The following is a 72089-nucleotide window of genomic DNA, read 5'->3' on the forward strand; positions in this document are numbered from 1 at the left end:
GAAATAGTAGTAGATGCTTGGAACAAACTTCCAGCAGACGTTGGTAAATCCACAGTAACTGAATTTAAACATGCCTGGGATAAACATATATCCATCCTAAGATAAAATACAGGAGATAAGGGCAGACTTATATGGACCATGAGGTCTTTTCCTGCCGTAAATCTTCTATGTTTCTATGATTGTTGCCAGCCCAGCTTTTCTATATTTTTCTAATATGGATATAGTAGCTCTATCAGGATTGTTTATCCATTGCTGCTTAAACAACCAATTTAACATCTCTAAATTTGTTGAACTTCAAGTCAGAGTTGGCTCCTGGCACCATGAGTTGCAATTTTCTTAGCAACTTTTTGGATGTAGTTTGCCATTGCCTCATTCCTATGGCTGAGAGTATATGATTGGTCCAATTTCACTCCATTTGGTGTTATGCCTAAAATAAGACTAGCACTCATTCTGCATGAATTTTTAGCCTTGCATCTTAACTACTACACCAAATTGGCTCTCATAATTAATTTTTATTTTAATTAAAATTACAGGAGCTGTAATCCAACATAAAGAGCCCCAGATTGCGACCGCATTGTATTTCATGTTCTTCTATGTTCCTTAATCTTGCTTTAACATACATGGTCTTTGTAAGTCAGCCTGTTTATTTGGGTGTAATCCTGTCAAATTTTTAAAACTCAGTTTCAAGTAACTAAGTTTAGAAGCCCTATAAATGCCTCATTAATTTTAACTAGTCTGAGGGAATTTCCCACACCCTATTATTTCTGCCATGATTCCACATTTTATCAGTGTCTCTTGTTCTCCAAGTTCTTTTCCTCATTTTTAACATAAATAATCATCATGATTTGGCTCTGTGTCCCACCCTTATGTTATTCAGGAAATTTTTGAAGATCCTGTTGTGCTCCTTAGACCTTGAGGTCATAATTATGGAATCCTTTTTTTGTTTGGTTTTATTTGCATTGTATACAATACAGTATATAATTATTATATACAATAATTTTCTTGTTCCCATCACCCATTTCCTCCCACAAATGATTCTATGACTGTAACATTGCTTGTATCTCTTAAGATTTATATTGACTGGTTCTTAATATGATTCTATTGCTTATTTGTATCTGGACTATTACTATCATTAAGTGTTGTACCTTATGATTCTTGACGAACGTGTCTTTTGTTTTTTTAAAAGGTTTTTATTGAATAGTTTATATATATATATATATATATATATATATATATATATATATATATATATATATATATAATCTCCACCCCCACACTATATACTAGGAAGAAATGACAGTTGCTAATATTCCATTTTACAACAACACAAAGATTGGAACTTCAGCCTGATGATGGTGAATGTGATTTCGCCGAAACGTCGCATAGACATGCAAAATATTACACAGGGCAAAACCCAAACTCAGAACAATCTACATACATACATACATACATACATACATACATACATACATACATACATACATATATTTATAAAATAAATGTTTTGCTTTTTAAAAACTATTCAATAAAAATCTTTTAAAAAAACGAGACACGTTTGTCAAGAATCATATATATACACACACACACACACACACATACATACAGTATATACATATAGTCATACAGTCATAACATCAGCATTATATGACATAACCTAACAAAGCATATAAGAATTTTTTGTTATTCATTTAGCAGTTTTGCATATCAATGTATCTTTCGTATCCCTGTAACTTTTTCCTTTAACTTATCTAGGTTAAAACCTTTCTTAATTTTTACTTATTACTCCTTTCTATGCCTTTTTAATATGCAATCCCTATCTATCTACATATCTCTTTATAGTTTATATATGTTACACATTACTTAACTTTACTTTTGTGTTCCAAGCAGTCGTACCAACTCATTCAAATTTTGTAAAATTCTTTATCTTGTATTTCCATGGTTACTTTGCTCATTTCCGCACATTCTAATATTTTTGTTATGATAATTGAATTTGAAGGGATTATTTCCACTTTCTAGTGTTGGGCATACGTAATCCTGGCTGCAGTTATTTATGTGTATGATAAAGTAATTATTATTTTTGTCTATTTTCTGATCCATAATTCCTAGCAAGAACAGTTCTGGATTTAGTTCTATTTTTTGTTTTATGATTTCAATTATCCATCTCTGAATTTTCTTCCAATGTTTCTTTACCTCTGGGCATGTCCACCACATCACCATGACAAATTCCCTGTGTCCAATCACACTTGGTCAATAAAAAAAAAAATACAGTATTCTATTCTATTCTACAGTATGTAGAAAGTCAATTTGGTATAGTGATTAAGTTATCCAGTTAAAAACTGGGACACCATGACCTCAAGTCCTGCCTTAGGCATGAAGCCTGCTGCATAGCCTTGGGCCAGTCATTCACTCTTGGTCCTAGGAAGCAGGCAATGGCAAACCACTTCTTGCCAAGAAAACAGCAGGGCCTTGTCCAGGCAGTCACACAACCCCCCCCCCCCCAAAAAAGGAACAATATGTACTTTGTGCTTTTGGTCTCTTGTATTTTTCTTTTAATAAGTTGGTTTTAAGTTGTAAGCTCTCCAGTTAAGCAGGCTATACATTTAATAAAAATAAAATGATACCCAAATAGGAACCAAGACTTTTCATCATAATGCATTTGTTAATCACTTCGTCTCTATCTTTAATACCTCTACCATGTTAGATGTATGAAAGTGGCCTTTCCAGTGAGATTTCCAATGTATATACTTTCTGCATTTAATAGCCTTTGAAAATCATAATGTCCAACTAAGCAAGGCACTATTATGCATAGTATCTGTTTGCAGCAAAATGCAAATACACCTCACTTAGTTGGAAATTTATGGTTATCGATAACATAAAGATAATAAAGTGTCTTCTTTTGAAATATCACAAGGCTTTTTGCACTTTTGCAACAGGGCCCACCATAAGGATACCAACCAAAGAGCAAGGCATGGTTTAAACTGCAATACAATATTAGCAATATAAAATCCAGGCCAAGCTTGTGCCACAAGTAAAAGAGAAAATATTTACTGACCCCTCGCATCCTGGACATAAACTGTTTCAACTCCTACCCTCAAAACGTCGCTATAGAGCACTGCACACCGGAACAACTAGACACAAGAACAGTTTTTTCCCCAAACGCCACCAGTCTACTATTTACCATAGTAAGTCTGCACTACTACTAGTAGTAGTTTTTTCCTCATCTCTCCCAACCACCACCTCCCACTTATGACTGTATGACTATAACTTGTTGCTTGTATCCTAAGAGTTCTATTAATATTGATTGTTTCCTGATTGCTTATTTGACCTCTATGACAATCATTAAGTGTTGTATCTCATGATTCTTGATAAATATATATTTTCTTTTATGTGCACTGAGAGCATATGCACTAATGAAAATTCCTTGTGTGCCCAATCACACTTGGCCAATAAAGCTTTCTCTTTTTTCTTTTTCCTTTCTTTTTCCTTCTTTCTTTCTTTTCTCTCTCTCTCTCTCTCTCTCTCTCTCTCTCTCTCTCTCTTTCTTTCTTTCTATCCATATATCCATCTAGCCAGCCAGCCAGCTCGCATTCTTAACCATTCTGACTGCTTACACACCAGGAAAGCACCTGCTGAGGAACAATTACAGTGAAATATCCACTAGACCAGGGGCAGGGGTGTGCTACTGCCCGGAGGTGTGGGGAGTGAATGCAGTGGGGTAGTGAAAATGGAGCGCCACCCCAGAGCACCCAATTTGCAATGAAAGATATTGAAAGAAAATGCAGGGCGTCCTAAATAAGCCATGCCCGCAGTGTGGTAGTAAAATGTTTGGTAGCCCTTCCCCAGTGATGGGCTACCAAAAATTTTACTACCACACTTTGGGCCTGGCTTATGCATTGTTTTAACATCTTTCAGTGCAAATTGGGTACTCTGGGGTCGAACTGTGTTCCTGGACCCATAGGAGCCCATCAGTGCCCTTCCCTGACCAGGGATCTCCAATCCTGGCAACTTTGAAGACTTTGTGAACTTCAACTCCCAGAATTCCTCAGCCAGCAAAGCTGGCTGAGGAATTCTGGGAGTTGAAGTCCACAAAAGTCTTCAAAGTTGCCAATGTTGGAGACCCCCTACACCAGACAAGAAGGCAATCAGCTGGTTTACACTGACAGTCCCTTTGACACGACACCCCCCCCACATCCTGCACGCTTCACTAACCCTCCAGGCAGCCGCGCTCTTCCCGTCCGCATCTACACCGAGCTTGTAGCCCGTCCCCTCTTATTGCCACGTCCCGATGGGCAAGAGCCAACGGGGCGGGGCTCGCTCAGGTGTCTCTTCCAGCCTTTACCTGCACCACGTGGGGAGGGAAGGAGGGAGGGGCAGGCAGGTAAGGCCACCTCCCTTGCAAACAGCCCAGGCCGCAGCCATTGCGCGCTTCCGAGGGGGGAGTAGCCGAGCTTGGGCTTCGGAATTGGCTCCCATGTAATTAAAAGTTTCTTCCTCCCCCCCCCCCCTTCTGAAAGCAATACGGGGCATGCGTCTCTCTCCTAAAAAAGAAGGACCTGGACGGGGAAAGCAGGGCTTTGGTGGCTGGAGGTGGGGGCCCAAGGAGGGAGGGGTTGCTTTCCTTCCTTTCTTTTCTTGCACTAAAAGTTGGGCTTTGAAATAGCGTCTGGCTGGGTTTGGGGTTTCTTGGGGTTTTATTTTTCGCGTGGGAAAAAAAAGTTTGCAGAAACTTGGGTGAAGCGCGCGCGGTGGCGTTTGTGCGTCTTTCCTTTTTTCCCCCTCCCACCCCAATTTTTTGGGGGGCTCCTTTCTCTCTTCCTCCTCGGCGCCTCCAGCCATGACGACGTCTCCCGATTACCTGGTCATCCTCTTCGGGGTCACCGCCGGGGCGGCCGGAGCTCGCCTGGGCTCCGACGAGCGGGAATTAATCCAGCTCCTGTGGCGAGTAGTAGATCTGGCTAGCCAAAAGGTATTTTGTTTCAATTTCTGGCCGGCGTGGAGTTTGGCGGGCTCCGGATTTAACCTAAGCCTTCCTTCCTCCTCCCCCTCCCTTTTTTAAAAAAACCTGGCTCCCCGATCGAGTTAAGCTAAAATAGCGAAGGGTTAAAAACTACGGGACGAGTTTATCGGGGGAGAAAGCCCACCTCTCGATTTCGAAAGATTTGAGTAGAACTTCGGAGAGGTTTTGTCCGAGCTGTTGTAAATCGGAGTTGTGGAGTGTGGGGGGCTGTTTATCTCTGTCTCTTCTGTCTCTCTCATCTATCTATCTTATCTATCTATCTATCTACCTACCTACCTACCCACCTACCTACAATCTATCATTTATCTATCTACCTACCTACCTACCTACCTATAATACATCATTTATCTACCTGCATACCTATAATCTATCTATCTATCTATCTATCTATCTATCTATCTATCTATCTATCTATCTATCTATCTATCTATCTATCTATCTATCTCTCTCTCTGGGCGGCTTACAATCACGAGAATAAATACAAACAATTCCACAGAGGAACTTAATAACCACCGGGAGGAAAAAGCGATATAATTTAAACTTTTTCTTTGGCACTGGCAACGCTGGTTGGGCGCGTTGGGCGTTTTCATTCGAACAGGGAAAGTAGGCTTCTTTTGCGGGGCGGGAGACGTTATCGGGGAACATTGCGGGGTTAAATGTGTTTCTCCCCCCCCCCCCCCCCCGAAAAAAAAGGTGCGGCAGGGAGCCGAGATGGAAGGGCCGGATTCCCGAGTTTGGATTCCAGGGAGGGTTTTTTTTTTGGGGGGGGGGGGGTTGTTTATAAATAAGCCTCCTGGTCCTCGAGAGAAACCCGTGGGAGGATTCAGGGGCCCTGCCGCCCGTCCAACAGGTGAAAGGAAGCGATTGCAAAGGAGTTAAATTGGGAAGCCTTTCTTAAATGGAGGGGGGGGGAGCCACTTTGGGCCAAGAGAACCGGGCCTTTCTAGAGAGTAACACCACCACCACCCCTCCCGCCCCGGTTAAGAAAGCCTTCTTGGCCTCCGCAACCCCAACCCCCCCAACCTCTCTTCCCGACGGGCGGGCTGCCAGATCTCGAGGGGCGAACTGATCTCTTCCTTTTCCTCCCCGATCCCCCCCTCTCCCGCCCTTCCCCCCCCGGAGGTGGGCAGCCTTCACCACATCCTGATCGGGCCCGATCGCCTGGCGCTGTCGGACGAATGCAGAGAGGAGACCGGCCTGGATGAGGACAGCCTGGCCCTCGCCCTGCCGTTGGAACAAGCCCTGGGGCAGGTAAGCGCCACGGACTAGGGCCTCGCCCTCCCCTCGTTTATTTTTGACCTCCTTGGCTTGCTTTCCTCCCCCTCCCCGCCCCGACGGAGCTTTCTGGATATCGGGCTGTGCGAGGCCCACCAGATGACTCCGGGGTTGGGCGTGTTGTGGGAAGGTGGAGGAGATTATAGAGGTGTGAGTCACAGGCAGCCCAGGAGAGGCAGGTGGCTTCTGGCCCCACGTGGTCTCTCTCTCAACTGATTTATTATTATTATTATTATTATTATTATTATTATTATTATTATTATTATTATTATTATTATTATGTCAATACAACACAACAAGCGAGATCCCTATGCTGGATTTCGTATTTCATCACCAGTCGGGCTCTTCCCAAGCACCTAGGACTGTGTGATGTAACAGCGAATTATGTTTGCTGATCCCAGTAAAGCGGCCTTTTGCAATTGACAGATGGAGATTTTGTCAATTCCAATGGTTTTCAAATGTCCGCTGAGATCCTTTGGCACTGCGCCCAGCGTGCCAAATTCCACTGGGACCACTTTCACTGGCTTATGCCAGAGTCATTACAGCTTGATTTTTAGATCTTCATATTTCACTAATTTCTCTAGCTGCTGCTGCTGCTGCTGCTGATGATGATGATGATGATGATTATTATTATTATTATTATTATTATTATTATTATTATTATTATTATTATGTCAATACAACACAGCAAACGAGATCAGTATGCTGGATTTCGTATTTCATCACCAGTCGGGCTCTTCCCAAGCACCTAGGACTGTGTGATGTAACCGCGAATTGTGTGTGCGGATCCCAGTAAAGCGGCCTTTTGCAATTGACAGATGGAGATGATTTTCAAATGTCCGCTGAGATCCTTTGGCACTGCACCCAGCGTGCCAAGTACCACTGGGACCACTTTCACTGGCTTATGCCAGAGTCATTGCGGCTTGATTTTTAGATCTTCGTATTTCACTAATTTATCTAGATTATTATTATTATTATTATTTATTATTATTATTATTATTATTATTATTATTATTATTATTATTATTATTATTTAGATTGGTATGCCGCCTTTCTCCAAACACTCGGGGCGGCTCACAGAATAGATACAAACATAGAGCCTGTAGCACAAATCAAATAATTTAAAATACAACTAAAAGCCCTAGTGTAATACGTAATTATACAGTCCAATCACAGCATACATTACATTTATTGGTCAGAGGGGCAAGGTCTAATTGCCCCAAGGCTGGTGACATAGATTGGTCTTGAGGCTCTTGCAGAAGGCGAGGAGGGTGGGGGCAGTACGAATCTCTGGTGGGAGCTGATTCCAGAGGGCCGGTGCCCCCAGAGAAAAGGCTCTTCCCCTAGGCCCCGCCAGATGACATTGTTTGGTTGATGGGGCCTGGAGAAGGCCAACTCTGTGGGACCTAACTGCCCGCAGGGATTTATGTGGCAGAAGGCGCTCCCTTAAGTAATCTGGTCCGATGCCAGATTTAACCGTGGTTCATAAAATCATACATCACAAGGTACTACTTGTGATTACTTCACCTTTAACAGCAACAACACAGGAGCACGCAATAGATACAAAGAAAATGTAAATCGCTCCAAACTAGACTGCAGAAAATACAGATTTCAGCAATAGAGTGGTCAACGCCTGGAATTCACTACCGGACTCTGTTGAACAGTGAATGAACAGTGCAGTCAGGGAAACAAGTAGAATGCTTGGCTGCATAGCTAGAGATATAACAAGCAGGAAAAGGGAAATTGGTATCCCTCTGTATAGAGCACTGATGAGACCACATTTGGAATACTGTGTTCAGTTCTGGAGACCTCACCTACAAAAAGATATTGATAAAATTGAACGGGTCCAAAGACGGGCTACAAGAATGGTGGAAGGTCTTAAGCATAAAACATATCAGGAAAGACTTCATGAACTCAATCTGTATAGTCTGGAGGACAGAAGGGAAAGGGGGAACATGATTGAAACGTTTAAATATGTTAAAGGGTTAAATAAGGTTCAGGAGGGAAGTGTTTTTAATAGGAAAGTGAACACAAGAATAAGGCGGCACAATCTGAGGTTAGTTGGGGGAAAGATCAGAAGCAACGTGAGAAAATATTATTTTACTGAAAGAGTAGTAGATGCTTGGAACAAACTTCCAGCAGACGTGGTTGGTAAATCCACAGTAACTGGATTTAAACATGCCAGGGATAAACATATATCCATTCTAAGATAAAATACAAAAAATAGTATAACTAGATGCACCATGAGGTCTTTTTCTGCCGTCAATCTTCTATGTTTCTATGTTGCTTATTCCCCCAATCCCCAAACCTTCAACCTTACATTCTCTACAATAGACCTCTCCTCTTTTCTAAGAGGTCTGTAATAGATGTACATAAGTGCACCTTCGTGTCTACCGTCCCTGTCCCAATGTTTATTTGTCTTTTCTCTCTTTATTTTATACTTATATTATGTTAAATATACTACAATACTATATTTGTATGACAAATAGATAAATAAAAAATAAACAATAATAAAAAAAAACCTGGGGTGGCCAGCCTGGTTGAGTCAGCAGGAAAAGAAAGAGAGAGAGAGAGAGGGAGGAGAGGAGAGAGAGGAGAGAGAGAGGAGAGAGAGAGAGGAGAGAGAGAGGAGAGGAGAGAGAGAGAGGAGAGAGAGAGGAGAGAGAGAGACTTCTGCTGCTAGTGACTTAACTGTCAACGAGACCTGCTGCTATGGGCTCTATGGTACTTATAATGATTTCCTCATTAGTGACAACCCCCCCCCCTGTCATCTATTCCCAGCCAGTGAAGAATCTAAGGGGGAGAGAGTGTACAATAAAGTCAAAATGATTCTCACGACTATGGGCACCTGATCCGGTAACAGAAATAGCAATGTGTGCACATGCGCGGAAGCAAAGAAATTGGCGAAAATCGCCAAAATCTCGTTTGTGTGAGCAATTGACTTTGGTCTAGTGCCTTCAAACTTGGCAACGTTAAGACTTGTGGACTTCAACTCTCAGAATTCTTCAGCCAGCATAACTGAAGAATTGGGCGTTTTCCTTCGAAAAGGGAATTCTGGAATTCTCCAGCCAGCAATTCTCATAGCTGGCTGGAGAATTCTGGGAATTGAAGTCCTCAAGTCTTAACGTTGCCAAGTTTGGGAACCCCTGGTCTAGTGGTTAAGGCACCAGGCTGGAAAGTGGGAGGCCATGAATTCAATTCCCGTCTTAGCCACGAAAGGCAGCTGAGTAACTTTGGGCCAGTCATTTTCTCTTAGCCCAACCCATCTCCAGTTACTGTGGGGAAAATAAGAGGAAAGTGTGTTGCGTATGTTCACCAGCTTAAGTTATTTGTAAAAATAACAAAAAGGTGGGATATAAGTGTTCTGTCGAGCTCTCTGGTAGAATCCTCCCAAAAATGCACAGATACAATTTCAGAAACACACACACGTTTGAAAATTCAAAACAATGTTCTTTATAATGAAAATTCACTTAAACCAAGCCCTCTTTTGGTATAGCCAAGAGCACTTGTCTCCAAACAAACTGGTAATTTGTACAAGTCCCTTATCAGTTCTGTGATACTTAGGTTGCAGCTGTGAGGTAATTCACAGTCCTTCTTCTTTCACAAAGTGAAACACACTTTGCCCTGGTTTAGTTTCAAAGCGGGGAAAAATCAGCACACAAAAAGTCAAAGTCAGTAAAGCAGTCAGGAAACACAATGATCACATAATCCTCCACAATTCCAAACCCACAGGCTGCTATTTATAGCAGCCTCACTAATTACCACAGCCCCACCCAACCACAGGTGGCCTCATTTTCTTTGATAATAGTCTATCAGTTGTTGTTGCCTATGCATCGCTCTCCGCATGAGTGACTGTATCATTAACTCTTGTTTTGAATCCAAGGAGGAGCTAGATAATTGATCTCCTTCTGAGCTGCCTGCCACACTCTCCTCCTCCCTGTCACTCATGTCTTCTTGGTCAGAGGAGCCTTCATCAGTAGATTCCACCGGGGCGGGGGCGGAGGCCGGGGGGGCAAACAGGCCTGCAGCATGTGGATGTCTCCCCCACATCCACAGTCCTTGGGGCAGGAGCTGGGCCAGAGCTAACCACAACAATAAGTAAATAACAATTAACTAGTTTTGACCCTGCTGGTCTTTTATCACACTGTTTGTACCAGCCAGTTTGGATCGATACAACTGCACACAAGCCACCTAGCAATCTGTTGCACCAAGTGTATTGCATTACAATTCTCAATTATTGTGTTTTATGGGAGACTGGAGTAGGCTCATGTAGGGTGACCTTTTTAGATGCAACGGCTTTTTGGAAAGAGTTTGTTCATGATAAGACAAATTTTAAAAAATCAGAAATATTAGCTATGTCCAGTACGCTGACCGGAGCTACTGTGTGCTGCTGTTTCTTCAATCATCGTTGAAGAATTTGAACTGATACCAGTTTTTATGACAAAGAAAAAGGGGGTTCAATTAAACCTGTCTCTCCAACACTCCGCAGTCTGCACTGGCTGCCAATTGGTTTCCCGACTCTATTCAAAATGTTGGTTATGGCCAGTGAAGGGCTACCAAAATTTTTACTACCACACTGTGGGCATGGCTTATGCAGGATGCCCTGTATTTTCTTTCAACATCTTTCAGTGCAAATTGGGTGTTCTGGAGTGAGCTCCATTTTAGCCCATCCCTGGTTATGACCTATAAAGCCCTACAAGGCATTGGGCCATATTCCTTGCAGGACCGCCGACTGCCACACGGTCCCGTCAACTAGACAATATAATTTGGTGGGACCTAGGGGAAGAGCCTTCTCTGTGGGGGCTCCAGCCTTCTGGAATCAGCTCCCCCCTAGAGGTCTGTACTGCCCCCACCCTCCTCGCCTTTCGTAAGAGTCTTAAGACTCATTTATGTCGTCAGGCTTGGGCCGATTAGATCTTAGCCTCTGGCCAATGAATGATTGCATGATTGCCGTATGAATGACTGGAATTGATTTTTAATACAATTAGGGATTTTAGTTAACCACGTAGTTTTAATTAAATTGGATTGATTTTATTGTAATTTACTGTTTTTCATAAGTTGTGAGCCGCCCCGAGTCTTTAGAGAGGGGCAGCATAGAAATCCAATTAATAAATAAAATAATAAATAAATAAACCAGGTTTTTCTGTGTGATTCTGGGAAATTAGAGTATTGTTTCCAACCTTGGCAACTTGAAGATATTTGGACTTCAACTCCCAGAATTCCCCAGCCAGCATTGCTGGCTGGGGAATTCTGGGAGTTGAAGTCCAAATATCTTCAAGTTGCCAAGGTTGGGAAACACTGAATTAGAGGACTCCAGCCAAGATGTCATTATAAGTGTAACAATTTAAAGTTACTAGAGCAGTGTTTCTCAACCTTGGCAACTTTTAAGACATGTGTGATTGGGGAATTTTGGGAGTTGAAGTCCACACTTCTTAAAGTTGCCAAGTTTGAGAAACACAGTATTACAGCAGTGTCAAACTCAAGGGCTGGGGGCCAGATTTGGCCCATGGGGTGCTTAGATTTGGTCCGTGGGACTGCCCTGGAAACAGCGAAGGACTGGCCCACAGTGCCTTGGCGAGTAAAAACGGAGTTTGGGAGGTCCATTTTTGCTGGCAGAGCGTTGCAGGAGGCTGTCACAGCTGAAAATGGATCTCAGGAGCCTGTTTTCTCTGGGAGAGCACTCAGTCCACCACAGGCACCTCCGACACGAGTGATGTTGAGCTGGCCATGCCTACCCTGACCACATATCTCCGCCACCGAGATCAAACACAACCCTGACGCAGCCCTCAATGAAATCAAGTTTGACACCCCTGCAGTATTAGAAAGCTAGAGTGGAAGAATATTTATTTTTTTATTTTTTTTTATTTTTTTTATTTATTTATTTATTTTATTTTATTTTATTTTATTTTATTTTATTTATTTTATATTTTATTTTATTTATTTTATATTTTATTTATTTTATTTTATTTTATTATTTATTTTATTTATTTTATTTATTTTATTTATTTTATTTATTTTATTTATTTTATTTATTTTATTTATTTTATTTATTTTATTTATTTTATATTTATTTTATTTTATTATTTATTATTTTATTTTATTTATTTTATTTTATTTTTATTTTATTTATTTTATATTTTATTTTATTTATTTTATTTATTTTATTTATTTTATTTATATTTTATTTTTTTATTTTTTTATTTTTTTTATTTGACTTATTTGACTTCTATGCTGCCCAATCCCAAAGTACTCAGGGCAGCTTACAATAATAATATAAATACAAATATAAATACTGTAGATACAAAAAATGAGGAACTTCCCATTTCAGGGGGAATTGTTTGACATAAACAATGCCTCCAATTTACATCAAGTTATGCATCCTTAGTGAAATTACACAGATATTAATTTTACAGAATGCACTTTCATATCATAAATGAGTCCGTGTTGTATCTTTTTTTTTCTTTTTAGTTCAACCAGTCTGTGAGCAATGAACTAAATATTGGCGTTGGTACGTCCTTCTGTCTCTGTGCCGATGGGCAACTTCATCTCAGGCAGGTTTTGCACCCTGAAGCATCAAAAAAGGTAAGGGGACCTTTCAGTCTCAGTCAGGCTGTGATGCAGCACATAGGTTTTCCCTTAAAAACTCATATTTATGGTCACATTTCTGCTAATTAAGGCTTTTGAATCACATTTGTGGCTCCCCAAATGAACATTTCGGGTTTCCTGCTGTTTGAAATATTAAAACAACAATGGGCCACATTTTATTATTCACAGGCAATGTTTTTGCACTTCCAAAGAAGTGCAAATAACTAAGAATTGATTTCATGGTTATAGATTTGTGTTTTGTATCAATAGCCGATATCATCCATGAGTAAGTACTAAAGAGCAGAAGGAAGGAAGTAGCCCAGCAAAACCATAATATCTTTTAGATGCCCGGGAAACGTTTTTAGCTGATCTAGAAAGCCCCTTTAAGATATGTAGGGACTTCAACATTCAGAATTCCCCAGCCAGCCACAGGTTTTGAAGTCTGTACATCTTAAAATTGCTAAGATTGTGAAATACTGAACTAAGAATTTGTTCCTTTTGGACAGTCCTCAGTTCTTGTTCAGGCATTTTGTTTGCTGCTTATTTGGTTGTGCTGCTTTGTTTTGGATTTCTTATTACAGTATACTGAAATGTAGAATAAATATGACACATGGAACCATGAATAATGTATCTTTTAAAAGCTTTAAACCCAGTAATGATTGCTTACATTATAACAATTCTCTATGAGGATCTGTTGCAATTAGTCTTTTGGATATGGGTGACTATCTATTTGCGGTTAGTGTATCTCATTGTTTTTATTACTCTTCTGTTCAGAGAGATTAAATCTCTCGTCTGCATCTTCAAAAAATCACATTGCTGTAGATCTTGAAATTCTGGTAGTGAACAGTATCTATTCCCCAAGCATTCCCACTGTCTCGGTGTTAATGTCTGTGACAGAAAATATGCACGTGGCATGATTTGATACAATTTTAGAAAATAGGAAAGCGTGCCACTCATGTTACTAGTTTGTCATTTTCCCCTTTATTATGAATAGAGTTCTTCTTAACCTGCAGACATCATTTCTCAAAAAACAATTGAATTCAAGGTGTAATTGACTGTAGTCTCAATCCTTCCTAAGATTCTGCTCTTTCTTTCTTTCCCTCTCGTTCTCTTCCTCCTTTCTTTTCTATTTCTCTCTCTCTCTTCCTCTCCCTTTCTTTCTTTCTTTCTTTCTTTCTTTCTTTCTTTCTTTCTTTCTTTCTTTGTCAAACAATTATAGGGTGATAATTTGTACATATTAAACATTAGATAAGTAATGATAAAAAGTAGACAATAGGACAGGGACGGTAGGCACAATGGTGCGCTTATGCACGCCCCTTACAGACCTCATAGAAAGGAGGAGAGATCAATTGTAGATAGTCTAAGGTTAAAGGTTTTGGGGTTAGGAGTAGAAACCAGAGTAGAAACTCTTTGGCCATGCCACTGAATAAAAACATTTACATTCTTTTTTGGGGGGAGGGGGTATACATTTTTTATTGTTTTTCCACACCTTACAGAGATTCAATTTCACCTAGCGCAAATTAGAATACAATACAATATTTTAAAACATTTACATTCTTGAGGGATTGAAACTCAGAATAATGCTTAGCTCGTCCAAGTAGACTTGGTGGTCCTTCTACTATAAAGGCCCAACAGACTACCCATTTTTAATTTTCTCTTGTTCCCACCAAATTTTGTTATCTTCTTCTACATTGTTTATGTTCTGCCGGGCTCTCTGATAGGAGCCTGCCGAAAATTCAAGGGTACAAATTTCAGACACACACACACACACCCGTTTGAAAATTCAAAACAATGTTCTTTATCACAAACTTCAAAATAAACTAAGCACTCTTTTTGTATTGCAAAGAGCACTCTTCCAAAAACAACCGGGTAGTCTGTACAATTTCCCTTAAGCAGTCATTAAGTACTTAGCTAGCATCTGTGAAGAAACCTCACACCCCTTCTTCTTCCAACGAAGTGTGACACACACACATGTTGCTCTGCTTTGGTTTCAAAGGCATGAAAAAGCAACAAAGTCCAGCATCACAGGATTCCTGATGAACTCCGATCAGATATTCTTCCACAACGGCCAAACCCATATGCTTCTATTTATAGCAGCAGCCCTAATTACTGGAGCCCCACCCAAACACAGGTGGCCTCACTTATTTCCTGTAATATGTTCTTACTTGGTCTCTTCTACGCATAATTCTGCACTTGTATGGGTCCAAAATGTCATCATCTGAATCAAGGGAAGATAAGGGAGATTGACTGCCTGGGCTGTGTGCCAAGCCCTCCTCTGCTGAGTCACTCCCACCTTCTTCCTCCGAGGAAATTAAACTCTGCACTGATTCTGTCGGCAATAACACAGGCCTGTGACATGTTGAATTTTCCCCTGCATCCACCTCCCCATTCCCTGGGGCAGGAGCTGGGCCAGAGCCAACCACAACAGTTTATATATTCTAAAATTTTACACACATCCTACAGCAAGGCTGAAGACCTCTCGTTTTATAGTGGCATTATTTGGTTGTTCTTTAACAGAGAAAGTAGTGATAAATAAACTGATCTAGCTGGCAAACTCTTGGGGAAAATTAATTTAGTCACAGTTGCTACAAACCTACCACTATTCAAGCATGATGATTTTTTTACTCGGCCTCTGAGCAAGATTAAATTGATGACATATTGTAGTGCTATTCACACAGTTTCATCTATCCTGCTTCCATTCAGCCTGTAACAAATCAGTCTCCTTCAGCAGATAATTCCCTTTGGACATCTCAAGGGGCTTGAAGCAGGTGTCTGTCAATGTATCACAAAACAGAGATCAATCATTCACAAAAGCGTGCACTTCATCTCCACTCCTTTCTCTCAGCCGTGCAAAGAAATAGTGCTTGTCCAGAGTTTATAGTTTGACAGAGTAGTAGCTTCACGAGGCAAGGGAAATTTCCCCTTTAAAACTGAAGGATGGGAGACATTCAGCCCAGCTTTTTAAGCTATGGCTGCAAAGGAGAACAGCTGTTCTCAAAGTTGGGAAGCCATGGTGGGATGTATTGCACTTTCGTTCCACCAAACCAAAAAAACCTCTACAGTGGTTACGTCAAAAACATGGCATTTTGAAATAAAAATTTAAGAAATTAACCTTGAGGCAAGCCTGTCTTAAAATGTCAAGGTGAGAGGGATTCTGTTGTCATTCCTTTGAGATGAGCTCAATTGAACCCTGGACTATGAGTCAAGAATGTGGATGATTGGTTTTTAAATATTTAGGGGTTTTAGAATACAGCCTAAGTTAGATTTCCATGTGCATTTACTATTGAGATTTTTAGAGTATTTTAATATTAGATTTCTTCAGGTTTTGTATTTGTTTACTGTGAGGTGCCCTGAGTCCAAAGAGAAGGGCAGCATAGAAATCTGATTAGTAAATAAAATCCTTGCATTGTGTAAGTCAGTGATTTTCAACCTTTTTTGAGCTGCGGCACATTTTTTACATATACAAAATCATGGGGCACATTGAGCGGGGAGGGGGGGGAGTGGAGGGGCTAAAAAAAAGTTTGGACAAAAAAATTCTCTCTCTCTCTCTCTTTCTCCCTTTCACTCTATTTCTCTCCATCTTTCTCTCTTCCTTCCTCTCTCTCTACATCCCTCTTTCTTTCTCTCTTCCTTCCTTCCTCTCTTTTTGCTCTCTATCTCTCCTTCCTTCCCTGCCTCTCTTGCTTTCTTTCTCTCTCTCTCTTTCTCTCTCTCTCTCTTTCTCTCTCTCTTGCTTTCTTTCTCTCTCTCTCTTGCCTTCTTTATCTCTCTCTCTTTCTTTCTCTCTTTCTCTCTCTCTCTTGCTTTCTTTCTCTCACCTTCTTTCTCTCTCTCTCTTTCTCTCTTGCTTTCTTTCTCTCTCTCTCTTGCTTTCTTTCTCTCTCTCTCTTTTTCTCTCTCTTGCTGAGCTTCGGGCACACCTGACCATGGCTGAAAAACACTGGTGTAAGTAATGGAAGCTGTTCCACATTGCAGCGTTTCCTAATTCCCTGGGGCGGCTCTATGTCGAATCATACATCTTTATGTTGTTTTGAATTGCAATCAAATGGGAGTAAAATCCTATAAAGTGTTATGATGAATAAGACAGCATGATTGATCTGGTTAAATATTTTATGTAAACCCAAGAGGAGGCTTGAAATGGATGTTTGCACATGGACTTTGTATAGAAATATTGTTCAGAGTAAATATTAAGACAGAAGGAAGTATGGGTGTTTTATTTACTTTAGTTTAAAATAATTTACACTATAGGCAAAGCCAGAAAAGTCAGAACCGGTGCGTTAATTGCAGATTCTGAGTTTAGACTTTTCAAAGGGCTTTTGTAAATTATGGACTTCTAACAAACTGTCCATTAGACACAACAATGATTGGGTTGCTTTATTACACTTAAAGAACAAAACCCAGTGCTAAACAAACTAGAACACCTAGGTTCACACAACACACTAAGCCAAAACCAACCAAACCATTTTGTGAATCTTATCAGTTTATAACTTAGCATAATATATAAGCACAGACACCAACTTTTTTTTCTGTAAATATGAAATTTGGTAATGAAAGAAAACTAGAATCTAAACGTGTTTAAGGCAGATTAGTTTCTCTCTTAGCTATGTTCTTGAAATATAGAAGCTTGATAAAATATTTTGCTTATAGATAATCCTTACAGCCATTTGTTTGTTAACTGTTCAGTGTTACAATGGGGTCAAAAAAGTGATTCATTACTGGTTTCACTTATAACCGTTGCAGCATCTCCAAACAAATTTGGGCACTTGACTGGCATGCATTTATGACAGTTGCCTGTCCCAGGGTTATGAGATCACCATTTATAAACCACCTCAACTGGTTTCCAACAAGCAAGGTCAATGGTAAAGCCAGATTCACTTTAACAACTTCAGCAATTCGCTTAACAACTGTCTTGCTTGGCAGTGGAAATTTTGTACTCCAATGTGGTCATAAGTTGGGAACTATTTGCCTTGACAAAAGATAAATCTGGTTTTTGTAACCAGATGGCTGCCAGATACATTGCCTTAGAAAGAATCTTTATGGATCCCAGCTCATAAATTCAGTGAGTTGTCAGCTGGGAATAGCAGAGGTTTCATAGATTTCTACAATGGGAAAGGCTGACAGGTATGCTGGTTTTAAAGAGGTATTTTTGGCCAATGAAGTCCAACTTTACTCTGGGCTGGAATTACTCATGAGATCGCAAAACCCTTCTTAATAACATTGGTCAACATCAGCAAAGGTAATATGTCTGTTTTATGGAGTTTGATGTGCTGATTCCAAAAATATGCTTAGTTTTGCTCTATCACATAAAGTTTATGATATAAAAGCATTTTGTTATTACGTTATTTCTACATTTTCAATGTATGTGGTAATTACTGTTTTCTTAATGTCGCCAGTATATTTCCTATACCTTATAATAATGATGCTGCTTCATGGAAATTATACCTGCTATAGAAAAACTATATACATTTTTGAAATCAGAACAAAAAAAATGATTCAGAAAAGTACAAGATCAACTGCAATGATTACAAAAAGTATTTTTAATTGATTCCACTCTTGAAATGATATTATTATTAAGGAGACTCTCAAAACTTTCAATCCAAAGTAGCTCTGCTGTAACTATTGTTTAGTATTCTTTTCTAGAATGATAGAGAACAGATTGACTTTTTTGGGGTGCAACATCCTTTCAGACATTGATATATTATCATATCCCATTTGTCAAAGCTTAAAATACCCAATAACTTCATTCTTCGTACCCACTTTCTCCTTTCTTCATCATAAGTTCGTTTCAATTCTCTAATCTTCCCTACCTACCTCCTTTTTTGTACCTGTTCCAGTTCCTATTTCAACTATTTGTAAAGGTAATGGAGAGAAGTTAAACCAGACTATCAACAATTTCCTTCTGTACCCAGATGCAATTCTTATTTGAATTTGTTCAAGGGTAGGAAGCCTTTCCTGGCTAGAATTCTATCCAACTTGGAATTCTATTCCTCCAGCCATTAGTTCATAAGTGCTCAGCAGAGTGTATATCCTCTTCTTAAAAGGACCAGACCAGATTAGAAGCTGTCTAGATCTCTCTAACTTTGGTCCACTTGACTTTTCTTTTTTCTTTTTATAAAGCGGTGTTGATCCAGTGATGCTTTTCTCTTTTATTTTAATCATATGAAAAGAGATTGTTGTAGTTCTTAGCTTTCCTTGCTTATTCAGCTTGTTCTGATCTTACCATGAAAATATGCATTATGTAATTTTATTCTTCCTTGATGGCTTGTCTCTTTTCCAATTTCTACATAAAGGCAATCCTCAACTTGCAATCATTCATTTAGTGACTGCTCAAAGTTATGTCAGCATTGGGGAAAAATGACTTAGCGTATTTTTCGGAGTATAAGAGGCACATCCCCCCCTCCAAAAGAGGGTGGAAATGTTGCTGCGTGTTATATACCGAAGTGTGTGTGTATGTGTGTGTGTATGCATGGGGGGAGGGAATGAATATAGGCAAGAGTGGGCAGTAGGCAGGACAGGGTGGAACACAGTTCCACCAGCGGAAATTTATTTATTTATTTATTGGATTTGTATGCCACCCCTCTCTGAGGACTCGGGGCAGTTCACAACATAAATGAAGCTGTGCCCAGCCCAGCTCCAGCTGACCAACCCACCCTACCATCCTCCTCTTCCTCCTCGGAAAGTGGCAAGGAGACCAGCACCAGCAGGAGTTGTGGGGGATCCTTTTCCTCCCCCCTCTTTTCTCAACCGCTGATTGGCATCCGTTCGCCTAGCTACCCACCCTAAGACAGGGGGCAACCCAGGAAAGAGAACGCGGGAAACGCGAAGCAAATTGTCACCCCAGAGAGCGACACTGCTGAGGTTGTAAGTCGAGGAATTAACAGTTCACTTGAACGATGATGATCGTTCAAGCCACTCTCACCTGGTCACGTGGCCGGCAAGCCGCTCCCACCCAGTCACATGACCATCAAGCCACACCCACAAAACAAGCCACACCCACAGCGTGGCAGTAAAATTTTTGGCTGCCCATTACTGAGTATAGGCACATGCACGCTTGCTATCATACACATACACACACTTTTGGCAAGCGAACCCCAAAAGGTTCACTACCACTGTTATACAGCTGCACTGTTTTCTTCCATTCATTTTTTTGCTGGAATTGTGTTGCTATCCATCTTGGATTCCTTTCCCTACACTATTCTCCTATTGTGGAATCTTTCTCTTTTCTTGTGATTGATCTCTACAATGCAATCAAAGTCCAAAATTGTCATTTAACTACACTTAGCTTTGGTTTCTGCTAATTCAGGGATTTCATGATTACACGGGCCATTTTCTTTGAAAATTCTGTTCCCACTTGGTCTTGGTTAAAGTCAAGAGTAGCTGGTTCCCTTCTGTCTTTCTTCACCTAATGAGGAGGAAACTTGTCATCAAGATAGTGCAGAATTGCTTCTTGGAAGGACTCTGCTTGGCAAATGTGTAATGAGTATAACTCTTTGTAAGTGGGTAGTCAGTTAAGTTAATTGGGCATGCTATCAATTGACAGTTTGCACTACAAATTGTAAGTGACTGCTACCTTGGTTTATTAGTTGTAACTTGTTTTGCAGAATATCTTGTTACCTGAATGCTTCTACTCATTTTTTGATCTCCGAAAAGAATTCAAGAAATGTTGTCCTGGATCACCTGAAATTGACAAATTAGATGCTGGTTCCATGATAGAATGTATCCTTTTCATAAATATGTAGATATATATAATTTATCTGTATATTTCTCTAATATTAAGAAAAGTTTATATATTGCCTTTATCTCATCCCAGTTAAGTAAGAACTATATAACTTTAAATATTAACCCTGCCAAATAACTTTTTTTAAAAAATCAATAAATAGCTACAGAAAATCTAAATAGCAGATCCAATGATGGGTTTTAAAACAAAGAAAACTAGGGTAAAAATTGGAGAAGCAGAAGGATGCAGAATATAATACAGTATATTGTGTGTGTGTGTGTGTGTCTATCTATCTGTCTGTCTATGTATGTGTGGATAGGTTTGGATAGGTTAACACATTTTATTAATTTAAGGAAGTTTATTATGAAATCTTCATTTAATAGGCTTATTTTAAAGCCATGCTAGCTGACAGATGTTAATACGGTATGCAGCAAAGCTAAATACACTTTCTAAAAACAAAGGTGCAATAAATAAATAATACCAGTAAAAAGCATTGCTAATACTGTGCCATTTAATAACTACATTCTTAATTGTGAACAATGCCTAGAGCAACATTAGTTCAATTTTTGGATAATATTTATATATGGTCTGTTGAATAGCTTTGGTAGAGTATGTGGTTTGCTTGTATAACATAACTTTATAATAATATGAAAATACATCCTTTGGCCCAGGCGGAGTTGCTTGTCTTCTCTGTTTTGACGAAATATCAGAAATTATATGATATTTTCTATGGATCTTTTAAGAAATGCTCTAGTTACAGATTGTTCAAGTCTGAACTGCCATCGTTGTAAGTCAGTGGCTCTCAACCTGGTGGTCAGGACACCTTTGGGGGATGAACGACTGTTTCACAGGGCTCACCTAAGACTACGGGTAAAGACAAATTTCCCATGGTGTTAGGAACTAAAGCTTCTATTCTGGCGCCTTGGAACATATTTTTACAATCCGATCAATCAGGCGTTTGTAGTGTTGGTGTCCCTCTGACCTTCCTGCCAATCAGCTTAAAGCTCTGTTGAGAGAATTGGCGCTAGACTTATGGTTGGGGGTCACTACAACATGAGAAACTTTATTAAGTGGTTGTGGCATTAGAAAGGTTGAGAAACACTGTATAAGTGAAGCTGATTTTGTTAGATTACCTTACCAGGTAGAGAGCTGAAAAGGCTGCCTATGACATATTGCTTTCAAGTGTTGGGTTCCTGACTATCATCTGAGTTATTGAAATGCCTGGTGGGTTGAACAACTGGCCTCTTTCTGCATTCAAAGGTCAAGCATAAAACCTATCAGGAAAGACTTAATGAACTCAATCTGTATAGTCTGGAGGACAGAAGGGAAAGGAGGGACACAATCGAAGCATGTAAATATATTAAAGGGTTAAATAAGGTTCAGGAGGGAAGTGTTTGTAATAGGAAAGTGAACACAAGAACAAGGGGACACAATCTGAAGTTAGTTGGGGGAAAGATCAGAAGTAACCTGAGAAAATATTATTTACTGAAAGAGTAGTAGATGATGCTTGGAGCAAACTTCCAACAGACATGGTTGGTAAATCCACACTAACGGAATTTAAACATGCCTGGGATAAACATACTGTATATCCATCCTAAGATAAAATACAGGAAATAGTATAAGGCCAGACTAGATGGACCACGTGGTCTTTTTCTGCTGTCAATCTTCTATGTTTCTATGTTTCAATGCAAGCAGAAATTCCTCCTTGCCAGAATGATTTTTTTCCCTTGGCCCAGCAATTTATGAGACAAAAGCGGCACTGAAGTTGAAGCGCTGGTCTGGATAAAGCAATAACAATTCACTGTTCCCCATTTCTGGGGGACACGTCCCAACATGTAAAGACCTTTGAGATATGTAACAAGGGAATGGGAGGCTCTATATATGTTAATAACCCTAAGAACAGAAAGACAGTTGCAGCTCCTGCTGAACAATAAGTAGTGGTGGAATGAGATTGGAAAATATGCGCTCTAACCGGTTACTAAAACATGTTTACATGCAATTAAATAAAGCCTTGGTAGGACTTGAAAGATAGTCCCAACCTGGGACCATAAACCTTTCGTTCAGAGGGCCAAGAGAATGGTTTAACGTGACTTGGAAGGAAAGTTTAATTGAAAGCGGATTCTCTCCCCTTAAATTGTTTTGGTTCACCTTTTTATTTAAAGAGATAAATGTCAACATACGAGGGTTTTCTTGGAAGTAAGGTTACAAGACACGTACCTTTTGCGGGAAATGTTTGCGGGGGGGAAATTGGTATTACTGTTGTGTAGCGGAAAACCAGTGGAAGAGAACTAGAAGTGCCAGTGATCAGATCATCAACTGGTGTTATGGTGAAAGTTAGAGATGAGTGTCCTCATTCCATTTTCCTCCAAGTGCAAAGTGTGCATTGTAATATGCTACCTGGCTGCTAAGGGCATGAACGCTGCTGTGATGGGTACCCAAGATTTCTGCATGATGGGCATCCAAGATTTTTCTCGCCGATTGCTGAGTTTTGAATTTTTTGGCCGAAGGAGAATCGGTATGGCGCCACTGCATTGGTTGACATTTGCTTTCTGGAGTATGGTGATAAAGCCAAGTTTCATTTCCTGTCACTATACAGTTGAGAAAAGTCTTTCCTTTCAATCTCGAAACGGTCAAGAAATTCCCGGGCGGCACTGACTGTCGATTTTGTAAACATATTGGGCACCCATCACAGCAGCGCTCATGGCCTTAGTATTCAGGTAGCGTATTACAGCGTGCATTTCTCACTTGGAGGGAAACGGAATGAGGATGCTCTTCTCTAACCTTCACCACAATGCCAGTTGATGATCTACTGACCAGTGGCACTACTCGTTCTCTTCCACTGGCTTCACGCTACACAATAGTGATACCAACTTGCCTGCGAGAGCTACGTGTAGTCTTACTTTCCAGATAACCCCCATAATATGGATTTACTTTTCAAGTCCTTTTTAAATAAAGATGTTCACTTTAATGGAATTCTCTAAAGCAACAGCAATTTAATCTTCTTTAATAAATGCTGTTAGATTCAGACATTTCCCATCACCCAGTTGCAGGTGGCCCTCGACTTAGGACCTCAACTGGCGCCCAATATTTCTGTTGTTAATTGAGGCATTTGTTAAGTGATTTTTTGCCCTATATAATGACTTTTCTTGCCACTGTGGATAAGTCAGTCACTGTCATTGTTGAGTTAGTAACCCAGTTGTTAAGTAAATCTGGCTTCCCCCATTGTCAGAAGGTCAGAAAAGGGGAATCAGATGACCCTGGGCACTGCAACCATCATAAACATAAAACAGATGCCTAGCATCCAAATCTGGATCCTTTTGGATCATTTTGAGCAATTTGCCAGGGGAGGCACCATGTGTTGGCCGGCAAAGTGCTGCAGGAGCAGGGATGGGTTTCCTCCCGGTTCAGATCAGATCGCCCAAACTAGGGGTAGGCAAAGTTGGCTCTTCTAGGACTTGTGGACTTCAACTCCCAGAATTCCTGAGCCAATCGTGCTAGCTCAGGAATTCTGGGAGTTGACGTCCACGTATCATAGAAGAGCCAACGATGCCTACCCCTGGCCCAAACCAATAGCAACCTGATAGTGATGTCACAGTTGGTGCCGGTCCCTGGACATCACCATCTATTTTGTGCAAATGTTTCCTTCTTCTCTTCTTCCGCTGTTTGAAAAAGGGCCCTCCCACCCGCCTGCCCCCAGGTTAATACTCACCTTTATTTCTACGCCCAAAGCTCAGCTGATCAGCTCCTCGGGCTGAATCCTGCTACTGAGCATGCGCGGAAGCGAAATTTAACAAGGGGATGCGCATGTGCGCCAAACACTGATATGCGAACCAGCGGCGAAGCTAATTGGAGCCCACCCCTGTGCAGGAAGTTGTTCAGGCTGAAAACAGAGTGCATAGAAACATAGAAGACTGATGGCAGAAAAAGACCTCATAGTCCATCTAGTCTGCCCTTATACTATTTTTTGTATTTTATCTTAGGATGGATATAACCCAGGCATGTTTAAATTCAGTTACTGTAGATTTACCAACCACGTCTGCTGGAAGTTTGTTCCAAGGATCTACTACTCTTTCAGTAAAATAATATTTTCTCATGTTGCTTTTGATCTTTCCCCCAACTAACTTCAGATTGTGTCCCCTTTCCAGCCGTTTCCAGCCTCCAGAGGGCCTTTGGGGGGGGGGGACTGCTTTTGCCCATCCCAGACATTGAATTATGGGTGTGGGCACTCACGCATGTCCAATAGCATACGCCCACATTCTTTCAGCACCCGAAGAAAAAAAGGTTCGCCATCACTGCCCTAGGGACTCTAGGTGGCTCACAACAGGAATATTAAACAATATTATTATTAGTATTATTATTTATTAGATTTGTATGCCGCCCCTCTCCGAAGACTCGGGGCGGCTCACAACAACAACAGAATAGAAATACAAAACCTCTAAAAACCGTTTAAAAAAATTTACAATTAAAACAGTTAAGCTCCTGCATACGATTCCTAGATGGATCTCACTGGTTACCCCCATAAGATCAACAGCCCCAGGCCTGTCGGAAAAGCTTTCCAGAAGGCCAATAGGGTGCGGATCTCAGGAGGTAGCTGGTTCCAGAGAGCCGGGGCAGCTACAGAGAAGGCCCTTCCCCATGGACCCGCCAGCGAACACTGTTTCGCTGATTAGACCTGGATAAGAACAACCCTGTGAGCCCTTACCAGTCGCTGGGAACTATTGGTCTTGGTCTGATAACTCTTGCATCATTCTTGAAAATATTATGGTTGAGCCAGTTATCCACCGTACCGTTCTTCGTTATTTATGTAGTATATTTTATAGTTATGCATGTTAAGATTTGAACTTGTATTTCTTCTGCCTGTGGCTTAACCTGAAGGTTTTCTCTTGTTTTGTTACTTTAGAGAGATGTTTGCTGAGAAAAGAACTAGGAATTTCAAAAGGGCCAAATCTGTGTTTCAATTTACCCATAAATACCAGCACTGGAAGATTTGTCAGCCTTCTCTGTTCTGACTAATAAGCTGCAGTTCTCAACTTGTGAAGCTTGCTTAGCCGGTTCACAGTAGCGAATGGCCCAAGGGTGGAGTGAATCAAGCTTGCACTGGCTACTTATATGTCAAGTGCCTCCAGAGAATACATTCCCCTTATCCTCTAAATCTGTGTTGGTCAACCTTCAGAATTTTAAGATATGGGGACTTCAACTCCCAGAATTCTCCAACATAAGAGTTTTGAAGTCTGTACATCTTTAAAAGTTGCCAAGGTTGAGAAACACTACTCTAAATACCATACTTTTCAGACTATAAGACGCACCAAGATTTCAAAGAGGTAAGAAAAAATGTTTTTGTCCTCCACAGCCCCCAGGAGAACTCTGCAGGCCTCCCAAACCCTCTATGCACCCCCTTTTTTGTAAAAATGGTGTTTTTCACCTGTTTTTCACAAAAAAGGAGCACACAGAGGGTTTGGGACACCTGCAGGATGCTCTTGGGGACTGTGTAAAGGCAAAACTGGCCCCATTTTTGCAAAAAAATGACCATTTTTTTCACAAAAACAGTGGTTTTCTTTTCAAAAATTACCCCCCCCCTTTTTCCCTTTTCCCCTTTTTTATTTTTTTTTGCAAAAATGGGATATGGGGAAAAGGCTTTGGGAGGCCAAAAATGGCTATATTTGGTGTATAAGACGCACTGACATTTCGACCCTCTTTGGGATGGGAGTGCATCTTATACTCCAAAAAATATGGTAGTTAGACATGCAAAAACCATTATATGAATCCCAGCGGCCGATAAGGTCCTACAGAGATGGCCTTCTCCAGGTCCTGTCAACTAAACAATGTCGTCTGGCGGGCCCCAGGGGAAGAGCCTTCTCTGTGGCGGCCCCGACCCTCTGGAATCAACTCCCCCCAGAGATTAGAACTGCTCCCATTCTCCTTGTCTTCCATAAACTACTTAAGACCCACCTATACCGCCAGGCATGGGGGATTTGAGACATCGTTCCCCCAGGCTTATTATAATTTATGTTTGGTATGTATGTGCTGTTTTAGTTTTTTAATATTAGATTTGTGCCATTATAATATTGTTTTTATCGTTGTTGTGAGCCGCCCCGAGTCTTCGGAGAGGGACGGCATACAAATCTAACAAATTATTATTATTATTATTATTATTATTATTATTATTATTATTATTATTATTATACAGCCACTGATAAGCCTACATAGAACTAAACCAGTGATGGTGAACCATTTTTCCCTCGAGTGCCGAAAGAGCGTGAGTCCATGTGCGAGTGCCCACCACACATAATTCAATGCCTGGGAGGGTGAAAACAGATTCCCCTGCTCCCTGGAGGCCCTCTGGAGACCAGAAATGGCCTGTTTCCCAACTTCTGGTGGGCCCAATAAGCTCATGTTTCGCCCGACCCAGACTTCCCTCGAGCCAGGGGAGGGTAAAAACACCCTCCCTCATCTCCCCGGAGGCTCTCTGGAAGCTAAAAACACCCGCTCAGAGCCTCTATGTGACCAAAAATCAGCTGCCAGCACACACATGCATGTTGGAGCTGAGCTAGGGCAACGGCTCATGTGCCAGCAGATATGTCTCCATGTGCCACCTGTGGCATCTGTGCCATAGGTTCGTCATCACAGAACTAGACTGTATATCTTACTTAAGTTGTACTTTGAGATCACATTCAGATGCATAGTAAAAAGTAGAGTATTATAACATTGAGGATGCAATCTGGGAATTTAGGTTTACTACATGTAGAGGAGCAGTGTTACCCTATGGAACATTGGTTCTCAACCTTGGGGTCTGGACACCTTTGGGGGTCGAATGACCGTTTCACATAGATCGCCTAAGACTATGGGCAAAGACAAATTTCCCATGGTGTTAGGAACTAAAGCTTCTATTCTGGCGCCTTGCAACATATTTTTACAATCCGACCAATCAGGTGTTTACTGTCGGGGTGTCCCTCTGATCTTCCTGCCAATCAGCTTAAAGCTCTGATTGGCGCGAGACTTATGGATGGGGTCACCACAACGTGAGGAACTGTATTAAGGGGTCGCGGCATTAGAAAGGTTGAGAACCACTGCTATGGAAGCTACTGCAAATCTGTTCCAAACCAGCTAAACATGTTGTCCTGCAGATTGTACAGATAATATTTGACTTATGACTGTAACTGATCCTGGCAATTAGTCACGATGGTGATGACAGACCTGATTTTATGACTTACTTTTTTTTTTTTGCCATGGTTATTAAGCAAACCTATTGTTCACTATGGGCAGGTTATATCGGAACCTGGAAGTAAACACTGAGTTTTGGCAAACTCATCGTAAATTCCAGTCATGTAAATTCCAGTCATGAGGGAAGTGTTTTTAATAGGAAAGTGAACACAAGAACAAGGGGACACAATCTGAAGTTAGTTGGGGGAAAGATCAAAAGCAACATGAGAAAATATTATTTTACTGAAAGAGTAGTAGATCCTTGGAACAAACTTCCAGCAGACGTGGTAGATAAATCCACAGTAACTGAATTTAAACATGCCTGGGATAAACATATATCCATCCTAAGATAAAATACAGAAAATAGTATAAGGGCAGACTAGATGGACCATGAGGTCTTTTTCTGCCGTCAGACTTCTATGTTTCTCTATGTTTCTATCATAAGACGCTGCAAATGGCCGTCAATGTGGGCCAAATGCTGAGCTGATGATTACTGTGAAGACAGGAGGAGGGTGCAACCATCAGAACTTTAGAATCATGATCATGTGAAATGTTAACGCCACTTTACGTTACTTTGGTAAGGCTACACTTGGAATACTGCATCTAAAAAAAGATGTTGAGACTCTAGAAAGTGCAGAGAAGAGCAACAAAGATGGTTAAGGGACTGGAGGCTAAAACATACGAAGAACAGTTGCAGGAACTGGATATGTCTAGTTTAATGAAAAGAAGGACCAGAGGAGACATGATAGCAGTGTTCCAATATCTCAGGGTTTCCACAAAGAAGAGGGATTCAAGCTAGTCTCCAAAGTACCTAAGAGTAGGAATAGAAGCAATGAGTGGAAAGTAATCAAAGAGAGAAGCAACCTAAAACTAAGAAATTTTCTGACAGTTCAAACAATTAATCAGTTTGTCCTTCCCCAAGTTAATTTCCTCTTTATATTTTGAGACTATGACTGGAATGAATTCCAATATAAGTGTAACAGTTTAAGAGGTAGTCTGAATTTGATTTGGATTACTAACTCGCTTTCTTTAGAAGAGGATAGAACAGAGATATACAGATTAATACAGATAAACTCAAAAAGAAATCCTTACTTGGAGCTAACGTGATTTAAAGTTTGACCAATTTTCTTTTAGGTATTGGGTTTGGAAAATTTTTTGAAAGGGTTAAAAAAACTGCCTTGCAGAACCAACTGGGGAATTCCAAATTTCTTCTGTGGCCTCCTGACCAGACAGAAAACACTTGCCACTTTTAAAGTCCTCTTCCAATGTCATACCCATCACTTCGATTTTTTTGCTTCCAGTCATCAAACTCTGACCTTCAGTGAGATTGTCCAAGACACTGAAGTTGATATCCAGTGCCTAAGAGAAAGGATAAACGGTTATGTGGAAATGTATGGATATAAATCTAGGAGAGAAGCAACTGAGAACGAAGGAGAAATTTCCTGACAGTTAGAACAGTTGTTCAGTGGAACGGGTTGCCTCCAGAAGTTATGAATGCTGCAACACTGGAAGTTTTTAAGAAGAAATTGGACAACCATTTGTCTGAAATGGCATAAGGTTTTGTGCCTGAGCAGAGGGTTGGACTAGGAAACCTTCAAGGTTCCTTCCAAATTCTGTTATATTTTGGTCACTAAACTACTAGCTATAAATCGAGGATTAGCTGTATTACTAAGAGAAAATTATCCACTGCTGAAACACGTTCGCAATCCCAAATCAAAACAAAAGGCCCAGCAGAATACTTCCCTTAATCTGCTTTTCTATTGCCAAACACATTTTATAGGCAATGTTCAAAGGCAGATTGTTATCTCCCTTTGGAATTTTCTTGTGAAATTTGATTTGATTTTTAAAAGAAGCTAATAGTTTATAGGAAAAGGTATGTGGCTGCTCGCAGATTACGAAGAGGCTGTATATTTTGCTTTTATCACGATGTTTCATAATGTCAACAAATGCTTTGGTTAAGCAAAATAATTACTAATGTCATTTATCTTGAAAAGCTGTAGAGGGTAAGTGGATCACAGCAGAATATAGTCTAGCACAGTGTTTCCCAACCTTGGCAACTTGAAGATATTTGGACTTCAACTCCCAGAATTCCCCAGCCAGCATTTGCTGGCTGGGGAATTCTGGGAGTTGAAGTCCAAATATCTTCAAGTTGCCAAGGTTGGGAAACACTGGTCTAGCACTCCCTTCTATTGCCATTGATGTGTTAAGGGGAAGATAATCCATGGCAATGAAGAATGGTGGAGTGCAGAGACATGGGACAAATTTTAAAAATGCGATAGAAAATGGGGCACTCTGGTGTTTTTTATTTGCACTTTAAACAATCAAGATAAATTTGTTTCAGTAAAAGTAGCTACAAAATCTTGCTACATTGGATATAAGCTTTGCCCACAAATGAATGCCAATACAAATCGCTTTTGACTTACAGGAGTAATTGATTACAGAAATAGGGTGGTAAGTTATGGCAGTCATTCAGTGGGTTATCATGTTTGCTGGAAACCAACCCCCCCAAAAATGCCAGAAACCATGATCATGTTATAGAGCGGAAGGGTTCAGTCTGCACTTCCGCCTTCCTTCAATTACTGGAAGGCTAAAGAAGGCTATATTTTGATGTAACCAAGAAGAGTTTGGGTGAATGCTTTTGGCTTTTGCTGTCAGGGTTTTATGTGCAGGCATGGGACCAAGAAGACAGCTTAGGAAACAAGCAACTTCCTTGCCAGCTCTTAACATCCCACCAAAACCACCTAAAACTGGAATCGACCTAGCCTAGTGATGGCGAACCTATAGCACAGGTGCCACAGGTGGTACGCAGAGCCATATCTACCGCACGAATCCCAGCGACCGATAAGGTCCCACAGAGTTGGCCTTCCCCGTGTCCCGTCAACTAAACAATGTCGTTTGGCAGGCCCCAGGGGAAGAGCCTTCTCTGTGGCAGCCCCGGCCCTCTGGAACCAACTCCCCCCGGAGATTAGAACTGCCCCCACCCCCCCTGTCTTTCGTAAACTACTCAACACTCTCTTATACCGCCAGGCATGGGGGAGTTGAGACTCCTTTCTCCCAGGCTTTTTTAATACTTTGTTTTATGTTTGGTATGAATGTGCTGGTTGGTTTTTTAAATAATGATAGGGTTTTATATGTTTTTTAATATTAGATTTGTTCCACTGCTATATTGTTTTTATTACTGTTGTGAGCCGCCCCGAGTTTTCGGAGAGGGGCGGCATACAAATCTAAATAATAATAATAATAATAATAATAATAATAATAATAATAATAATATCTGCTGGCACCTGAGCTGTTGCCCTAGCTTAGCACCAGCATGAATGTGTTTGCCAGTCAGATGATTTTTGAGTTTCACAGAGGCTTTGGGAGACTGTTTTTGGCTTCCAGAGAGCCTCCAGGGGGACGGAGGAGGGTGTTTTACCCTCCTCCGGCTCCAGGGAGGCTTTTGGAGCCTGGGCAGGGTGAAACACAAGCCTAATGGGCCCTTTCTGGTCTCCAGAGGGCATCCAGGGGGCAGGGAAAGCTGTTTTCGCCCTCCCCAGGCATTGAATTATGGGTGTGGGCACTCGTGCATGCACAATAGCACACGCCCACACTCTTTCAGCACCCGAGGAAAAAAAGGTTCGCCATCAGTGGCCTAGCCCATATAAATTTGGGGACATGGTTTGCATTTGGTGCGATTCAAGATGGGGCTAGGATGGTTTGGGAAGCCAAAGGCCTGCCGTTTAAATAATTGCTTCAAGATTCTTGACTTCTGTACTCAGATGTGAATCCTGACAAACGGAGCTCTGCACAACATTTTGGAATGCAGCAATTGGAAGATATGGGCAATGTGATTTTAGCACTAATTTCAGAAGCCTACAGTAAGCAAAGAGGGTATTCTTTTGGGATGGAATGATTTAATTTTACATGTATGGACTTATTCTATATTATTTTTAAATGGCCTTTTTGAGGGACTGTTGAGTGGGCGTTGTTTAGAACTTTGAAGCAGGAATGGGAATTATTTTTTAGTGTTAGAAGGCACAGTTTTCTTGGCCAGACATGTGCATCAAACTTTTCACAGCTTGTCAATAGCTGCACTTAAAAGATGAAGGCTTTACTGGGTCTTTAGGACCCGTTGAGGTATACATTATTTAAATCTTTGTGGTCGCTGAATATTGATTTGATGGCACATAATCAAAAGAATGAAATGGGTTTTCAATACTTATTTTTCTTTAGCCCCTTAATGTTCCAACAATTAAAGTAAAAATTGGCTATAAAGAGCATATGAACAGAGTAAAATTGGCTATAGTTTTTGCATCCAATTTTAAATGTGGGTAAACTTTTTCCCTCTCTCTCCCTCTCCCCACTCTGTCCCCCCTCCTCCTACTTTCTCTCTCTCTTTCTCTCCTCTCTTCTCCTCTCCCTCCCTCCTCTCTTTTTCTCTCCATACTGGATATCATTGCAGGAGATTATCAAAAGTGGGATATTATTAGTGGACTAAAATAAAGAGCAATTCAGGCAGAGAAGTCTTCCTTGTCAGGCTATTGACCCACCTGGTGGTAATTATGAAATATGGACTACAAGGAATGTTCAGTGATTTATAGAAGGGCATAACCAACCTTCCTTGCGTGTGTGTAGGAACAAGCCTGATCCTTCCTGCATGCAAACATATGTTGCATCATTCAGCTAATGCTTCATCTCATGGAAAGTACACGTTTGAAGGAGGCAGGAGACAATGTCATAAATCTTCCTGCAGAGAGTGTAGGTTCTCCAGCTCTGGAGGTTTTAAAGTCAGATAGACATCTCTCAGGAACAGTTCAACTGGTTTTCCTGCACATCTGATAAGTGGGAGTAGATGAACTTTGTATTCCCTTCCAAATCTACATTCTGATACTACACACACTACAAATGCTGGGGCAAAATAAAAGGGCCTAAAGTAGCAAGCATTGCAATGATATCATATCTATCATCTGTCTCTCTCTGTCTGACTGTCTGTCTGTTTTCTGTCTGTTTGTCTATCATATATTGCAAGTGGATAATATTTCATTTTGCTATTCAACAATTTTGTTGGAAATGAAATTGATTTTATTCTCTGTTTTATAGACCACAGCTTTTCAGATCCAGAAAGGGTGAACTATAAATTTGAAAGTGGAACCTGGTAAGTATATACCTCAAAATAAAATATGAAAAGTTTGTTAAAGACAATTAAATATATTAGATATGTCTATCTTTCTGGGGCCCAGGCCAAAAGCAAATAGAACAAATAGAATTAAAAAATCAATGTTAACTCTCCTAAGAAGTTATAAAGAACTGTTATCTATATAAAAATATGGGGAGATTTCTCCAACATTAATGAAGCACACATTATTTAGCTAAATCTTGGAATGGGATGGAAGCTGCAAGAATGGTATGTATTAAATTTTAAAGCTGAACATTGTGCCTGTATGTGTGGGTGCATGTTTGTGCATTTTTTAATTAAATTAATGTGCTACCCATCTGTCTCATAAGATGACCTTGAGCAAATTGTTTTGATGCTTTTGATGTTTGTGTAAACTTATTTTAACGTATACATATATTTTGTGTGTCTGTGTGTGTATAGATACAAATATACACATACTGTATATGTACATACATGTATATATCCAATAAGAAATGTCCATAGAAAAGAATGGCATTATAAATTGCTTTCTGGCAAAGTACTTGCAAATTATCCAATGAGAATGATGGTAGCAGGTGTTGCAAACTCAACCCTTGATGAGTTGGTTACTGAAGCATTCAGGGCTGGACAGAATTTTCTTAGAGTAAGGCCCCTCTGACCTCAGGACATTGTAGGAACATCTTAAGGATACAGGTACAATAGTTTAATCCCTGCATTGCAAATGACTATATTTATCTGTACAGGAGTCATCGTGTAACTTTAGAAAGAGAGAATGTAATTGTACAGAAAATGTAATTGTACAGTACTTACAACTACTGTGAAGAATATTGGAAGCTTCTTTATCTCTTTTCCCCCCTTATTTTCTTATTTTCTTTACTGATTGCATTTTTAGCATTTTTGTTATTTCTCTTATTTATTTTCTCTGTTATAATTTAGTTTTTATTCTTATTTTTACTCTTAAAACTTTTAATAAAACCTACTCATATAAAAGAAAAACAGAAGTGAATTACATCCTACTAGAAGACGGATCTCTAATTAAAAAAAATAGTGGTGAATTTTAAAGTTTCCACTTAATTATTTGAAAAATGCGTTGATGAGAATTTAAAGCTGTGGAAAAGCCTTAATGTTCTGGTTGTGGTTTGTGATGATGAGAATATTAAAGATAGTAATAAAGCTATCCTTCTATCTGATCCACAGTAGCAAGATGGAACTTGTGGATGATAACACCGTGATCCGAGCCAGAGGTTTACCTTGGCAGTCATCAGACCAGGACATTGCCAGGTTCTTCAAAGGACTAAATATTGCCAAGTTAGTCCCATCTAAATGATATACTTGTTATGTTTGAATATGTAAGAGCCGGAGCGGCGCAGTGGTTAGTGTGCAGCAATGCAGGCTACTTCAGCTAACTGCTACCGTGTTTCCCTGAAAATAAGACACTGTCTTATAGTATTAATTTTTGCTCCAAAAGTTGTGCTACGTCTTATTTTCGGGGGGTGTCTTATATTTCTCAAATAAGACAAATTCACAGACAGAAAAGCTGACACCCCCAAAGAAAGTGTACCATACGGTACACTGATTACAGTACGGTACCTGTCAGTATGGCACCCACAGACACAAACGACGGCACTTATATGGTACAACAGTATACTCCTGCTATTGCAGCTTCCGGCCACCCGAGGAACTACAGTCTACGCACTGTAGTGGAGACTGTAATGGCGGTGAGACAGCAGCAGACTGTGTCTGCTGTACTGGACGGTACAAAGCGATGGAAGGGGCCAGCAGGGGACGCCACATTACAGTACCGCTATGAACAGCTTTGAATGGTACCATATGTTTTTCCACTGTACCATATGTAAACTTGACTACGCCTTATTTTCGGGGGGTGCCTTATATTAGCAAATTCTGCAAAAACTCTGACATGCCTTACTTTCAGGGTACGTCTTATTTTCGGGAAAACAAGGTAGCTGTAGTTCAGCAATTCAAATGTCACCACCGGCTCAAGGTTGACTCAGCTTTCCATCCTTCCGAGGTAGGTAAAATGAGGACCCAGATTGTTGGTGGCAATAGGCTGATTCTTCAAACCACTTAAAGGGGGTTGTACAAAGCACTATGAAGCGGTATATAAGTCTAAATGCTATTGCTATTGCTATTCCTAAAGATCCACTTATTGACTGAACTTGATAGTCCAGCCAAAGATTTTCCCCAAGCTTCAGGAAAGGCAATGTATTCAAACATCAATATGAATGAATATGTTTGTATATTTTCCCAATTTTTATTCAAGGTGGCAATTTATGGTCTTCGAGACAATGATGAGCACAGTCTGCCTATCCCTATAGGAGAAGAATGACAATTGGTCACCTATTATTTTTATTTATTTATTCATTCATTCATTCATTCATTCATTCATTTGTCCAATACACAAATACATAGGAAGAAAGATAGACATGTAGTAATATATATAAGGGTAAAAGTGAACTTAGAGGAGAAGATATATGAAAGGAAGAAAATATATATGATATGTGAGAGAAGGGAAAGACAATTGGACAGGGGACGAAAGGCACTCCAGTGCACATCTGTACGCCCCTTACTGGCCTCTTAGGAACCTGGAGAGGTCAATCGTGGATAGTCTAAGGGAGAAATGTTGGGGGTTAGGGGTTGACACAATTGAGTCCGGTAATGAGTTCCACGCTTCGACAACTCGATTGTTAAAGTCATATTTTTTACAGTCAAGTTTGGAGCGGTTTGTATTAAGTTTGAATCTGTTGCGTGCTCTTGTGTTGTTGTGGTTGAAGCTGAAATGAAAAAAGAAGAATGCCATCTTAGATTTGTCGAGAACTTTACAGTGCATAAAAGATTATCTGGCTTCTTTGAGTGGTGTATAAGATCATCTGGTGATAAAATCATTTAGATAAATTAAAATTATGTAGCAAAAGCATGTTTGAAATGGTTTTTTTTCCCCATTTGATAAAATGGCCTGACGGAAATTTCTCTTTACAAATAGCATTAAAGTCACCATGAGTCAACACTGACTGGAAAGCATAAAATTTATAAGCTGTGTATATTTATTTATTTTTATTTAGTTTTTATTTAGTTTTTTGTCATACAAATATAGTATTGTATAAAGTAGAGATAGAAAAGATAAAAAAGACATTTGGACAGGAATGGTAGGCACAAAGGTGCACTTATGCACACCCCTTGTGAATAAGACCATTCTGCTCTTAAAAAATACTCCATTCTTCTCCAAATCTTAAACGGAATAGCAACAACACTTAGACTTATATACCGCTTTGTAGTCCTTTACAGCCCTCTCTAAGCAGGTTATAAAGTCAGTATATAAGAACATAAGAAGAGCCATGCTGAATCAGGCCAAAGCCCATCAAGTTCAGCATTCTGTGTCACACAGTGGCCCACCAATTGTACATGGGGATCTTGAGGAGAAAGAGAAGGCAAGACCCTCCCTTTTCTTTGACCCCCAACAAATGGTACTCAAGGGAATCCTGCCTGCCTCAGAGGCAGCAACAATTTGAATCCTCATTTTTCCAACCGTGGAAGGATGGAAGGAAGGCTGAGTCAACCTTGAATTGGTCGGGATTGAACTCTTGGCTATGGTTAGGAGTTAACCTACAATAGTACATTCTCACCATTGTGCTACGATGACTCCTCCTTAATCTTAATTTTTTTTTGATATTCATATGTTTATCCAAAGTTGCTGCTTTTTCTGCTATGATGTTATGTTCCAGATTTTATGAAGGTAATAATATTTTTCAAATATAAAAAGGAAGGATCAAAAAGTGCAGAAGGCCAAACAAAAGTGAAGAATAATACAACCCACACCATGTAAACATAAATGTTTCCTCAAGAGCTGTTTTTTATCTCCTTTTCTTTTTATATACATTTTTATCCATGTAGTGTGATATTTTCAGAACCTCCACATAATTTTTAAAATGCTGAAATCCCATAATTCTATCATTGTTTAAGTGATTTTTTAAAATGGCTTTTAAAGTTGCAAGCAATTCAAGGATAGAGACCAAATTTGGGGTCTTGGGAATTAATATAACATTTAAAATTAATATAAGGATTTCCATAGCAGGAGGCAGCTTCATCATCTTTAATTAGATTGGAGAGTTAGAAGCGATTTCTTTTTTTAACACTCTGCTTGAGAATCCTGAGTTCATTCAAAAAGCATCCACCGCTGAATGGAAAAAAAGTTGTTTTATCATTTAAGTCATAGAACAATCCAACCTAATGTCATAACTACGACACTGATATCTATGACTGCAAAGAAATGCAATCATTCTATTTCCTACCTCACCATCAAACGTCTTGGATGTGAAACCAAATTTCTTCTTCTTCTTCTTCTTCTTCTTCTTCTTCTTCTTCTTCTTCTTCTTCTTCTTCTTCTTCTTCTTCTTCTTCTTCTTCTCCTCCTCCTCCTCCTCCTTCTTCCTCTTCTTCTTCTCCTCCTTCTCCTCTTTCTCCTACTCCTACTCCTCCTTTCTCTTCCTCCTCCTCTCTTCCTCCTCCTCTCTTCCTCCTCCTCCTCCTCCTTCTCCTCCTCCTTCTCCTTCTCCTCTCTTCCTCCTCCTCCTTCTTCTTCTCCTCCTCCTCCTTCCTCTTCCTCCTCCCCTCCTCCTCCTTCTTCTCCTCCTTCCTCTTCCTCCTCCCCTCCTCCTTCTCCTCCTTCCTCTTCCTCCTCCTCCCCTCCTCCTCTCCCCCCTCCTCCTCATCCCCCTCCTCCTCCAAAAAAAGTCCAGTTGCATTTGAAAACGTACCTTTGAAATTACCAGACTGATGACACTGGGATTGTCAATCCAGGTGATGCTGACTAAATATCAGAAGTCCAGGTTGGTTTTCCTGTCATGTGATTTTCCCCCCCACAGATCTTTTAACCAAATAAAGTGCTGTTTGTAGGTATTTTAAAAACCTTTTTAATACAAGTAGCACCAAATGAACTTTGGAAGTGAACTTTGGGCTAAAATTCACATTGTAGAATTAATTGAATGGTTATTTTTTTAAAGAAATACCTGACTGCATCCCGAAATAACCAGAATCACTTCCCCACCCCCTTCCCATGTAAATATAGTTTTTATGAAAAGGAACATCTAATTTTTTTAAAAAACTTTTTCTTCGTCTCTCTTCAGAGGAGGGGCTGCACTCTGTCTCAATGCCCAGGGCAGGAGAAATGGAGAAGCTCTTGTCAGGTTTGTAAGTGAAGAACACAGAGAATTAGCGTTGCAAAGACACAAGCATCACATGGGGAACCGCTATATAGAGGTGCGTTGGTCAAGTTCTGAATGGTATATTTGGGTGAAATAGGTGGAAGGTTTGTCTGAGTTTAATTATATTTTTTCTTTTCTTATCTCCAGGTATACAAAGCAACAGGAGAGGACTTCCTCAAAATTGCTGGAGGTAAACTTTCTTTTCCTATAATGTAAATTAACATTTATTTTAAATCAGCTCTCTCTGATTGCATTCTCTCCCCATGAAGGTGGGGGGCTTCAACTGGCAGAATTTTCTGCAGGAGCCATGTTTAGACTATCCTGGTTGGGGTTAGGCTAGTCCAGGGGTAGGCAAAGTTGGCTCTTCTATGACATCTATCTATCTATCTATCTATCTATCTATCTATCTATCTATCTATCTATCTATCTATCTATCTATCTATCTATCTATCTACTTACTTAGTTACTTACTTACTTAGTTACTTACTTACTTAATTATTTAGTCCAATACACAATAAGGGTTTCAGTGTATGTATGTATGTATATACAGTGTGTGTGTGTGTGTGTGTGTGTGTGTGTGTGTGTGTGTGTGTATATATACTGTATATATATATATATGTATATATATGTGTGTGTGTGTGTGTGTTTTTGTTTTTTGTTTTTTTATGTCGGATCACCCTGCTATATAGAAGGAACGTCACAGCTCCTTTTTGCCTCTAGGCCCAACCCAGGACCATTTCAAGGCAGTTAATAGCCGACAACTATATTCTGTATGTGTCAAATGTTTTTTTAGCTGGAATTTTAAAATTAAGGAAGACTAGGATGGTCCCATTTCGGCCTTGTTCTGGCCTCATCAGCTAGCCACATCCTTCCTTACTGGGATTCTATCCAGCTTAAAAAAAACAAAAAACATTTGACATATATATGTGTGTGTGTATATATATATATATACACACACACACACATACACACACACATACACACATAGTAAAATACATGATGAAGGTTATAGAGGAGATACTCATAGTAAAATATATATATGAAAGAATAGAAAAGAAGGTATAGTAATAGAACATATCAATGAAAGAACAGAAGAAGAGATATAGGAATAGAAGAAAGGTATAGGAGATACAGGAGAGCAATAGGACAGGGGACAGAAGGCACTCTAGTGAACTTGTACTCACCCCTTACTGACATGTGGACTTGCAACTCCCAGAATTCCTGAGCTAGCAAGATTGGCTCTGGAATTCTGGGACTTGAAGTCCACAAGTCATAGACGAGCCAACTTTGCCTACCCCTGGGCTAGTCTTAAATAGCAAAAGCTTCCTTTCTATTAAGTTAAAGAAATTGATTGAATAAGCCAGGAACTTTAGATCTCTGGTTACATATCTCTGTTGGCTATTAAGGTCTTCAGGTAATTTTAGGGGAAGAATTAGATAACTACAATTTCTTTGTAGATTGAAGCAGGGAAATACTTTGCATTGGCCATTGATCTAAAACAGCAATAACAATATTAGTTTTTATTAATTCAGCAGTACAATTTTAAAAATGGGAAGATCTTAATGTATCATCTAGCACAGTGGTTCTCAACCTTTCTAATGCCGTGGCTCCTTAATACAATTCTCCTCATGTTATGGTGACCCTCAACCATACGTTTAGTGCCAATTCTCCCAACAGAGCTCTAAGCTGATTGGCAGGAAGGTCAGAGGAACATCCCCCCTGTAAACAACCGATTGGTCGGATTGTAAAAATATGTTCCAAGGCACCAGAATAGAAGTTTTAGTTGTCTTTCCAATGGTCTTAGGTGACCCCTGTGAAACGGTCGTTTGACCCCCCAAAGGAGTCCTGACTCCCCCCCAGTTGAGAACCACTGATCTAGCATAATGCAGGTTGAAAGCCAGTTTGGTGCCATGGTTAAAAGCATCTAGAAACTGGGAGACTGTGAGTTCTAGTCCTGTCTTAGGCACAAAGGCAGTTAGGTGATTTTGTGCCAGGTGCTCTCTCTCAGTCCAAGGAAGAAAGCAATGACAATCCATTTTTGAAATATCACCAAGAAAACTGCAAAGACTTCTCCAGACCATCACCAAGAGTCAATGCTGACTTGAAGGCGCTCACAGACACACACACAAACACACAAATATGGGGTGTTTGTGGTTTGATCCAAGGTGGTGCATTGCTTAGAAGTAGCTTGCAGCACTGCAAGCTACTTCAGCTAACTGCTAACTGTAGTTCAGCAGTTCAAATCTCACCACCAGCTCAAGGTTGACTCAGCCTTCCGTCCTTCCAAGGTGGGTAAAATGAGGACCCAGATTGTTGGTGGCAATATGCTGATTCTGTAAGCCGCTTAGAGAGGGCTGTAAAAGCACTATGAAGCGGTATATGTCTAAATGCTATTGCTAAATGCTATAAACACACACACACACACAAACAAATTAGAGGTACAGAGCAAGAAACAATGATGGTCCAATTATCCATAGATATTCCAATTGCAATGTTTAATTAAACCATAGAGATGGAGCTCCCAAGCTATGATAGTAATGTGAAGGCACTTTCTTAAATCCTTCTCAATGTTTAAGACAACCACCTGGGTTCAAATATAGTAAGTCATCATTCCTTGCCCATCATTTATTAAATAAATCAACTGCTGAGATCAGTTGATCAGCTGTACTAGCAGTAGTACAAACTACTGCTTTACAAAATGTGTTCCACATTGTTTCTGGACAAGAGTTATAATGTGAACTGGGTGGTAACCGTAGGGCTTACCACATGGTTGGAGGATACAGAACCTGCTCTACTAGGGTGTGGAAGCTGTAAGCCCTATAGTTGTTTAATTTTTAGTTTCTAGTCCAGGAGCTATTGGAATAGAGTTTCTGTACAATAGTGTAGTTCGCAATAAAGAATTCTGTTTTCTGCAAGCAAAGAAACCAGTCCAACCTTGCTAGTGTACCTTGGAATTCCTGAATCTTAGTGTGTGTGTGTATCTGGAGAACATCAGATTGAGGAAGATTGTCTTAAGCATAACTAATAGTAAATGTGGAAATACACATATGCAGATATTTTCCCCTCTATAAAATGAAAACCCTTAAGTGTATAAAGAATATTTTAAAAATACCTAATACCTTGGCAATCTAGGTGATACCCCTGTGCATACACGTGGATGTGGGTGTCATTTCTAGGCTACTAAAAAAAAAAATCCACATTGTGTTTATTACCTAACAAAGTTGCCGTCCTGCACATAAGTTGCTATACCCCTAGACCAGTGTTTTTCAAACATGTTGGCGAGAAATTCTGGGAATTAAGGTTCACACATTTTAAAACTGCCAAGGGTGAGATTAGATTTGTTTTTCTTCTTCATAATTCTGGGTTATGGATAGGTACCTAACCTTCTAAATAGGGGTGAAGTTCAGCAGGTTTCTGGAGAACCGCTAGTGGAAATTTTGAGTGGTTCATAGAACCAACAAATACCTCTGGATGGTCCCAGAGTGGGATGGGAATGGAGATTTTGCAACATCTTTCCCCCAGGAGTGGGGAAGGAATGGGGATTTCACAGTATCCTTCCCCTGGAGTGGGGTGGGAATGGAGATTTTGCAGTACCCTACCCCTGCCACATCCACCAAGCCACATCCACAGAACAGGTAGGGAAAATTTTTAAATTTCACTCCTGCTTCTATTCTATTCTATTCCTACTCTACTCTACTCTAAATGTTATTCCCTGTTTTAAAAATTATTTTTTATTAATTTTTAACAAGTTTATATACACACAACATAAAACAGTGCATAGTGAAATGTGCCCACCACCCAGACACACACACATTCCCCACCACCAAATCGGGGGTGTTTCTTATATAGTCCACTTGACCCAAGAGCAATATATCTATTTACATATTATAGAGTGATTCCAATTTATTTCTTGTAGCTTGGTCTCGGATTCTGCTCATCATTTATCGTCTTACCTTGTCCCACTGTCCCATCAGTTGTCCCAATTCAGTTTCATTATCCGAATTTATCCTTTTATCCATAATTTCAAATTGAATATGGTCCACCATGTACCTATACCAATTTTGCATTGTCCATTTTGTCGCATCCTTCCAACCCAAAACTATTACTGCCTGAGCGCTTTCTATTGCTGCTTGTTTTATTTCTCTAAAATCTCCCATCGCATTACTTTTAACTAGTACAGTGATCCCTCGATTATCGCGAGGGTTCCGTTCCAAGACCCCTCGCAATAATCGATTTTTCGCGATGTAGGGTTGCGGAAGTAAAAACACCATCTGCGCATGCGTGCCCTTTTTTCATGGCCGCGCATGCGCAGATGGTAGAGTTTGCGTGGGCGGCGGGGAAGACCCAGGGAAGGTTCCTTCGGCCGCCCAGCAGCTGATCTGCTCGGCAGCGCAGCAGCAGCGAGCAGACGAAGATCGGGGTTTCCCCTTTGCGTGGGCGGCGGGGAAACCCTGATCTTCGTCTGCTCGCTGCTGCTGTGGCCGCCCAGCAGCTGATCTGCTCGGCAGCGCAGCAGCAGCGAGCAGACGAAGATCGGGGTTTCCCCGCCGCCCACGCAAAGGGGAAACCCTGATTCGGCTCCTCGCTGCTGCCGCGCTGCTGAGCAGATCAGCTGCTGGGCGGCCGAAGGAACCTTCCCTGGGTCTTCCTCGCTGATGCCCCCGCCCGCCCGCCCGCCCGCCTGCCGCCCGCCAGCAAGAGGGGGAGAGATAGAGAAAGAGAGAGAAGGAAAGAAAGAGATGAGAGAGGGAGGAAGAGAGTGTGAGAGAGGAAGAAGCAAGAGAGAGAAAGAGAGAGAAAGAAAGATGAGAAAGGAAGGAAGAGAGTGACGTCATCGGGTGGGAAAAATCGCGATATAGCGTTTCGCGAAGAACGAGATCGCGAAAATCGAGGGATCACTGTACTGCCATTTCCTTAGTGATTGTCCATTGTATATTTAGCATTCTATTGATATCCCTCTAAATGTTATTCCCTGTTGTTTCTCAAGGTACATCCAATGAAGTAGCCCAGTTCCTATCGAAAGAAAACCAAGTGATTGTTCGGATGCGGGGCCTCCCATTCAATGTAACATCAGAAGAAGTGTTAGCATTTTTTGGTCAACACTGTCCTGTGACAGGTGGAAAAGAAGGAATCCTTTTTGTGACTTACCCTGACAATAGGCCAACAGGAGATGCATTCGTGTTGTTTGCTTGTGAGGAATATGCACAAAACGCACTAAAAAAGCATAAGGACTTGTTGGGGAAAAGATATATAGAACTTTTCAGGAGTACAGCAGCTGAGGTACAGCAGGTAAGAACCAGTATTCACTAATATTATGGTGTGAGATGCTTATTCAAAATAATTATGGAATTCACAACTGCAAGATAAAGCGATTACCAATTTGAATGTCTTTAATGGAAGACTAAACAGGTTTGTGGAGGATAAATGCAGACTATATATTATTTGAAGTGTCTTTGAATATTAGTAGCTTGGGTTGATAGTTATGTTTTTTTTTAAAAAAACATTTATGTTATTGGTTTGAGCTCCGAGCTTGGTCTCTTCAGCCTTGAAAGAGGGCGTTTAAGAAGTGACTTGATCAAAGTGTATAAATCTTGCATGGGATAGAAAGGGTGGATAGAGAAAAATTCTTTTCTCTATCACACAATACTAGGACGAGGGGGCACTCCCTAAAGCTCATAGGTAAGAAAGAGAGGACAAATAAAGGGAAATATTTCTTCACCCAGAGAGTCATTGGTTTATGGAATTCACTTCCAGAAGAGATCGTGACAGCTGTCAGCCTGGATAGCTTCAAGGCAGGATTTCATGGATGCCAAGTGTATTGGTGGTTACTGGATGCCAAGTGTATTGGTGGTGGATGTCCATGTGCCTCCTCTATGTTGGTTGAGGCAGGCAGGATTCCCTTAAGTACCATTTGTTGGGAGTCAAGGGAAAGGGAGGGTTTTCCCTTCCCTTTTTGCTCAAGATTCCCATGGACAATTGGTGGGCCACTGTGTGACACAGAATGCTTTGACCTGATTCAACATGGATCTGGTTCTTATGTTCTTTTGTTCTTGGCAATTTGGTTTCAAAGGTTTTGTCCCCATTTGAGAAGACATTTTCAGTGCGCTTTGGATTGTGCTTGTCTGGGGGAGCACTGGCTTTTGAATACCTTACTGAGTCCTGGTCTGATTTTGAGTTGTGTGATTGGCTGGCTGTAGTTGAATCATAGTCCTTCATTTTAAGTATCGTCTGTATATAGACTGTATACAGGCTATATATTATCCCTGATACCAGATACAATTTACTTTTGATATCATTTTGTGGCTATTATACTTCTAAAAGGCATTTGACTGGGCATTTTGGATAATCTGGGGGGAAAAATTAGGTTATGGCTTCCAAAATAAAAATAAAACCCTATAAGCCTGCTATGGTGCAAGGCAGACCCACTGGCCAGGTGGGAAGAATAGTACTGCCATGAGTCAGTCCTGATACAACAGAATATTCACACAGAAAGTTGTATTGTGTTTTCTGATTGGAGAAATCATTTTCCTACTTAGATGGCTTTCATCCCACCTTCATTGGTGGCAGGCATTGAGATAGAGACTTTGTTGTGATGATAATGTCCTTGACAAGTGATTAGCATTAGCAGACCATCTCAATGCTAGGGCAAGAAGGGTGTGGATGAAAGGTAATGTAAAATGTACCTTAAAAAAAAAACAAGTTCAGCCAGTGAATTGGGAAACAGCTGTTAATTGAGGTATCCCCATATCTAACATCTAGCTTTTTCTTTTTAAAGCATGAGGAATATAACCTACATTTTAGAGATTTCTTGCTTGTCAGTAGAGATTAGGCATGTGTGGTCTTTTAGTCATGAAGGACTACATTTATTTTTTCAAGCGATGAAGGCCATAGTGTTAAGGGCTAGATTTCCAAACAAGAAAAGCCAGATTGTGTACATTGGGTGGCTAAGATTTTCTCTCTCTCGGTGGGGAGTCTTTGTTTTCAAATGCATTAAGCTGACTTTAGGGCTTACACTATTCATTTGCTATGTTTCCTGTTTCTAAACATGTTTATTATTTTGGCTTGCAGGTCGTGAACAGGTATTCCTCGGCTCCTCTCATTCCTCTCCCAACTGCTCCTATTCTTCCGGTGCTACCTCAACAGTTTGTGCCTCCCACAACTGTCAGGGACTGTGTTCGCCTGCGTGGTCTTCCATATGCCGCCACTATAGAGGACATTTTGGGATTCATGGGAGAGTTTTCTGGAGACATCAGAACCCACGGGGTCCACATGGTGTTAAATCACCAGGTTAGTGAAGAAAGTTAACAACAATGTACCCCCAATGACGTGATTGCTCCTGAAACAATGAATGGGACTTTGAGTCTTCGTTTTGCCCAATGGTAAGGCCAGATATTTCCCAAAAGCTCAGAACTCAAGTAAGAAAGCAAGAGTGACTTTTGCATGGAGTGAAGGCTTTATGGTGGTTTGGCCTAAAAGAAAAGACTGATTTCCTAAAAGGTCCAGCAACAATAATGAAGCTAGGTTGCATCATCAGTACTGATTATGTTAGTTAATTGTTAGGGCATGTGGATGAATGTGACTGAATGGGTTTTTTTTAAGGCATGGGTTTTTGGAGTTGTTTATATTGGATTTTAGTATTTTTAATGGGTTTTAGGTTTTGAATTGGTCTAGTTTTTAACTTCGATTTCTGATATGCTATGTTTATGTATTTATCCCTATGTTGTAAGCTGCCCTGAGTCTCCGGAGGAGGATGGCCTAGAAATTAATTAATTAAATAAATAAATAAATAAATAAATAAATAAATAAATAAATAAATAAATAAATAAATAAATAAATAAATAAAGTTACCTAATTGGGTAATGAAACATCTGAAAACAATAACCAAGCTCAGAAAGCACCAAGAAATCTGTAATTAAGATCCCTGGAACAAAGATAGAAGCATAGTACAGTGGTACCTCTACCTAAGAACGCCTCTACTTACACACTTTTCTAGATAAGAACCGGGTGTTCAAGATTTTTTTTGCCTCTTCTCAAGAACCATTTTCCAGTTACAAACCCGAGCCTCCGAAACTGACTGGAAGAGGCAGGGAGAAGCCTCCGTGGGGCCTCTCTAGGAATCTCCTGGGAGGAAACAGGGCTGGAAAAAATGGGGAGAAGCCTCTGGGAGGCCTCTCTAGGAATCTTCGGAGAGGGGCGGCATACAAATCTAAGTAATAAATAAAATTCTCTCCGAAAGTTTCTCCAGCGGCCGCGTGTCACTAAAAATGGCTACGCGTGTCAGTGCTGACACGCGTGTCATAGGTTCGCCATCACTGACGTGGGCAATTCCTTATCCTTAAGGGATGCATATGAAGTTAGGAGAGGTATAAATAACGTATGGCATCCTAGATGTTGCTATACTGCTCCCAACTCTTCTTGTATTGGTAATGTTGTCTGGGTTTCTGACCAAACTTCAGTTTAGGAGAGACATTTCTGTAATCCCAGGAGGACAAAAAAGTTCAAAACTTCAGTGGCACTGAATGAAGATAACACATGTCATTGATTGTACCTCTGCCCTGGTGTGGGATAGTGAACTAGGCTTTTCTACCAAAACCCCTAATTGTCATAGGAAGGAAATTTTGCATTTGTCAATGCAATTATGAGATAGAATTTTGGGTTGGGTGGGTGCCTCTCAAATGTAAAAAGAGTTATTTCAGCTACCTAACAATTATCAAACGATATTTTCCAGACCGTATTTGACAAAGCAAAAACTTCCAATGTTGGAGCACCCACAACTTCTGGAGGAAAGTTGTTCCACTGATTAATTGTTCTAACTGTCAGGAAATATTTCCTTAGTTCTAAGTTGCTTCTCTCCTTGTTTAATTTCCACCCATCGCTTCTTGTCATACTCTCAGGTGCTTTGGAGAATAGGTTGACTCCCTCTTCTTTGTGGCAACCCCTGAGATATTGGAACACTGCTATCATGTCTCCCCTAGTCGTCCTTTTCATTAAACTAGACATTAAATATTAAATGTAGAGTGGACGAAAGTCTTCCAATTTAAGTTGACTATGTTTTTTTAAGGCAGAATTACGCTTTATATGCTGAGCGAGTGGCTTTGCTGTGGTGCTTTGTTTTTTTGTCCTTAGGGTCGACCCTCAGGAGATGCCTTTATCCAAATGAAATCTTCTGATCGAGCCTTCTTAGCGGCTCAGAAGTGCCACAAGAAAACCATGAAGGACAGATATGTGGAAGTCTTTCAATGTTCTGCTGAGGAGATGAACTTTGTATTAATGGGGGGCACTTTAAATCGAAATGGCTTATCCCCACCACCATGTAAGTTACCATGTAAGTCTTGCTTGGGTCTTGGTGCTCTTCTGTGCTGCAGATGCTGGTAGGTGCTGGAGCTCCTTCTCTCGACTCTTATGTCCTTCTCTCGGAAAGATTCGGGGATCTAGAGTGAAAATTTCCCCCCCTTGAAATCAGTTGCAGTCTGAGGGTGGTTCTCCTCTGGGTTCTGGACTACTGTGATTCACAAAGGAATTGTCTTCCCTAATCTTGCTTTTCTGGTGACACGCAAACTTTCCCCTCATTCCTGGGTGCTTAATTTGCACTGGGCAGGTGTCAATGATTTTGTTGGAATAAACTATTTGCAGCTTAGCTACTTAAGTTCACTGTTGGTTATAAATAGCATAATTTAGCTCCCTGTAATGGTGGAAACTGAGGTTCCCACAGAACTGAACAACAGAATACAATTGAGCTGTTTTTTTAAAAGTGAACCTGAAACCAGATCAGAAAAACAACAATCAAGAAGGGATGGTTTGTCCTGCCTAGTTATTCTGTTTCTTATGAAGAATTACTGTAATTCTTTATAAACAGTAGCTGTAATAAAAGATCTGTGATTGGCAGCACAGACATTGGTCTTATATGGTGTTTTTTTTCAGAACCTTTGTATAGTGGGAAGAAAAAAAATTCCTACTTTTCCCCAAGTTTAGTTTGTCTCTCCTTTGTGTGCCATTAATGTAACATATAGTTGGACCTTTCAGTGGCTTAAAAAGAATAGGATAGATTTAATAAAATAAAATATATTTGTCAGTAAATGCAGTCCTTGATAGTTATATGCACCTTCTAAATTTGGAGCTGATTTTCTCCTGGATGGCAAGTAAGGACCAACAAAGAACAGTAAACTTACACTCACAAATTCTGCTTCTGAACATTTGGCTGAAATGAAATGCTGGATTAAATATGCTTTGGAACAAATCTTATAGAATTCACACACTTCTGAAAGTACACTGTTATACTAACCTACGACAGGGATGGCGAAGCTTTTTTGGCTCGAATGCCAAAAGAATATGTGGGTGCTAGGGTGCCCACACATGCCTACACCTATAATGCAATGACCTACCTCCCATGCATGCTCACAACCCCCCACACAGTGCCCCCTTACGCACGCACACAGCCTCACTGGAGCCTCTGGACTTCCAGTAGGCCTGTTGGGCCATTTTTCGCTGTCCCCTGTGTTCAGGAAAGCCACCTGAAGCCTGGGGAGAGTGAATAACGGCCAAACGGACCAACCGGAAGTTTGGAAACAAACCTCAGTGAGCACAGGCCTCACTGAAGCCTCTGGACATCCAGTAGGCCCGTTGGGCCATTTTTCACTGTCTCCTGTGTTCAGGAAAGCTGCCTGAAGCCTGGGGAGAGCGAATAACGGCCAAACGGACCAAAGTTTGGAAACAAACTTCAATGAGCACAGGCCTCACAGAAGCCTCTGGACATCCAGTAGGCCCGTTGGGCCATTTTTCGCTGTCCCTTGTGTTCAGGAAAGCCGCCTGAAGCCTGGGGAGAGCGAAAAATGGCCAAACGTTTGGAAACAAACTTCTGGTTGGGCCATTGGGATGTTTTTCGCCATCCACAGGGGTCAGGAAAGCCTCCTGAAGCCTGGGGACAGCGAAAAATGGCCCAATGAGCTACCCGGAACGTCTGCTTCTGAACTTCCTAAACATTTGGCTGACATGAAATGTTAGATTAAATATACATTTCAACAAATCTTATAGAATTCACACACTTCTGAAAGTGCACTGATATACTAACCTATGACAGTAATGGCGAACCTTTTTTGCCGAAAGGATTTATTTATTTATTAAATTTGTATGCCGTCCCTCTCCGTAGACTCGGGGCGGCTCACAACAGTAATAGAAAAACAATGTACAATACAAATCTAATAAGTAAAACTAAAAACCCATAATTTAAAAAACATGCACACAACATACCATACATAAACAATATAGGCCTGGGGAAGTTATCTCAGTTCCTCCATGCCTGAAGGCAGAGGTGGGTTTTAAGGAGTTTACAAAAGGCAAGGAGGGTGGGGGCAGTTCTAATCTCAGGGAGAGCTGGTTCCAGAGGGTCGGGGCTGCCACAGAGAAGGCACGCATGTGCCCTCACCCATAGTGCAATGCAATCCCCACACTGGCCCCCATGCTCATGCCTCACTGAAACCTCTGGACTTCCACTAGGCCCGTTGGGCTGTTTTTCACCATCCTCAGGATTCAGGAAAGCCTCCTGAAGCCTGAGGATGGCAAAAAATGGCCCAATGGGCTAAGTGGAAGGACAAACTTCCAGTAGGGCTGTTTTTTTGCCATCCCCAGACTTCAGGAGGGTTTCCTGAATTCTGGGGATGGTAAAAAACAGCCCAACTGAAAGTTCGTTTCTCAACTTTTATGTACACTGAGAGCATATGCACCAAGACAAATTCATTGTGTGTTCAATCACACTTGGCCAATAAAAAAATTCTAATCTAGTCTAGTCTGATCTATTTCCTAGAACCTGGGGAGAGCAAAAAGGGCCAAAAATCAGCTGTCCAGACATGCATACATGCTGGAGCTGACATAGGGCAATGTTTCACATGCCCTCAGATATGGCTCCGTGTACTACCCGTGCCATGCGTGTCATAGGTTTACCATCACTGACCTACGACTTGCATTTTGTTGAAGTGTGCTATATTATACCTATAATAAAGTTTAAGATCACACACAAACCAGATGTCTTAATGAAAGTGGATTGAGAATTGAACAGAAAAAGTGAACCAGGCTACATGCAAATACACTGCTCCAAAAATAATAAATAAAGGGAACACTTAAACAACACAATATAACTCCAAGTAAATCAAACTTCTGTGACATCAAACTGTCCACTTAGGAAGTAACACTGATTGACAATCAGTTTCACTTGCTGTTGTGCATATTCAACTTTATACAGAACAAAGTATTCAATGAGACTATTTCATGCATTCAGATCTAGGATGTGTTATTTGAGTGTTTCCTTTATTTCGTTTGAGCAGTATATTTAGAGTGCTGTTTCAGTTTTAATCATTAACTGTCTAAAGAGTTCGGCATGATTCAGTAATTTCTTTCAAAAGGGGAAAACATTCAGCATGTGTCACCTAGTCAAGCTTTCTCTTAAAAATGCAAGTACAAGACAATATGGATATATATTTCTGCAGGAATTGAAGAAAAAATCCACCTAAATCAATCTCATGAATTGCACGTGATGTTCAAAATGCTGCCCAAGTTTTAGCTAGCGTGCTGTCATCTGTTTGCAGTGTATATTGTGATTGATGGCCCCTCTGTCTTGTCCTGTTTTTAGGTATTTCTCCACCTTCGTATTCTTTTCCAACACCCACCGCAATAATCCCAACGGAAGCAGCCTTCTACCAGCCATCCCTATTCCTCAATCCACGAACCCTCCAGCCATCCACAGCATACTATCCAGCCAGCACTCAGCTCTTCATGAACTACACCACCTATTACCCTAGGTAATCCCCATCAAGGCAAGGCAAAACAAGGACTCCTTGTATGAATCGCAATGATAAATAGGACAAGAAGCCGGTGCTTATAGCTAATAAGGATGCCTTGCAATAATTTGCCAGTTGTCAGTGTGTATAAGTATCAAAACACATTGGTTCAGATAACTGGTAAATAGAACTATTATTTTATACTTCCTACTTGGTAAAGAAGCCTTCTCAAAATGTTACCATGCAGAGATGACCCCTAATTGGCCTTTGGGGGGAAGGGGTCTGATTTTTCCCAATTTTCCCCCTTTATCTGCAGCTCTTTTTGGAGGTACCGTTCCTAAAGGGAAAACTCACAGATGCAGATTTTCATGGAGTGCAAGGGAAAGGGATCATGCTTTCTGTGTGTGAAATACTGTATTTTTCAGAGTATAAAATGCACTTTTTCCTCCCTATAAGAGGCTGAAAATTTGGCTTTTTCAAAGCTAATGATCTTCCCAGCTCTTCCCAGCTTGCAAGCTCTTTCGTTGTTACTCTCTCCGAAGAATGTTTTTCCAGCCTGAAGTCTTTGCATGCTGTTTTTCATTGTTTTACTTAGTCTGAATAAGTTTCTTTCCAGCTCTAACAAGGTGCTAACAATCTTCCTAGCTCTTATTGGCTTGCGGGCTCTTTCATTGTTACTCTCTCTGAATAAGGTTTTTTTAAGCCTTAACCAGGGGATAAAATAACGTGTTGAAGCTGACCAGACTAGGGATGCTAGCCTGATGAATACCTGATAGGCATATTTTTTCCCCCTATTTTCCTCCCAAAAAACTAAGGTGCGTCTTATAGTCCAAAACTGCAGTAGATCACAGAAGGCTTTTTCGGTGAAGTTATTCTCTTGTTCAGAACAATAAATTAGCATGAAAGCAAAGAAAAGAAGACCAGCTGGATATGAAATTACTCTTGAGCTGAAATGTTATAATATTTATTTTGACTAAACCAATCATAGGATTATTCAGTAACAGTATTTGAAACAAACTGTGATTCAACGTGGTATAAATTCAATAACTGATTCTAGTTAGAGAGAAATGATATATTACAGTGACTTAGTTTGTTGCCTAGGTCAAATGAAAGCCATAATTACAAGATTATAAACCATAATACCCAACTTTGCACAACATATTGAGGGGGGGACTTACTGTCCATGGCCAATAAGTGGACTTTTGCAGAGAAGATGTAATAAAGATGGATAATCTTCATTTTCAGTTAGTTAGAAATTTAAGTCAGGGCTAGCTGTTTTTCACTTCATGGTATCCACCTGATGCTAGTCCCATTAATTAGGCTGTGCTTGAAGAATCATTCAAGATTTTGAGAGAACATGGTAGGGACAGAGAAAATGCATTCCAGAGAACAGAACCAGGAAAATTTGAGATCTGAAGAATTGCATAGCAATAAAGAAAAGGATGATGACGTAACAGGAGAAGGTCATCCAAGAAGTCCTAAACCCAGAATCATTGGTGATGGAGTGCATGCTTGACCTGGAGACAATGAACAGACAAGGCTGAGATGGAAAAAAAGGGGGTGAACAAACTTCAAGGTTTTTGGAAGATCCCCAAGTATCTTATAAAACATGATCTCAATGGCCCAGCATTGCAAAATGTGGCCATCTCTTAAAGTTTGTTGCAAAATCAAAACTGGAAACACACACAGATCACTGATTAAGCTGGATTCATCAACTTATTTGTAAACATAATAATATATATATTTACAATACCACAAATAGAATTCTTCTTCAATCAGTTACAGGCAGCAGAGAACAGTTTCATTTCAGCAGAGTTCAGAGAGGCACAGACAGTGCAGAGTGGAGAGTGAGCCACGCCCTGTCTTAAGTTTTAGTTTCGATTCTCTGCACAGATTCAGGTGTTTAACTTCCATTGGCTGACTTAGTTGCTATACCTATTCATTGGCTGACCTTGTTAATTTAATTAATTTAATTAAACCTATTGGCTTTCCCACTCTTGAATATTCTAACACTATCTAACCCTCTTTCTTGAGCATCAGTTAGATGGTTTCTTGAGCATTGCGTGCTCAGGAAACTTTTGTTCAAATGCATATGATATAAAGAGCAATAGCATAGCAATGACAAATTTGTGACTAGTGGGTAGCTTCTCTGAAATATGTTTATCAGACAATTATCTGCATTTAACAGACAATTCCTTCAACTGTAACAACACGTACACACACATCAGTGTTAGTTTTTTTTAAAAAAATCATATTGTTGTACAAACAGATGGACATTGGATTGTTCTTTTGGTAATCATGGTTCAATTTTGACTTTACAGCATGCATCAAAGAATGGATCTCTATAGCCAGATGGGTCGGCCAGGTCACTGCCCAAAGAACGGTTATCTCTTTAAAGGTCCAAGCAGTTAAATTTTCTGAAAAAAGTAAGTCTCCGTACTTTTGTGCTTTTCTGGATGTAGATTCTAACCCATCTCCCGCCTCTCAAAATCTGTCCTTTATTTCCCACCCTACTTCCCAGTGTCATTTTGATTTAATGGTCAAGGATTGGCTGCTCCAGGCTGTCCTTTTTGGATGATGAGATAGAGCAAACAGGTAATAATTGCATCCACATGCACCTTCAGATTATGAGGTCCCAAAATAATCCTTGGGGACTTTTAGCTGGAAGGCCTGAATTGAAACCATCATATAAAGGTTTCAATTCAGGCCTTCAGCTAAAAGAAAACTTCCAGAAGTTTGTTCTGTTTCTTAACCCAGAGAATCCATGTTTAATTGGCTACGGTCATCCCTGTCCACACTTTCAAATAAATGTGTTTAGGGTCCTCAAATGTTGACTTTATTTGACAGAAGATGGTGTTATAATATCTTTACCATTGGCTGTAGTTTAATCTTTAGTAGGCATAAGATCCCACATATGTCAAAATCCAGTATCTGACTTCCTGTTCCAGTCTGCCAGATGTTTTTGGGAAACCCACAAGTGTGGCCAATGGCCAGTGATGGGCTGCAAAATTTTTTACAGCCACACTGTGGGTTTGGCTTATTTGTGGGTGTGGCTTGATGGTCTTTTGACCAGGTAGGAGTGGCTTGCCAGTCATGTGACCAGATGGGAGTGACTTTGACAATTATGTGACCGCGGGTGTCTTAAAGGTCATGTGACTGAGTGGAAGTGGCTTACCAACCAAGATAAGTTTTCAAATAGGTGCTTGGACTCCTTTTCAGTTGATTAAATCACATTATTTGAATAGCCACAAAAAGGACAAACGATAGACAGCATTATTTGCTGAGGAGCACAGTGACATTTTAAGGTTTTGTACTGAACCCACAAGGTTCAGTATGATAACAGATTGGGCAAGTAGCTCAATTCTCTTTAATTGCTATAAAAGTTCAGTTGTCAATAATGATTAAAGCATTTATGGGTTAAAACATACTATTTAATTATTTCCTATTTTAAAAATAATTAAGGATCATACTATGATACCAGAGAAGGAAGGACAATAAAAAACTATTAAGTATTCAATAAATAGTGCATAATGATCCTGGAAATTACCAATAGGCAAGAAAAAGTGGAAGAGATAGGCAAAAAGACTCAGCTCTGATTTAATCCTCCAGGGATGAAATTTTCCAATGAGATCCTCACCTGGACTTCATTTATATATTTATTTATTTATGTGCCAATTCTTGGGGTTCAAAGTGACTCTGGAAACTATAGTCTTCATCCAACTGTCAGGAGCCTGAAAAGGTAAAAATAATCTTGTTCAGAAGACATCCAAGTTATGGCTATTTAAGTCTAGTGCAGTGCATTGTTGTTGTTGTTTTTTAAAGAGTTTATTGAATTTAAATAGTTAAAAAGGGTGGGGGAGGGTAATAGGAATAAAGGGGAGGGGAAAGAAAAGCATTACATAATTTAAAAAAACAGATCTTAAACTCTATATAAATATATTGTGACCACAATTACATTACAAAAAATATAAAATACATGTGCACAGTATATAATAAAGTAGTGAATTTATAAAATGCTAAGAGAAATAGAAGAGAAGAGAAAAGTAAGGAAAGAGAGAGTCTACGGAGAGGGACGGCATACAAATCTAATTAATAATAATAATAATAATAATAATAATAATAATAATAATAATAATAAATGCAGGTATAGGGGACTATAGGTTAGAGCAGAGGGAAGGAAGAGTCTGCGAGATGGCAGACATTTCCAGGATACGCGACATTATAATCTAATAGAATAGTGGGTGTATATGTTAGTGCAGTGAATTGTTAATTGTGGCCAAGGAGAAATTCCTTAATCCACAGTTTGTATCCATGTTTTGGTATACAGTACATATAAGCAATCAAATCATATTAGGAACCAGTCAATATAAATAAAAGGTTATAAGCAAGTCAAAGTATAGAATTGATGGTCCTCAACTTGCAGCCCCAACTGAGGGTCACAATTTCTGTTGCTAAGCAAGGCTATTATTAAGTGATTCATGCCCGATTTTATAACTTTTGCCCCATTTGTTAAGTCAATCACTGCAGTTGTTAAGTGAAGCATGCCGACATTTAATGAATGAAGCTTCCCCCATTGACTATGCTTGTTAGGAGCCAGCTGGGAAACTCACAAATGGCAGTCCCATGACTCTGGGACAATGCAACCATCATAAATAAAGGCTGGTTACCAAGTACAGTAATACCTTGTCTTACTAACTTAATTGGTTCCGAAACGAGGGTCGTAATGTGAAAAGTTTATAAGACGAAACATTGTTTCCCATAGGAATCAATGTAAAAGCAAATAATGCGTGCAAACCCATTTTAAGGCTTAAAAAAAAGTGGCAGGCAGACAAAGTGAAGGCTAACGGAGTAGAGACAGAAAGCGAGGAGAAGTGAGGAATGGAGGTCCTAACAAAGGCTAACGCCGCCCCAAATCTCTCCTAAATCGCTCCCACAAAAGCTTCGTATCTTGTCCCAAATCTCTCCAAAAATCGCTCTCCCAAAAGCTTCATTTCTTGCCCCAAATCTCTCCAAAAACCGCTCTCCCAAAAGCTTCATTTCTTGCCCCAAATCTCTCCAAAAATCGATCTCCCAAAAGCTTTGTTTCTTGCCCCAAACCTCTAGCAGAGGGCTAGAGGGGAAAGTGGCAGGGAAATGGGGCAGCTCCTGTGTTCCTCGCCTTAGGTGCAAGCAAAAGGAGGCGGGGAATTCCCATGCAAGCAAATGGGAAATCCCGGTGGTGACAGTCACAAGGCAGGGGAATCCCTTCGGCAGTCAGATAGCTCATGCGCAGTAGGAGATCCCAGGGACCCAGGCTCAGGTTCGTAAGACGGAAAGGGTTTTTAAGACGAGGCAAAGAAATCTTAAACCCCGGGTTCGTATCTTGAAAAGTTCATATGACGAGGGTTTCATAAGACGAGGTATCACTGTACTCCAATTTTGATAATGTGATTCTAGGGATGCTGCAACAGTCATTTAAGTTCAAGAACCAGTCGTTGGTCACTTTTTACAGTGCTGTTGGGATTTTGAGCGGTTGCTAACCAAATGGTTGTAGGTCAAGGCTGGCATGTATGTAACCATACGAATAACATGATCCGGTACTTTTTGCATCTGTTATAGGCTCCAGTTCACATCCTATATAGTACTTCACTGAACAAAATGGAAATCCCACTGAGCAGGCTCCAAATTCTACACGGATCTTTGCAATCTTTCAAGACAGAATCTCTGCCATCTTGGATATCTGCTGATGTCAGGAAACTGTGTGGGTTGTTTTTATAAAAAAAATAGCCAAATATGCATACATGTCACCCCAGAAATAGCCTTTCTCCATCTCTCATTCTATACTTGCCACTGAAAAGCCTTGGGGACCACATAGAAGCACTACCGGAAATCATAGCTGCCAAATTCACAAGGGAAGAAAATTTGTAGGTATCTATATCAAAAAAAATTACATTTATCTGTGACCACTAAAAGTATCCTGCCAAGGTTAAAGTATTCCTAATGTTTGTTGATACAACACATCACATGGCAAACCCAACTTTTCTAGTTTCATGCACATTTTTAAAATAAAACAAAAAAGTCTGAAGACATTCAGCTCTATCCCAGAGGGAGTGGGGTTTGTATGTTGCATTTGTACGTGTATGTGTGTATATATGCCGATGTATGTGTACTTGGGTGTATAAACATCTTGATTCATATATATTTATTTGTTTAACAATATTTTTCAGGTTCAGTGTAAAATGCAGTATGGGATGGGGAGGGGAGAGAATGATGTATCATTTTGTAAAATATAGCTTATAAATATATAAATATATATAATATAATGCTCTAAAAAATTTTATATTGCACGTAACTATTGTATATTTAAATTCCTCTAGTCAGATAATCTAACAGAGGATATGTTATTAATGGTGTACAAATCCTTCAACTATTCTACTCTTTCTAGAAACCAATATATAACTTATAAATATTAGTATCAAATTAAACCTGGACAGTTAGAAAGTTTATCCTCACCATTGTCTTTCCTGTGGAGGAAGGAATTAAAATGTATGCAATAAAATGTAGAGATCACTTACACTGTTAAGGGGCTGGGATATGGAAATTCTCATTTTAATGTTTTACATCAATTTTTTCTGCTGGTATCCATGATGAATTATCAAAAACACACAGTTTTTGTATCAAAAACATGCAGGGGCTATGTCACTGTTGTAAAACTTGATTGGAATTGTTCGTGCTGGATTCTGTTCAGACCTGATGGATGAATGAATGTTATGATCTTTGACTCACATTATAATTTTGTCTTCCACAAATATTAAACTGTTTTAAATCAGTTTACTGAATTCTTGAATTCTGTACATGGGCAGGTAAGGGGCAAACGTGGGTTTCTGCTGATTCGGACCGGTTCTATAGAACTGGTTGTTAGGTCCCAATACTGAAGAGGCAGGAGGCTGGTGGAATGATTTCAGCTCTTTATTAGTTACAATGAGCAAATTTCAGCAAAGGTCTACCGGAAGGCCCCAGTTTAAATAGAGCGCCCTGCCAGAGAGGAACCAATCAGCAACGAGCACCTTTAATCAATAGCGCGGACCAGATTGTAAACAGCTCAGCTAACATGCAAATCCCAGGGCACAACATCCCTCCCCCCTTGGCTGAGCTCTACATATTTGCATACATAATCACATGATGCTTAGTCTCTCTAGTTGACCTGCACAGCACAGTTTGGGCGCCAACTTTGGACGGGGAGGATGTGTTTTCTCTCTCTGGCTCCCTCTGTGGAACTTGCTGGAACTGGCAATGGGTTGCCGCTTTTCTTAAACCTGTTATGTAATCATTGAGGTTTTCCCCTTCTTGCTGTATTCGTCTGCAGAATTCATAATGACTCACTACTTTGGAAGGTGCATGTAGTTGTCCCAAGTCTCATTGTTCCGGTCAAATGGGGATCAGCGGGTGGAAGGATGACATGGCAGTTTCCTGTTCCGAGCTGGTTGCTCGGAAAAAATCCCATCCTCGTCGCCAATGTTAGGTCCCAATACTGAAGAGGCAGGAGACTGGTGGAGTGATTTCAGCTCTTTATTAGTTACAATGAGCAAACTTCAGCAAAGATCTACCAGGAGGCCCCGGTTTAAATACAGCGCCCTGGCAGAAAGGAACCATTCAGCAATCAGCACCTTTAACCAATAGTGCGGACCAGATGGTAAACAGCTCAGCTAATATGCAAATCCCAGGGCACAACACCGGTAGTGGGAATTTCCCCCTGCTTGCCAAACTGGCAGCAATGGCCGACTGGATACACCCCCCAAACATATTCTCTTAGCAGTGGCATAGGTGGCGCCATCTTGTTTTCTGCATGCACAGAAAACTGTTTTTTGTTTTTTAGCACTGCACATGTGCCTGTGTGCTGCTTGAGGAAGTAGGGTGGGTAAATAAACAGTTGACCTTTCAAGTTGGGCTTTTTACTCCCCAGAAACCTAAGCTGAACCTGTTTTGAACCGTATGCTTTTTTCCCCTCACAATATGTCATCGAACCTATCCATCAACTGTTCTGTCGGTCTCTCTGGTAGAATCCTCCCAAAAATTCACAGGTACAAATTTCAGACACACACACGTTTGAAAATTCAAAACAATGTTCTTTATAATGAAAATTCCCTTAAACCAAGCCCTCTTTTGGTATAGCCAAGAGCACTCGTCTCCAAACAAACTGGTTATTTGTACAAGTCCCTTATCAGTTCTGTGATACTTAGCTTGCAGCTGTGAGGTAATTCACAGTCCTTCTTTCAAAAAGTGAAACACACTTTGCTCTGGTTTAGTTTCAAAGCGTGGAAAAATCAGCACACAAAAAGTCAAAATCAGTAATGCTGGGCCGTTCCAGAAGAGGGAGCTAAAATCAAATTCCTAACCTGTCCCTCATCTGATTGGGCCTTTCCTTCATAAACGTCTAGACCAGATTCTCAATAACACCGAATTGTTTCCGCCTGTGGTCCTTTCCCCCCAACAGAATTCATATTGTCAGTTCATCTTGCTTACCATCATAAGTATGTATGCTCTCTGTATAGCAACTGTACTATGTACAACAGCTCTGAGAAAAAAGACAAGCACACAAACAAAATTGTAGGAGAACCATGTAAACTTATTCTGCTTCATAGAAACATAGAAGATTGATGGCAGAAAAAGACCTCATGGTCCATCTAATCTGCCCTTATACTATTTCTTGTATTTTATCTTAGGATGGATCTATGTTTATCCCAGGAAGGTTTAAATTCAGTTACTGTGGATTTACCAACCACGTCGGCTGGAATAAAACAATAATAAAATACGCTACTTTGGAAAAGGATTACCAGAGGAACTCTTATTTGGGAAGGGGGTGCCTTGTTGTCAGTTAACACAAGGAAGGAAGGACTGGGTGAAATTCTCTGGATATAAGGACTATTTTGTATTTTCTTATCCTGTTTCAGTATTGGGTTCCTACCAGTGAAGGGCCGCTCTTCTTACCTGCTACCGGAGCTCCCATGGAGGCCGTCGGCACAAGATTTGGCTTCTGGAAATACGCGAGCCAAATCTCGCATGAGAGAGCAAGATTTTGGCTATTTTTGCCCATATTTTTGGTTCCGCGCATGAGTGGAAGCAAAAAAATTTGGCAAAAATAGCCAAAATCTCACTCTCATGTGCATCAACGCATGGGATTTGGTTTGCTGCGCATGCACAGAAGCCAAATCATGCACATGGGCACATAAAGGTGCGCAGCTGCGCATGCATCCAGAACTTTCCTACCAGAGCTGCACACCTGGAAACTCCTCCTGCTGCCCATCAGTGGTTCCTATTGTAGTGTGACTAGACATCCCGCTTTCAGCGGGCAGTTCACACTTTTTCATTATTTGTCCCATGTCCCGCGCCCTTTGAAAAATGGCCTGCTTTTTTCCCCTCCCAACCAGCTCCCTTGGGAAGAGGCTGGAGGGAGGGGATTCTGAGCTCTCCACTGCTGCCTCGCCCTCCCTGCCCCAACCCAGCTTGGCCGGAGGTCTCTGTGCTTACTTCTGGCCAGCTGTGCAGGGTCTTTGCTCGCCAGTTTCCCCCACCTTCGCCTCCACCTGGGCACCATCAGGGCAGGGAAGCCGGGCTGCTCCTGTGCTGCAGACGTCCTGCCCTTCGGCCTCTGAGCCCGAAGGAGGAGTGGAAGCCCCGCCCTCTCTCTCCAGGTGAAGCTGCTCCTGGGCCGGAGCGCCTATTGAGCCCCAGGGAAGGGGCTGGGTTCGTGGAGGTGGAGGTGGAGGAGGGTGGGAGAAGAGGAAGGAAGGAAGGGAGAGAAAGAGAGGAAGGGAAGGAAGGATAGAGAGAAAAGAAAGAGGGAGAGAAAGAGAAATAGAGAAAGAAAAGAAGAAAGAAAGAAAGAAGGAAGGAAGAAAGAAAGAAAGAAAGAAAGGGGGAGAGAGAGAAAGAGAGAAAAGAGGAAGGAATAGAGAAACAGAAAGAGTGAAAGAAAGAAAGAAAGAAAGAAAAAGAAATAGATTTTTTTTGCTAATTTTTTTTGGCAAAACTTTCTGTAGCCACCCCCCCTCCCCTCCCACTCAATGGTGTCCCTCTTTCAAAATATTAAAATCTGGTCACTTTATCCTATCGTTATGGGCCACACTGTAGCTCCGGTAGGGAAAATGGAGCTGCGCACATTACCCCACATTCCCGGCACGCGCACAAGCTTCCGAGCAAGATTTTCCTTCTGCGCATGCCAAAATCTCTCATGCGCATCCCCTCATGAAATTTTGCTTCCCGAAAATTTCGCTCAGACGTGCGTGGGCACACCAGGGTCACAGAGCTCCGAGAGAAGAGCAACGGTAGCAGCAGTAAGTAGAATCCATCACTGCCCTGTTGCCCCCCATATAAGGTTTAAGGTTTAATTAGATTTGTATGCCGCCCCTCTCCGAGGACTCGGAGCAGCTCACAACATATAAAAGAAACAGTAGTAAATCAATCCAATTAATATACATAAAAACAATCCTTAAAATTCTAATTTAAAAAAAAAACTTCCACTAACATTCATTCAACAATCATACTGAAAAACATTTGTTGGTCAAGGGGAAGATCCCGCAGCCCCAGGCCTGGCAACAAAGATGAGTTTTTAGGCTTTTTCGGAGGGCAAGGAGGGTGGCGGCAGTGCAAATATCCAGGGGGAGCTGATTCCAGGGGGACGGCCCCCCCACAGAGAAGGCTCTTTCCCTTGATATCCCTTAAGACATCCTTTGATAATAAGCCCATGGCAATAAGGCCAAGCGCTTATTTCAGGGTTCAAAAAATATAAGACAGGGTCTTATTTTGGGGAAAATAAATTCCAGGTAGTTGCCTTTGTTGCAGGAAACCACTCCATCCAGCAGTGGGTTACTCCTGGTTTGGCTCGGTTCTGCGAACTGGTAACGGTGGTAGCTGGAGGCTCCGCCCACTCTCCCAGGATGCTTCTGTGCCTGCGCAGAAGCATTGCACACAAACCAGTTTTAGAACCCACTACTGGAATACTCAATAGTGATTCCATAACCAGATTTGTATTCTGAGGATTCAAGCAGCCCAGAAGATGGCGTGCTTAGCATTCAGCCTAGATCTAATTCCCCTGCTGCTTTGTTCCAATTTGTTTGGCTCTGTTTTGTAGGCTAGCTTTAACAACCAGCCCTCAACAGTTACCTAGCCTAAAGGCTGCTTTTATTAAGCTGTATTTCCATACTGGCCACCAAAGGAGGGACATTGCTTCCTCCAACCTAATGCCACTGAGATACAGTATGTATGTGCTGGGGGGAATTAATTTATCATGTTTAAAAGTAAATTTAAAGAGCCCTCTCTTAGACTTTCTGGACTTGACTAAATAAACAGCCTTGTTTGGAAATCAGCAAAAGGAAAATTAGTCTGTAACAGAAAACAATCTCTCTTATATTGCTCTTATATTGGTATATCGCTCAACAGTAGTAATTGTGAGAGGGGTCTTGGAGTCCTAGTGGACAACCATTTAAATGTTCCAAGTCTGTGGAGAGGGACGGCATACAAATCTAATTAATAATAATAATAATAATAATAATTATTATTATTATTATTATTATTATTATTATTATTATTATTAAATATGAACCAGCAGTGGGCAGCAGCTGCCAAAAAAGCAAACAGTTCCACGCTGCATTATTGATTGATTGATTGATTGATTGATTAGATTTGCATGCCACCCCTCTCCGAAGACTTGGGGCGGCTCACAACAGTAATAAAAACAATATAGCAGTGGAACAAATCTAATATTAAAAAACATATAAAACCCTAACATTATTTAAAAAACCAAACAACACATTCATACCAAACATAAAACAAAGTATTAAAAAAAGCCTGGGGGAAAGGTGTCTCAACTCCCCCATGCCTGGCGGTATAAGTGAGTCTTGAGTAGTTTACGAAAGACAGGGAGGGTGGGGGCAGTTCTAATCTCCGGGGGGAGTTGGTTCCAGAGGGCCGGGGCCACCACAGAGAGGGCTCTTCCCCTGGGGCCCGCCAAATGACACTGTTTAGTCGATGGGACCTGGAGAAGGCCAACTCTGTGGGACCTTATCGGTTGCTGGGATTCGTGTGGTAGCAGACGGTTCCGGAGGTGCTGTGGTCCAATGCCATGTAGGGCTTTAAACAGAGGAATAGAATCAAGATCACATGAAGTGTTAATAGTAATACCACTTTACGAGATTCACCATATTTGGAATACTGCATTCAATTTTAGTTGCCACGATGCAGAAAGGATATTGACATGTAGAAAAAATGCAGAGAGCAACAAAGATGATTAGGGGACTGGAGGCCAAAACATATGGAGAACGATTGCAGGAATTGGGCATGGCTAGTTTAATGAAAACAAGAACCAGGGAGACATGATAGTAGTGTTCCAATATCTCAGGGGTTGCTTGCCACAAAGAAGAAGGAGGCCACCTATTCTCCAAAGCACCTGAGGGTAGAACAAGAAACAATGGGTGGAAACTAAAGAAGGAGAGAAGTAACTTAGAACTAAGGAGAAATTTCCTGACAGTCAGAATGGTTGATCAGTGGAACAGCTTGCCTCCAGAAGTTGTGAATGCCCGAGCACTGGAAGTTTTTAAACAGATGTTGGATAACCTCCGAGTCTGCGGAGAGTGGCGACATACAAATCTAATGAATAAATAAAATAAATAAAAACCATCTGTCTGAAGAAGTGTAGGGTTTCCTGCCTAAGCAGAGGGTTGTACTAGAAGACCTCCAAGGTACCTTCCAACTCTGTTGTTGTTGTTATATAACAAATAAATATGAAAAAGAGTGTGCAAGAAAACTGCTCACCCCAGATTTAATTTATATTTGGAAGAATTTAATTGCATTATATAGAAAGGCATCAATGGAATAAAGAGCAATTTGGCTTTGTGGGAAAGATTAACTGAAATGGTTCAGTTCTACAGCAGAATGTTTGCAATATAATGTCTTTTTGGAACAAAAACAGTAATTCTTGCAGCGTGTGTGCTGCAAGTATACTTTCAAATCCTTCCCATCCTCTGCATTAAAATGCCATGCTGGTTCTACACATCAGATTGAAGGCAGTTTAAGAGCTGGGGCCTTTTGATAAATGCTAATGATCTGAAGCCACGCGTACAGGAAAATGATGTACTCTTAAGATGCCCTGGAGTTGAAAATTGTCAGTACTATTATGGTTTTCTCCTGCAAATAATAAATGATTCAACAACTGTATGGTTACCATGGGGATAGCTTCTCATTGAGCTTAAAACTAGCAAGGTGCTGACAAGCCACTATTTTTAGTACCACAGATGTGCCTCTTTAAAAACAGAAGAGTGATATGAGTGTGTAAATGTGTATGGATGTATGCAGTGAAGGGCTACCAAATTTTTTACTACCACACTGTGGCTTATGCAGGACGCCCTGAATTTTCCTTCAACAGTGCAAATTGGGCACTCTGGGGTGGGGCTCCATTTTTGCTACCCCACTGCATTCCTCCCTATCCGGGGAGCAGCCCACCCCTGGATGTATGCATCTGTGAGAAAAAACATGAACTAATTTTCAGAACTGCATTATTATTGTGGTTATTTATGGAGCAATGTACATGTACAGGGTATTTTAGAGAGAAACCTGTATATGTTTTTTTCTTAAATCTTCATTTTATAATGTAAAAGTATAATTCGGAGAATCAAGAAGACAAGGAAGAGTGTCAGTAATAAATAAATCCCTGATTACTAAGAGCAACAACAACAAAAATGACCTACCCAGGCAGCTGTTTGTGGATCCTCAGATGTTTGCTGTTTTAGAAATATTTATTCAAGGTGGTACAGAAGTATTGAGATTCATCCAATAAAATATTGGTTGTTCTAATGCTGTAATTGAAATTTATATGGTAGAGTCTCCATTTTTTTAAAAAATGTATAAAGGTGGGGGAAATATCACAAGAATGTAGTTGAACAAGGTTCAACAAGAGAACATACAATTAGGGGTAGATAATTTGAGACAATAAGAATATTCTGTGGTCAGTATATTGCAACATCTGGATTGTTTGTTTGTTTGTTTGTTTGTTTGTTTATTGATTGATTGATTGATTGATTGGATTTGTATGCCGCCTCTCTCCGGAGACTCAGGGCGGCTAACAGCAATAACAAGACAGTGTACAATAATAATCCAATACTAAAAACAATTAAAACCCATTAATATAAAAACCAAACATACATACAGACATACCATGCATAAAATTGTAAAGGCCTAGGGGGAAAGAGTATCTCAATTCCCCCATGCCTGGCGGCAGAGGTAGGTTTTAAGTAGCTTACGAAAGGCAAGGAGGGTGGGGGCAATTCTAATTTCTGGGGGAAGTTGGTTCCATTTATTAGAGGAAAGCTAATGAGGAGAGCTAAGTCTGACCTACAAACTGATGTCATAGTCTCCAGCCTTCTTGCTTTCATGCAACCCCCCCCCCCCAATTACAGTTAGTAAAAGTATTCAAGAACAGAGATATATACCCTCATCGCACTAAACATTCCAACCTTTCACAGCTACTGATAATATCTCCGAACCAAGTGATACAATCTGTTTGTATGGGAGGCATGTTGTTAAACACCATCAGAAAATGCTTACAATTATCTTTCCTGTGGGTTCAGTTAAATCCTAGTAAAACAGCCAGGTGGATAAACCGAATATACATACACGTAACAGAAACTCTACACAATAGTTAGCTCAATATACTATGCATACATAACAGATAAATGAAGCACCTATGCCTTTCACCAGTTTAAAACAAAGGGAAAATATTGTCATTAAAACACTAGGGAACCTAAGATGCCTTTTCTGACCTAGTGTCATCCACATATGTTGGACAAAGGTTTCCATAACTTCTAACCAAGATGGCCAATGTAGGCATGGGAATCATACTCCAACATTTCATTTACAATATAATCCAACAGCATCATTTACAGAAGGCAGGCCGGAGGACTGGAGCTGCTATTAATGACAACTTTGTGTACCATCTTAAGGTCACCACTTTGGGTCAATAAATGTCTTTATCTGTCTGTCTGTCTGTCTGTCTGTCTGTCTGTCTGTCTGTCTGTCTGTCTGTCTGTCTGTCTGTCTGTCTGTCTATCAATCTATCTATCTATCCATCCATCCCAGTGATGAAATCCCAATATTTTTACTACCAGTTTTGTGGCTTGGCAGGCGTATCTTGGTGGACGTGGCAGGGGAAGGATACTGCAAAATCTCCATTCCCACCCCATTCTGGTGTCAGCCAGAGGTGGTATTTCCTGGTTCTCCAAACTACTCAAAATTTCATCCACCAGTTCTCCAGAACCTGCTGGATTTCACCCCTGATTTGTCCCATAAATGAGAAGCAAGTCCAAAGGCTCTGAATATTCAGCAATAGCATCAATGCACCAGTTGCAGAAAAGTATGGCACTAGAGCAATATCAACTTGTGGCCACAGAAATAATATACAGTACTTGGCTTCTTATATTAAGCCATCATTGCATTGGTTTTCTCTTTGCAATACGGTATGAATAAAGCCAACTGGTTTATGCAATGAATCATGGTTGAGAAAAGCATACATTTGTTCTAGGATTGAACCCAATTGCACTAAACTATCGTTGTTTGGGCACCGTTTTTACTGAATTATCTGTAGCTACTTGGATGACCCAATATGATGAATTATAAACACATACACACACACAAACAATATGATTTTGTTTGCTGTGCGAATACAAGCAGGTTCTATGCTCAGGTTTCACATCAAAGATTTGTGCAATATAAGCCATTCTTCATTGATGACCTCTTGTTCAGAAATTGTCAGAAATTATGATGGTGTTGAATGAGTGGTGATTATGACCAGTCTTCAAAGTTCTGCTTCTGTGATCACAATACCCTGGCAACACAGTGGTTAATGTGCAGCAGGGGTGTCAAACACACTTTCGCTTAACTGAGTGTGGGCATGGTCCGTGTGTGACTCATCTGGTCCGCGGGCCACAAGTTTGACAGCCCTGATGCGGGTAAACTCTGCCCACAGCCTGGAATTTGATGTTGACAGGGCTGAAAGTTGACTTAGCTTTCCATTCTTCTAAGGCCGGTAAAAAGAGGACTCAGATTGTTGTGAGCAAATAATACTGCTAAATTGCAATCCAACAAGAGTAGTGAAAATTGTTATTTACATAAGGCTTATTTATTTATTTATTTATTTATTTATTTATTTATTTATTTATTTATTTATTTATTTATTTGTTTGTTTGTTTGTTTGTTTGTTTGTTTATTTATTTATTTATTTATTTATTTATTTATTTATTTATTTATTTATTTATTAATTATTTGGATTTGTATGCCGCCCCTCTCCGAAGACTCGGGGCGGCTCACAGCAAGTAGTACAAATCATAAATAATCCAATCAGTTAAAATATTTAAAGCTTTAAAAAACCCCATATACTAACTAACAGACACACACACAAGCATACCATGTATAAATTAAACATGCCCAGGGGGAGATGTTTCAATTCCCCCATGCCTGACAGCAAAGGTGGGTTTTGAGGAGTTTACGGAAGGCAGGAAGAGTAGGGGCAGTTCTAATCTCCGGGGGGAGTTGGTTCCAGAGAGCCGGTGCCGCCACAGAGAAGGCTCTTTCCCTGGGGCCCGCCAACCGACATTGCTTAGTTGACGGGACCCGGAGAAGGCCCACTCTGTGGGACCTAATCGGTCGCTGGGATTCGTGCGGCAGGAGGCGGTCTCGGAGATATTCTGGCCCAATGCCATGAAGGGCTTTAAAGGTCATAACCAACACTTTGAATTGTGACCGGAAATTGATCGGCAGCCAATGCAGACTGCGGAGTGATGGTGAAACATGGTCATACCTAGTTAAGCCCATGACTGCTCTCGCAGCTGCATTCTGCACGATCTGAAGTTTCCGAACACTTTTCAAAGGTAGCCCCATGTAGAGGACATTACAGTAGTCGAACCTCGAGGTGATGAGGGCATGAGTGACTGTGAGCAATGAGTCCTGGTCCAGATAGGGCCGCAACTGGTGCACCAGGCGAACCTGGGCAAACGCCCCCCTCGCCACAGCTGAGAGATGGTTTTCTAATGTGAGCTGTGGATCGAGGAGGACGCCCAAGTTGCGGACCCTCTCTGAGGGGGTCAATAATTCCCCCCCCCCCCAGGGTAATGGACGGACAGATGGGATTGTCCTTGGGAGGCAAAACCCACAGCCACTCCGTCTTATCCGGGTTGACTTTGAGTCTGTTGACACCCATCCAGGCCCCAACAGCCTCCAGGCACCGGCACATCACTTCCACCGCTTCGTTGACTGGGCATGGGGTGGAGATGTAGAGCTGGGTATCATCAGCATATTGATGATACCTCACCCCATGTCCTTGGATGATCTCACCCAGCGGTTTCATGTAGATGTTAAATAGCAGGGGGGAGAGGACCGACCCCTGAGGCACCCCACAAGGGAGAGACCTCGGAGCCGACCTCTGATCCCCCACTAACACCGACTTTATTAGATTTGTATGCCGCCCCTCTCCAAAGACTCAGAATGTCCTTGCTATTGCTTTCCCATCTGTTGGCAACTGGCTAAAGTAGAAACAAACAAATTTCATATCAAAATAGGTTAAAGAGACCTCAAAGGAGTATTAAAATAGGCTAAACAAACCACACGAAGTGGCTAAATGTCTTAGATCAGTGTTTCCCAAAGTGTGGTATGTGTAACCCCAGGGGTACGGGAAGAGTTTGGTGGGGGTACATGTTCAGAAAAAGTTCTGAAATACATCTTGCCTTTTCCAACTTCATATTTATGTGAAGTTGCTTTTTCAGCATTTGTAGACATTAAGTTGAAAAAAAGGAACAGACTATTGGACGTGGAACGGTATCTCAGATTAAAATTAACAACCAGGGAACCAAATTATGACGATCTGTCATCTCAGTACAAACAATTTCATCCTTCTCATTGATTCAAATAAGTTATTTATAATATAACTTTTATTTATATTTTGTTATGAATAATTTTATTTTTTGTTTATTATTATTTTGTGTATGCACCAAAAAAAGGAAAAAGAGATATATTTTGATTATTATTAAAATACATCCTATTTTTTTGATGAGGGGTACTAAGCGTTACGAAAATTATAGAAGGGATACACGTATGTCAAAAGTTTGGGAAACACTGTCTTAGAGAAATACCATAGCCAGGTGACAATTAACATAGGATGGAACCATACCAAGCTTCCTGATAAAAGATAATTCTATTTGAATATATCAATACCTTTCTGAAAGCTTTGTATTCAAAACACCTGAGGTAGAAGATAAGCTAGTATTTACACCAGGTGTTTTTCAGTTGTTTCAGTGTAAAAACGATGTGGTTAAACAGATATTTTTCAAACATGGCAACTTTGGAGATAGTATATGTGGACTTCAACTCCCAGAATTCCCCAGCCAGCATGAGGAACTCTGGGACTTGAAATCTATACATTTTAAAGTTGCCAAGTTTGAAAAACACTGAGCTAAACTGAAATCAATAATAGACCACAGCAACTGCCCTTGTAGTAATCACTCTGCTTTTAGGAACTTTCCCCGGTGCCAAACAAGAGTTTTGTCAACAAACTATTCATGGCGATATTTGCTCTCAGTGGTAAATCTCACCTGTACCTATCCTGTTCTGAGTCATTTTAGTCACCTGATTTTTCTACTACATAATGGTTAATACCGCCTATCTAAGACTTTACACAACTTGAGCCTTTCCTGACATAGTTCAGAAATAAGGAATGCTGTGTTAACACTGCCACAGCTGAGAATTACTTAAAACTGTCTCACTCATGAGAATGAAACAAAGTTGGGGACAAGAAAAGTTAGGGGTGGGGAAGCAGCCAAAGTATAGTATGTGTTGTGGTTAGGTGTAAGGGGGATATAACCTTTTAATGGTCTCAACAATAAATTATATTCTCCTTTCTACCCCCAAATTTCCTTGATTTAAGCTACCCAGTTCTGAATGGTTAAAGTCTCTGGTAATTTACACAGAGATTTATAAAATGTAACACTTGCAGGGAAGGAAGTTGTAGTAGGTGATTGGCTGTAAATCAAAAACCTTATTTTGTCTTTCAGTTCCACCCCTTACCATTATTTCAGCCAGTGAAATGTTGATGGCAAGATCCCGTAAATTACGATTAGACTCCAAAGTCTAAAATCTCCATTGTATAATAAGGTGCTTGAGAGTTACATAAACTTAGCTTTAGAAGCACTACCTGGGTTTGTTTATTTTACCTTTGCCTTTCTTGGCTTGAGAACAATAAGCCACAAGTATGAATTTACAGTGTTTAATATAGGGAAGTTATGGGAATTTAAGTCCAAGCATCTTAAAAAGTTGTCAAGTTTGAAAATAGAATTGGGAAAAGATTGAGGAAAACTGGATTTGTTCAGTCTATGTTTGCAATATTTTCTGCCATACTTTTTTTGAGCCTAGTGCAATTCTTCAAGGATAGGCAGCAGTCCCAGTCAGTATGCAGCTTCCAAGCCCCTTGTTATAGCCCTCAAAATCCATTTTAACTAAGATTGTAAAACAAACAAACCTAACATTAAGAAAATTGTCCTCCATTTGAACAGGAGTTCTTGCAGGTTATGCTGCAAAATGCACAAAAACAAATGAGTGGAGCTTCAGTTGGACTGTTTGGCTAAAACAGGACACCAGAAAATACAGAGAGATAAAATGGCAATATCACAATTGCAGTACTATGAGAATAATTCCAATCGTTTCAAATTGCCACGTGCACAATGCTGATTTACCAATTTTGTAGTCTTCTGACCACAAAGATTAAGATTCCCCCAAATACTGCAGGGTGTCATAACATTATAAGATAAAGGGGAACAAAGATTTTACTGCGCAGATTATCAGTAAAAATGTTACATGTACCCATAAGGCATCCCTAATCTTATTTATGCATTTTTACACAATCTTACCACCTTCATCTGTTTCTCTTCTGCGTATCAAGCTGTAGAACACCTGCTGCTGTTACTATTAGCATAGGGACATGAGCACTCTTACTTCGTGCATTAACAGATCAGCTGGTTTGTAGGAAGGTAAGAGACTCAGTAAATTGAGTTTGCCTTTCTGTGAGTTCAGGAAAATGTCATGCTGGTTTCTTGGGAAAAATATGGAAGTGATTTACAATTGCCTTCTGGTTTTTCAACTCAAACAATTGGGGAAATCTCCTGGTGGACTCCCATTCAAATAATATTCAGACAAAACCTTGCTTATATAAGTCCAGACAACATTAGCCAGATTCTTTTGTTATACATTTTATAATTCAGAACTGTATAGAATGTATTAATATTTTAAAACACATTTTATTGTTTAACTGCTGGGTGCTGTGAGTGCCCTCCTTGATAAAAAATAAAATAAAAATAAAAATATGTATTAGCCACAATGTGCTTTGACTGTCACACTATAATGTAACAACTAAGCCTTACTTCCCAGAGGACAGACACCTTTCACCCACTCTCCCCTCTCTCTCACATAAATTGTTGTAAATTAACATTTCTCAATTAAACTCTGCTCCAGAGCAAAGGAGGAAATTTCTTCACACTTAAAAAAAAAGATTTGGCAAGCTATTAGACATTTGTTTTAACTTGTTTACTTGTAGACTTGTAGTCTCTTCGGGAATATTTCCATACAACTCTGGCGACTATGTTCTCCATAGTTTCAAAATGGGAAGATGAGAAATGAATAACAAACAGGCCCAGAATATGTTAACTCTAATAATGATGTATGGCATGTTTACTTTTGTAACCGAGTGTGGGTTTTGTCAACGAGTCAATATTGACAATGTACTCTTTGAATTCTTTGAATTGCAGCTGTTGAGTCTGGCTAATTCCTTGGCAGGTCTTCTTTTCTGGACTAGAACTTTAGAACTGTTAAGACAGAGGAAACAATTCAGTCCTTCCCCGCCTGGCAAATTCCAGATGTAGTAGGATCAACATTCCTGCAGATATATAAAAACTGTAAATAAAGCTATTGGCAATGTTGATTAGAAACAATGAAGTCCAACCAATATTTCTCAACCTTGGCAACTTTACGATGTATGGATTTCAACTTTTAGAATTCTCTATTCAGTTTTTTCCCCCTCACTGGGAAATTCTGGAAGTTGAAGACCACACACAATACAATTGCCAAGGTTGAGAAACGCTGGTTCCAACACATTTAGAAA

At 40.5% G+C, this 72089-nt stretch overlaps 1 protein-coding gene across 2 annotated transcripts; it reads left to right on the plus strand.

Moving 5' to 3' along the window:
- Positions 1–4360: 4360 nt before the first annotated feature.
- ESRP1 (epithelial splicing regulatory protein 1) lies at positions 4361–57728 on the plus strand. 2 transcript variants are annotated; one of them, XM_070748073.1, is made up of 15 exons: positions 4361–4966; positions 6140–6268; positions 12761–12874; positions 20479–20593; positions 31556–31654; positions 32877–32931; positions 34129–34239; positions 38073–38205; positions 38298–38340; positions 43138–43439; positions 45219–45437; positions 47277–47475; positions 50773–50941; positions 53242–53346; positions 56519–57728. In XM_070748073.1, the coding sequence occupies exons 1-14, from the start codon at positions 4835–4837 to the stop codon at positions 53330–53332; spliced, it is 1911 nt and encodes a 636-aa protein (XP_070604174.1). In that variant the 5' UTR covers positions 4361–4834; the 3' UTR covers positions 53333–53346; positions 56519–57728. The 2 variants fall into 2 exon arrangements, with proteins under 2 accessions (XP_070604174.1, XP_070604175.1); XM_070748074.1 differs by having other exon boundaries at positions 4533–4966; positions 47277–47463.
- Positions 57729–72089: the final 14361 nt, after the last annotated feature.

Source organism: Erythrolamprus reginae, chromosome 3, assembly GCF_031021105.1.
Source record: "Erythrolamprus reginae isolate rEryReg1 chromosome 3, rEryReg1.hap1, whole genome shotgun sequence".
Classification (NCBI taxonomy): domain Eukaryota; kingdom Metazoa; phylum Chordata; class Lepidosauria; order Squamata; family Dipsadidae; genus Erythrolamprus; species Erythrolamprus reginae.

Excerpts from the sequence above, each read along its gene's own strand:
- ESRP1 (XM_070748073.1), top strand. The coding sequence starts at position 4,835 with ATGACGACGTCTCCCGATTACCTGGTCATCCTCTTCGGGGTCACCGCC. Across the intron at positions 38,341-43,137 it reads CTTCCTCAAAATTGCTGGAG|GTACATCCAATGAAGTAGCC; the intron begins GTAAACTTTCTT and ends TTGTTTCTCAAG. Across the intron at positions 45,438-47,276 it reads ACATGGTGTTAAATCACCAG|GGTCGACCCTCAGGAGATGC; the intron begins GTTAGTGAAGAA and ends TTTTGTCCTTAG.